The sequence below is a fragment of the Coregonus clupeaformis genome, chromosome 12 (assembly GCF_020615455.1).
Source record: "Coregonus clupeaformis isolate EN_2021a chromosome 12, ASM2061545v1, whole genome shotgun sequence".
In the NCBI taxonomy this organism is placed as follows: Eukaryota; Metazoa; Chordata; class Actinopteri; order Salmoniformes; family Salmonidae; genus Coregonus; species Coregonus clupeaformis.
This window is the reverse complement of record NC_059203.1, coordinates 42,219,518-42,274,090: the sequence shown is the minus strand read 5'-3', so window position 1 is coordinate 42,274,090 and position 54,573 is coordinate 42,219,518. Positions and strand designations below refer to the sequence as shown.

At 44.0% G+C, this 54,573-nt stretch overlaps 2 protein-coding genes across 5 annotated transcripts; one reads left to right on the top strand and one right to left on the bottom strand.

The window, feature by feature from the left end:
- The first annotated feature begins 392 nt into the window (after positions 1–392).
- Positions 393–1,649, top strand: LOC121578665 (DNA-binding protein inhibitor ID-1). Its single transcript, XM_041893040.2, has 2 exons — positions 393–895; positions 1,112–1,649. The coding sequence occupies exons 1-2, from the start codon at positions 539–541 to the stop codon at positions 1,145–1,147; spliced, it is 393 nt and encodes a 130-aa protein (XP_041748974.1). The 5' UTR covers positions 393–538; the 3' UTR covers positions 1,148–1,649.
- Positions 1,650–6,048: 4,399 nt separating this feature from the next.
- On the bottom strand, positions 6,049–42,114 carry LOC121578237 (nuclear receptor coactivator 3). 4 transcript variants are annotated; one of them, XM_041892441.1, is made up of 21 exons: positions 42,013–42,114; positions 19,036–19,140; positions 18,607–18,767; positions 17,263–17,363; positions 16,910–17,084; positions 16,570–16,767; positions 16,316–16,402; positions 15,918–16,061; positions 15,555–15,702; positions 13,756–15,364; positions 12,954–13,080; positions 12,557–12,790; positions 12,226–12,456; positions 12,014–12,131; positions 11,684–11,855; positions 11,212–11,568; positions 9,400–9,501; positions 9,022–9,262; positions 8,592–8,772; positions 8,187–8,484; positions 6,049–8,053 (listed from the first exon to the last, which is right to left on the bottom strand). In XM_041892441.1, exons 2-21 carry the CDS (start codon positions 19,119–19,121, stop codon positions 8,042–8,044), a joined length of 4,782 nt encoding a protein of 1,593 aa, XP_041748375.1. In that variant the 5' UTR covers positions 19,122–19,140; positions 42,013–42,114; the 3' UTR covers positions 6,049–8,041. The 4 variants fall into 4 exon arrangements, with proteins under 4 accessions (XP_041748375.1, XP_041748376.1, XP_041748378.1 ...); XM_041892442.1 differs by having other exon boundaries at positions 9,022–9,241; XM_041892444.1 differs by having other exon boundaries at positions 12,590–12,790.
- Between the last annotated feature and the right edge of the window lie 12,459 nt (positions 42,115–54,573).

The following is a 54,573-nucleotide window of genomic DNA, read 5'->3' as shown; positions in this document are numbered from 1 at the left end:
CTGCTGGGTGGCAAATCTCAGGGGCTATGGTTATTAATACTAGCCATTCATCCCATCCGACACACAGCACATATCCCCCATACCCATACACAACACCACCTCTTGAGTGTCCCCAGGCACTCTACACCTGCAGAGTCCCCAAGCCATGGCCAGCTGGATTCCCACATAGGCCTATCACCCGTAAAAATACACATTTGTTTCCATTTGTAACGCCTTCTCTCAAACATATTCTAAATCCTTATAACCAGGCGCACGCTCCCATTGGCCAAGAACACAGTTGTGAAATGTCCTTCTAGCGCTAACACGGCCGCGCTATTGGCCCTCGCACCGCAAACAGGACAAGTTTGGGCACGCCCCCATGTCCAGTCTATTATAAATTCAAGGCGGTACACTCGTGCGTTGTTGAGAACTGTCAACATTACTGAGACAACCTTCCCAAGACTACTAACAATACTTTTGGAGCCTTCGCTAATCTCCAAAGCTTTTACGCACCATCTTTTCATTATCCTTGGAAACTACAGCTACACCATCAGCCAATATGAAGGTTGTCGGACCTACCTGCGCACTGAAGAGCAAGGTTGGCGGCGAGGACATGGTGCGGTGCCTTTCCGACCAGAGCCTGTCCATCTCCAAATGCAAGATCCCGCTGCTGGACGAGCAGATGACCGTGTTTCTGCAAGACATGAACAGCTGCTACAGCAAGCTGAAGGAGCTGGTCCCAACTCTGCCCACCAACAAGAAGGCCAGCAAGGTGGAGATCCTCCAGCACGTCATTGACTATATCTGGGACCTGCAGGTCGAGCTGGACGAGCCGGAGAAGAGCCGTCAGCAGAGCAGCGTGCCCCGCACACCTCTGACCACCCTGAATGCAGAGCTGGCAAGCATCGCTGTCGAGGTAAATATCACTCTGACATGTCTTGATGAGTTTCTGCAAGAGCTACCTAGTGTCTCCCAATATCAGACTTGGCTGTTGGAGGTAGCCTAAATATGAATAATCTGTAGCCGTGCGTAAAGGTGGTTTATAACCGTGAATAAAGTTATGTTGCATTGAAACTAGTAGGCAAGTACTTTCACAGCAAACACTGACCTAACGTTTTTATCTTCTCTCCAGAATGGATGCTCGGATGACAGAATCATGTGCCGCTAGACCTCTCAGAGCATCGCCCCATCGTTCCAGAGCGAGCACCACGATGAATGAACAAGGTTATATTATGTGACATTAGATCACAAACAAACCTTGAGGCAAGTAGGGAAGTTGCAAACTCCCATGCTAGAAAATACTTTTGATTGACATTCTGAAGAAGAAAGGAACTGTCACTCAAGGCCTTCGATCCATCCCGAGGTCTCTGATCTCATGGAGACTAGTGGGTCCGAATAGACTGTGTTAGTCATGGGACCATGGCAGTTACTGCAAACAGCTTCGCCTGTTGTTGTGTGGAGTTTCTCAAGAAATACAACGTTTTTGTATCTTGTAAAACATGTAGAAAATTCAAAATTGTGTAAAATAAGATGTATTAATTTTCTCAGTATCCTGAGCGACAAAATGTATTGTATATTACAATGCCACACTATGTGAAAAATATTGTTTTTTTTACAATGTACCTTAATGGTGTTTTTATTAAAACAAGGCAATACTTTTTTTAAACATGGCTTTTGGTGTTTATGGTGTGTGTGTGTGCCACAGATCATTTCCCAGTCACATCACATTTAGTTAGCCATTATACATTTATTATAGTGTTTACATGTGCACATAAGATGCACAGGCTGAGAGTAGAGGGAAACAAACATTCCCTGAACTCACTGGCTCAACTATTCAGAATCAGCTGTCTCAGCTCCTGACTAGATGAAAAATCTGTCGATGTGCCCTTGAGCAAGGCACTTAACCCTAATTGCTCCTGTAAGTCGCTCTGGATAAGAGCATCTGCTAAATGACTAAAAATGTAAATGTAAATGTCTGAAATGACATTGGACCACCGCTGGTAGCCTACATAATGACTTAAGAGTTAACTTGTAATTTGCTGTTGTAGTCCTCGTTAACATATGAAATAACACGGTGGAGTGTTGAGTTAAGAGGTCTTGACGGATATTGACAATGATAACTAGCATGCAGAAAATATGTGCGGAAGTGTATAAAAGGTTATGCACTCTCTGTCAAACAAATTTGGAAAGTTATAGGAAAGTATTCGGTCTAATCAGGAATTCATCAAAAATAGATAACAATTTGGGATATGTTATAAAACACTGATATCAATAATTGTGTTTTAGTTGAGGATCCTATGCATTAGCGTGATCTATTTCGGCAGGGAAGGGGTTAAATTGGTTTTGGAAAGGCAATTCGTTAAGATTTATTCTATCTCCCATGGTGCAATGTTTTTCCCATTTCCCTGCGGTGCGATGCGCACAGCTGCAGCCCTGGCGTTCTGAGGCACCGCCAGTGTGTGATTGTGTTTGTGTGATAGCTTTGTGCCAAGGGCAGGGGAGGGCGGCGGGACCCAGACTGAGCGGCGCCTCCGCACACCTGGGGAAGTTCAGGTTAAATAGCTCCACATTCCTCAACACACAGCTGATTGAAACATTAACAAACAGTACTCTAAGAGCCAGGCCGCAGATGGGCCGGGGGCTCTGCCAAGAAAGAGACTATCGCTCTCTGTTATAGATTCTATTCCCACATATAGGAGACCTACAGCTATTAAAATATACTTTTCACTTTCTGTAAAGAAACATATAACTAACATAGAACATCCCCTAACCCGGACGACGCTGGGCCAATTGTGCACCGCCAAATGGAACTCCCGGTTAGGGCCGTGACACAGCCTGGGTCTGTAGTGAACCCTCAATTATGGAGTGCCTTAGACTACTGGGCCACTCGGGAGGCCACAAACTCCAGCGTTTTTATACATATATTTTTCCAATAATTATATTTTACCATTTGATTACACTTTTCAATCACACATTTTGTCAGAGGACAGTTTATGAGCCCTCTTACATAATTCTGCCTCGGAACGTTGGATAGGCTACAGATAGGGCCTAGCCTACACAGTGATATAATACAATGATATGACCAACATTGCATATTTGCTTTCATTCCAACCCCCCAATCACACTAAACAGATTCCATAACTATTTTAGAGTAGATATCTTTCCTAAATACTTTACGCATGCATGAGTGCGTTTGCTTGACTACTCAAAATGAATTCTTCAGCTGCTCTATATTTCGCTAGGAGTGTGGGTGGGTAGCCAGCCAAGCAATGAATGTGTAGCCTGTTTATCGATGTTTTTTTTTAAATGCCTTATAATATACCGCACCCATGTGGCCGCTTGGTGGACTACAGTCTTTGAAACTCAGATACCACCCAAAGGACATCAAATGTGTCTCAATCTTATTCATGGTTAATTCACAGGCTTTAAACTGGTACCACGTGAAAGCAGCAATCTGAACACAGCCGTCATGTGTAGAACAGGCACCGTGCAATGTTATTGGGATTTACACCACCACTCTTTACAGTTCAAAGACTCTTTACAGTAAAATATACAGTTGAAGTTGGACGTTTACATACACCTTAGCCAAATAAATTTAAGCTCAGTTTTTCACAATTACTGACATTTAATCCTAGTAAAAATTCCCTGTCTTAGGTCAGTTAGGATCACCACTTTATTTTAAGAATGTGAAATGTCAGAATAATAGTAGAGAGAATTATTTATTTCAGCTTTTATTTCTTTCATCACATTCCCAGTGGGTCAGAAATTGACATACACTCAATTAGTATTTGGTAGCATTGCCTTTACATTGTTTAACTTGTGTCAAACGTTTTGGGTAGCTTCCCACAATAAGTTGGGTGAATTTTGGCCCATTCTTCCTGACAGAGCTGGTGTAACTGATTCAGGTTTGTAGGCCTCCTTGCTCGCACACGCTTTTTCAGTTCTGCCCACAAATGTTCTATAGGATTGAGGTCAGAGCTTTGTGATGGCCACTCCAATACATTGACTTTGTTGTCCTTAAGCCATTTTGCCACAACTTTGGAAGTATGATAGATTTTCTATTGTGTTATTGACTGTACGTTTTGTTTATTCCATATGTAACTCTGTGTTGTTGTTTTTTCCGCACTGCTTTGCTTTATCTTGGCCAGGTCGCAGTTGTAAATGAGAACTTGTTCTCAACTGGCTTACCTGGTTAAATAAAGGTGAAATAAAATAAAAATAAATAAAAATGTTTGGGATCATTGTCCATTTGGAAGACCCATTTGCGACCAAGCTTTAACTTCCTGACTGATGTCTTGAGATGTTGCTTCATTATATCCACATAATTTTCCTTCCTCATGATGCCATCTATTTTGTGAAGAGCACCAGTCCCTCCTGCAGCAAAGCACCCCCACAGCATGATGCTGCCAACCCGTGCTTCACGGTTGGGATGGTGTTCTTCGGCTTGCAAGCCACCCCCTTTTTACTTATTTTAAATTTTAGTCATTTAGCAGACGCTCTTATCCAGAGCGACTTACAGTTAGTGAGTGCATACATTATGTTTTTATTTTTCATACTGGCCCCCTGTGGGAATCGAACCCACAACACTGGCGTTGCAAACGCCATGCTCTACCAACTGAGCTACATCCCTGCCGGCCATTCCCTCCCCTACCCTGGACGACGCTGGGCCAATTGTGCTCCGCCCCATGGGTCTCCCGGTCGCTGCCGGCTACGACAGAGCCTGGATTTGAACCAGGATCTCTAGTGGCATAGCTCGGGTCATTATGGCCAAATAGTTCTATTTTTGTTTCATCAGACCAGAGGACATTTCTCCAAAATGTACGATCTTTGTCCCCATGTGCAGTTGCAAACCGTAGTCTGGCTTTTTTATGGCGGTTTTGGAGCAGTGGCTCTTTCCTTGCTGAGCAGCCTTTCAGGTTATGTCGATATAGGACTCGTTTTACTGTGGATATAGATACTTTTGTACCTGTTTCCTCCAGCATCTTCACAAGGTCCTTTGCTGTTGTTCTGGGATTGATTTGCACTTTTCGCACCAAAGTACGTTCATCTCTAGGAGACAGAACGCGTCTCCTTCCTGAGCGGTATGATGGCTGCGTGGTCCCATGGTGTTTATACTTGTGTACTATTGTTTGTACAGATGAACATGGTACCTTCAGGCGTTTGGAAATTGCTCCCAAGGATGAACCAGGCTTGTGGAGGTCTCCAATTTATTTTCTGAGGTCTTGGCTGATTTCTTTTGACTTTCCCATGATGTCAAGCAGAGGCAGAGTTTGAAGGTAGGCCTTGAAATACGTCCACAGGTACACCTCCAACTGACTCAAATTATGTCAATTAGCCTATCAGAAGCTTCTAAAGCCATGACATAATTTTCTGGAATTTTCCAAGCTGTTTAAAGGCACAGTCAACTTAGTGTATGTAAACTTCTGACCCACTGGAATTGTGATACAGTGAATTATAAGTGAAATAATCGGTCTGTAAACAATTGTTGGAAAAATTACTTGTGTCATGCACAAAGTAGATGTCCTAACCGACTTGCCAAAACTGTAGTTCGTTAACAAGAAATTTGTGGAGTGGTTGAAAAACAAGTTTTAATGACTCCAACCTAAGTGTATGTAAACTTCTGACTTCAACTGTCTCTACTTTGCCTCTGTGAAATATGCCATGAATGTGAATTAAATCAGTGTACATTGTCTGGGCCCCCAGATAAGTAATAATAGGACTGAGGTGGACATAGCGTCAAGAACGCTACTGCTGATAGTGCTCCATGAGAAGGACACAAAGCAATTTTGAACCCTGATTTGAACCTTGGGTGCTCATCGTGTGTGCTAATAAATGAGGCATTGCTATTACCTAGGCTCGTCGATCCTTTGGGAGCATAGGCCATTGAAGATTACTTTCCATCGCAACTCGGTTGTGAGCAGCCTTCTCCAGCTCATTCCACCCCATGCCGGTATTCTTGGTGTCCGTCAAGATCCAGAGATGAGGCATGCCTCATTAGACAACCCTAAATTCTTCTTGATTAATGAACGGTGGACAAAAAACAACAACGGTTGGAGCCATGAGTTTAAATATAAATGTGTATTTACATCAATATCGAGAAAAAAAACATTTGTTACATACATCCTGTAAAATAAAAAAGGAAACAAAAAATAAGCATACCCAGGTGAAAATATCCTTTGTTTTTGCTCTTTAATACAATTCTACTTAGGTAATTTCATTAAGTAATTAAAACTGGACATAAAATAATTATATTTTCTGGAGGAAAAAAAAGATTATTTCATTCCATATGGTATTCCTCTTCCACAGCAAAGGGCTTTGCCAGTCAATTATACATCCACACATTACTGCTACTGTTAGCTACCCACTGGCCTCTGAACAATACGCAGTCACCTATGCTTTCAGTACAAAATCTAAATATGCATTTATAATTTCATGATATGTACCCAGTAACTGTCTGCATATACAATGCATAGATAAAAATGTACACCGTCAACGTCAGACGCTAAACAACGAACTGGAAAAATATATTTGGATTGCGCAATGTTAAGGTAGATTTCTTGGAAAGTCAAGAGTAACAGTCAACGGAAATGAGGAAAGCGAGAGTTAGGGAAGGAAGGAAGGAAGGATAACTACTTTAGGAACTGTCCCCACCCCATCCCATCTTTTTCTACAATGTTTATACACAATTCCTACACATCAGCTTGCCAGACGTCTCTGCTCATTTGAGGGACTGCCCTTTCTTCATTCACTTCAGTCCTGTGTTTCTTTCCATATTCACCACCATCAAACCTTTCGATAATTTCGAAGTTCCAAACAGTCAACACACCAGAAATAAAAGTGCTTCTAAAAAGAAATAGACAGTTTATCACGTAAAAAAACATGTTCAGAGGATAAGGACAAAGTGGAAAATGGGAAACACACACACCCTCACTTAACATCGTCCAAAAGGCTCAAATAAACTACAAACTAAAATTGTATTGACCTTCTAGAATTGGACCAAGTCTTACACTGTGCAAAAAAAGTGATGTATAAAAAGCATGTATGATCCATTTGTAGCATATTCACAATTTTTATTCACATAGAATACATTTGTGACTAATTTGATCTAATACTGCAGTACCGTTTGCTTATGAGTTCATGATGCTCAGTTTCAGTTTAAAGCATAGAGGAAATTTGTATTGCTTGAATCTGCATAATATAGAAATAACCTGTGCTTACAGCTCCTGATGATTTAAAAACAAAATGAGGCACATCCAAAGGATAAAAGGAAAAGAAAACCAATGCTGTGAATGCATTGAATCTCTGGTAAGGCTATAATGACTAAGAAATATTGCAACAAACCTTTTACATAGAAGCCTTCTGGTAAAGTGCAGCCATAGCTAGTTGTACCGTATCCCATCCTGTTTCCAAATAGATTCTGTTTCCCAGTGTTGATACTGTATACTGTATGACAGCTAGCTCCAGTGGTCAAGGGGTGTTATTCATTAGTCGGTTTCCATTGCAAAACGCTTCGCAACGGAAACCGTTTACTCCAAACGGAAAACCTTTTGCAACAAAAACAAGAGTTTCTATTGGACAAATTCAGGTAGGTCCCTCCCAGTACTGTTCCGTTTGGTTCCAAGAGTAAAATGTAAACGGTTTCTGTTGCAAAATGTTTCGCAATGGAATCCGACTACTGAATACACCCCTTACACACACACACACGATGAGGCCTCCTCTGGTGTAGAAGGCAGTACGCCGATCACATTCCCACAGGTTAACGCCGATCACACTCCCACAGGTTACAGGAAGAGAAAGCAGGGCGTTTTCTTGAACTAAGTCACTCACACAGTCCTCCAGAGAGAGGCAAGCCTACAGTGAGAGGCTGCATTAGGTGTCTTTATTTCTGTCACTCAGTCTCACTGTGGCTTCTTACGAGTCTCTCTACACACAGGGCTGAGAACAGTGGCGGGAGCAGATCTTGGAGCTGTCTGGTGGCCCCTGGCCAGGCTCTCAGTCTCTGCTGGGGCACTGCAGTCTCTGCTGCCTTCCGGATGAAGCCTCTTATTGATTACATACATTTTCAGCAATATTTCTGTAAATGACACAAAATGTAGGCTAATGTTACAATAAATTCACACAGTTCAGCCTGAGCTATCAAATAACTACTGGGAAGTTATGACATTTTATAACTATCTTGATTTACTGACAAATGACAAACTATTTACCTGTTCAGGTCCCATTGGCATTCGGCCCAATCCCATGGAGTTCATGCCCATCTGCCCCTGCATTTGCCCAGCCATTTGCCCCTGCATTTGCCCAGACATTTGTCCAGACATTTGTCCAGACATTTGTCCAGACATTTGCCCCTGCATTTGTCCAGACATTTGCCCCTGCATCTGGCCCATCTGTGCTCCAGCAGCACCACTGACTGGGCCTGGCCCGCCCATGGAGCCGTTCATCATCATGGGCCCCCCAAACTGGCCTGGGTTCCCCTGCTGGGTGAACTGCTGCTGGGGGTATGAGCTGAAAGACAGAGAAATACAGAAAAGTATAAAGAACAAAGTAGATGGAGATAGAACAGGAAGTAATGGAGTGTGTTTTTTGCCATTATATCAGTGTATCAGACATACTTGTTCCGTGCCATGGCACCCTGTGGCCAGCCTTTCATGTCTGCTGACTGGTACATGGGGCTGCCTTGGGGCTGTTGTTGCATCATGGGATTCTGAGGTCCTCCCATGCGACCTGGCATCATGTTGCTGGGCAGGCTGCTGCCTGCGCCTACAAACGAGGGGTCTCCTTGCTGGTTCATTCCTATAAGCACAGCCACAAGTCTTATCATTTCATGTCTGCATTGTAAATTCTGTGTTAGAAATAACAGTTAGAAAGAGAGGAAGACAGTTTACGTTACAACCCCCATGGATGGAAAAACTCCTGGTCAGAAGGGTATGAATGGGGGAAAGAGTTGGGAGTACAGAGCCTTCTATTTTAGAGAATAGTCAATGGAGGAGACTCATCAAGGCTAGTAAATAAATGGATATGAATTTAGGTCAGATAGCTCACCATAGTTTCCGCCGTAGGTGAACTGCTGCTGCCCTGGCTGGTTCATGGGGGGTCCTGCCATGGGGTTGTCCATGCCTGCAGGGGCCGTTACGTTAGGTGGGGGGCTGAAGCCTCCTGCTGCAGCCTGTTGCTGCTGCTGTTGTTGCTGCTGCATTAGCATCATCATCCTCTGTCTCCTCATCTGTAGGGTCATCATCTCTCTGCTGCGCTGAGCCATCATCTGAGCATTCAGGAAGCCAGGCTGACCAAGCAGACAGGGGAAAACACTGATATGACTGCAAGTACTGCATGGCAACAGCATGGGTTTCATCAGTGTGTGTGAGGTGGTCTGCCCTACCAGATGTTGATTTAATGGAGCATGATGTGGAAGGGGTGTACCTGACCGTCCATGCCGGGCTCCATACCGGGCCGTATCGCAGGGTTTCCTGTAGGGGCATTCTCCATCTTGATGCCCATGCCCTGACGGGTCTGGTTCATGAACTACAGCGGGAGAGAACAAAGTTACTCACATTTGCCATCCATATACAGTGGGGGAAAAAAGTATTTAGTCAGCCACCAATTGTGCAAGTTCTCCCACTTAAAAAGATGAGAGAGGCCTGTAATTTTCATCATAGGTACACGTCAACTATGAGACAAAATGAGAAAGAAAAATCCAGAAAATCACATTGTAGGATTTTTTATGAATTTATTTGCAAATTATGGTGGAAAATAAGTATTTGGTCAATAACAAAAGTTTCTCAATACTTTGTTATATACCCTTTGTTGGCAATGACACAGGTCAAACATTTACACACACTGTTGCTGGTATTTTGGCCCATTCCTCCATGCAGATCTCCTCTAGAGCAGTGATGTTTTGGGGCTGTCGCTGGGCAACACGGACTTTCAACTCCCTCCAAAGACTTTCTATGGGGTTGAGATCTGGAGACTGGCTAGGCCACTCCAGGACCTTGAAACGCTTCTTACGAAGCCACTCCTTCGTTGCCCGGGTGGTGTGTTTGGGATCATTGTCATGTTGAAAGACCCAGCGACGTTTCATCTTCAATGCCCTTGCTGATGGAAGGAGGTTCACTCAAAATCTCACGATACATGGCCCCATTCATTCTTTCCTTTACACGGATCAGTCGTCCTGGTCCCTTTGCAGAAAAACAGCCCCAAAGCATGATGTTTCCACCCCCATGGTTCACAATAGGTATGGTGTTCTTTGGATGCAACTCAGCATTCTTTGTCCTCCAAACACGACGAGTTGAGTTTTTACCAAAAAGTTCTATTTTGGTTTCATCTGACCATATGACATTCTCCAAATCCTCTTCTGGATCATCCAAATGCACTCTAGCAAACTTCAGACGGGCCTGGACATGTACTGGCTTAAGCAGGGGGACACGTCTGGCACTGCAGGATTTGAGTCCCTGGCGGCGTAGTGTGTTACTGATGGTAGCCTTTGTTACTTTGGTCCCAGCTCTCTGCAGGTCATTCACTAGGTCCCCCGTGTGGTTCTGGGATTTTTGCTCACCGTTCTTGTGATCATTTTGACCCCACGGGGTGAGATCTTGCGTGGAGCCCCAGATCGAGGGAGATTATCAGTGGTCTTGTATGTCTTCCATTTCCTAATAATTGCTCCCACAGTTGATTTCTTCAAACCAAGCTGCTTACCTATTGCAGATTCAGTCTTCCCAGCCTGGTGCAGGTCTACAATTTTGTTTCTGGTGTCCTTTGACAGCTCTTTGGTCTTGGCCATAGCGGAGTTTGGAGTGTGACTGAGGTTGTGGACAGGTGTCTTTTATACTGATAACAAGTTCAAACAGGTGCCATTAATACAGGTAACGAGTGGAGGACAGAGGAGCCTCTTAAAGAAGAAGTTACAGGTCTGTGAGAGCCAGAAATCTTGCTTGTTTGTAGGTTACCAAATACCTATTTTCCACCATAATTTGCAAATAAATTCATTACATTTTTTATTTTTTTCCCTCAATTTGTCTGTCATAGTTGACGTGTACCTATGATGAAAATTACAGGCCTCTCTCATCTTTTTAAGTGGGAGAACTTGCACAATTGGTGGCTGACTAAATACTTTTCCCCCCCACTGTAGGTCACCCACCTGCCTGCTTTTATATGTGCTTCTATATCTAGACCTATCTATCACAATCAAATATAGCCTCTTCTGCAACTTCGAAGTCATGTGTGTCATGCTAATACCTGCTGGCCCTGTAGTCTCTGCTGTAGCTGCAGTCTGAGGGGCTTGGTGGCGCTCATCATGCGGGGTCTCATCATGGTGGCGCGGGGGTGACCCATGCCCCCAATGCCAGGGAAGCCCCCTGAGCCTACCTGACCCCCCATCTGGTTCATGGGGTTGAAGCCAGCAGAGGACTGGCCCTGCATGGGGTTGGCCCCATAGGCTGACTGCATGCCCATGGAGGGGGGTCCTGGATACCCCTGGACATACATGGGCTTCTGCTCCATCTCCATGGAGCTGTCTGGTCCTGGGCCAGGGAAGGGCTCTGATGGGGACCTCTGCCCCGGACCTGGCTGTGGCTGCTGCTCTCGACCAGGACTCTGTGTGGGAGAGAGGTCAGAAATAGTCAATATAACAGTGTGGTTCTTGTCACATGGTTTATAGGGGCCGTAAATAGAGGACGCTCCATGTTATCCGAATGTCCTCATAAGGTACCTGTCCTACGAGGTCGGGGATGCCCAGGGCCCGGTCAATCTCCTCAAGGGCGATGACGTCAGTGTTGTTGAGCAGAGAGTCCAGCTGGTCCAGCAGCGCCAGCTCATCACTCTGCCCCTGGCTGGTGGAGGGCGGCACCAGGAGCTCATCCAGGGGGTTCCCAAACTGACGCCTGGTACACAACAAGGGGAGGGGGGATCAGTGCAGGCACTAGTTGTATACAGAGGAGCCAACGTACTTCACACTACGTGTTAATGATGTGTGGGTTAATAGGAGACAGAGCGAACAGATGAGAGTGTGTGTGTGTGTGAGATGAAGATGGTTATTCACCTATTTGTGTTAATGGGTGGTCCGTCCATTCCCATTGCACTGTCAGGCCAGGAGGGGGACTGAGGTGGAGGACCCTGCCCTCTGAAGGGACTCATCCCCATATTCACCTCACTGGAACCTATAGAGGCAGTAGAATTCAGCATGAACCAATCAAAACCAATCAAACACACATATAGTTGGTAATATTCACACAGACACACTTCAGTACATACCCATTTCTATGAGTTGCTGCTGCAGCATAGACCTGGTGCTGCCAGGTAAACTGTTGGACCTGTTGACAATGGGGCATCTCATCATGCCCTTGGAGTTGAAGTCCATCCCTGGCCGGCCCATTGAGGGGTGTCCTGGCACACCCACAGGACTTCCACTGGACCTGGGCATCCCCCAGTCACCTTGCCCTGCCATGGGAGGCCGCTGTGGCATCCCAATACCCCTGTTCATTCCTCCAGGGGAACACACAAACAGTGCAGTTATTATCCATGAACTAGACATAGTCTTCTAACTGTAGTCTTTACACTGTTCCAGTCAGCTGGGAGTAGTTACTTGTGGCAGCACCGCCCCGTGGTGGACACACACCCATGCCTCCTGGTACAGGGAAGCCGCTGGTCATGCCTGGCCGGATGGGGGCCTCCATGTTTTCCTGTTTGATGAGCGTGGGGCAGGGGACGTTCCTCCTCCCCGCCAGGCATCCACCACCACCCAGGGGTTTAGCATCCACTGACAGTGCCCGCTGGAGAGGTCCACGCCGGGCAGGCAGCATGGCTCCTCTCTCCCCACCTGGAAAACACAGCGGAAGGGTCAGTACAGGCCAACGACAAACATTCTATGTATAGTAAGGATGTCTGGTTTGCTGCATAACAGTCAATTAATGGCCAACATATTAGCACTTCTGGACTGATCCATTCATAATTTAAAGTAGAATCCACTCATGCTAGTATACCATGCAAACTGTCTGGGCCATTTCCCTGCTGGTTTCCCCCTTCGTTTCCTGCTCTGGAGTCCGGTTCGGGATTAAACCCAGAGCTGGAGTTCTTGCGGCCTCCGAGAATTGTCTCCAGGGTTTCCAACTGGGAAAAAAAAACACACGTTACTGTTAATTAACAGTGGAATCAGTTAACAAGCTGCTCTTTGCTGAATAAATAATATAAAGTAATTAACCGTAGGCAGGGCACACATTATTATACACACTGATGCTCACAACTTTAAAAAGTTAGGAGCACAACATAAAATGTAGGGGCACCAGAAAATGTTTATTTTTAAATCAAATGAGATATACAGCAGCCTATATGAATTCTAGCTACTTCTGAATTACGTTGTGCATTGGTTTATTATAAAAAGCTAAAATGTTGATACAAATACTGGTAATTGAAATTAGAAAGTTATGTGTGGAATATTAGGTTTCTACATTATGTAAAAGCACTATTTTCCTATTGAGATGCATTACAATGAAAATTGTACAAGTCTCTTTAAGAGCGTCAAGTTTTTGATGACTACATGCAAGACATCTGTCATTCATTCAATGCTATGATCATTGATCTCCAGAAGAAGCTATCCCTTTACTTTTTGTGGCCGCAAATGTTTGGATATACTGGTAAAGTTACGGGGTTGTTAGAACTGCCCGCGACATGGTTTATGAATGTAAAATTAAAACTCCAGGTCGCACAGCAAAATATGTTGTTGCATATGTGATCAAATTGGTTGCACTTTAGAGCCCTGACTGTAGGTACAACGTCCCTTCCTACCTCATCAGGTGGTTCAGTCTTGACCTGCTCCACAATGGGGTTGGGTTCAGAGGTCGTGACCCCTGAGGATGCTCCCTGGGCTCCCCTGCCTTCCAGCTTTGGTTTGACATCACCCCTTGCCCCTTTGGAGTCATCTTTGTTGAGGAGGTAGTGGAGGAGGGCGTGGGTCTTTTCCTTCTTGGGGCTGTGCTGTTCATGCTTCACCTCAGCCCCCCTCGCCCCTGGTCCCTCTCCTGGATCTACTGGCCCAGCCTCTGGACCCCCACCATCTGTGACCTTCCCCGTGGCCTCGGCTGTGATGCGGGCCACCTCGTCTGGGGTGTTCCCATTCTGCAGCAGCTTATGGAGGATCTTGTGCTTCTCCTGCAGGGACTGGTTGGCAAAGTGTGCTGCTGCAGCCCCTGCTCCTAGGCCCTGCTGTCCCACTGCAGCCGTGGAGGAGGACACGCCTGTGGCGGAGGGGCCGGTCAAACCCCCTATGCACTCTTTGGACTCAGAGCCCATGGGGGTGGTGCCAGGGCCGGCCTGGGGGTTAGGGGGCACTAGCTCCTCCGTAGGGGAGGTGAGGAGCTGCAGGAGCTTCTTGTGGCCCCCCTTGTTGTCTGGGTCCCGTCGGTTGGCTTCTCCCCCGGCTGGGCCCTCCCTGCTGGCCTGGCTGTCTGGCTTGTCTGGGGTTTGCTGCTGCGCTCCCCCACTGGCCAGAGAGTTGCCCGGGCTCTTGGAGTCTGAACTGCCTGGTTTACAAGGCCCACCATGGCACTGCCCCTGGCTCTGTCCCTGCTGGGTGGAGTTGACACTGGGGGAGCTGTCAGGCTTGTGTGCAGGGGGAGAGTTGAGGGGCGAGGGGAGGGCTGAGGATAGAGAGGTGCCCACCCCCTCACTGATGGCCTGGAGGGCGCTCAGGGAGCTGCTGGAGAAACTGGTGCTCCCTCCTGCGCCTCCAGGACCACCTGGGTGACCCGAGCTCATGGGAGAGTGCATACCTCCTGGGGAGAAGGGGCTAGCGCCCATTTTGGGGCTCCCCCTTACTCTAGGGGAGCCCATGATGTTCTGCTGGGGGGCGTTAATCCCTGGACTGCTCTGGGGGGGGCTGGTCATGCCCCCCATGCCGTATCCCGCTCCATGGAACGGGGCCTGCTGTTGCTGATGCTGTGGATGCTGCATTCCAGGGTGGTTCATCTGATTCCTCTGGTTCATTTGATTCATCTGGTTCATCCGACTCATAGAATTCATCTGGTTCATGGAATTCATCCGAGAGTTCATTGGACGTATGGAGTTCATTTGATTCATGGAATTCATCTGACTCATGTTGTTCATTGGTTGACCCATTGAATTCGTCTGAGAGTTCATTTGATGCATTGAGCGGTTCATTTGAGTCATCTGATGCATTGAGTTCATCTGATTCATGGAGTTCATCCCGTTGCCCCCTGTGTACGAGGGGCCGCCTCTCTGTCCCATGTGCCCCTGCTCTGCCCCCATGCCATAGCCCCTGTTCATGCCACCCCTGCCCCCTCCAGGAGCCATGTTCATCTGGGCATTGGGGTTGGTGATGCCCATGCCCTGGGGCCTCATCACTCCCCCCTGGTTGGTTTGGTAGCCATTCTGCTCCCTGACAGAGAGAGAGAATGAGGGGTCAGGAGTGGAACATGGTGATTAAACACTAAACTCTACATACATCTACAGTAAAAACCTCAGTTCAATCTTATCTACTACGATTGGGCAAAGAAAACAGTAACATCCTACACTGAGTGGGTGATAATGATGCCATGGCTCTGAGCGCTCCAAGCTGACAGACTAACCTCTGTAGCAGATGGGTAGAGAGGAAGGTGGGTGGCTCATTGGAGGCGTGGCTACGACATAGCTCGCTCCTGGTCTGAGCAGTGACCGGTGTGCCGTCGGAGAGAGAGAACCGGTAAGATGGCGTCTCGGCACGGCCATGCAGGAAGGCTGGAGAGGACAGAGGGAGAAAACTATGAAGACTGAGACAATGAGACTGACCGACCAACATGCTTATCACCTAGTAGTAGCCTTGGTTAGGAGCAGAGATGCATTGTACTTGTGCATTTACAGCAGAGTAACAACGTGAGACATTGGCGAGAAGACATGGTGATATAGCAGGGAGCATGGAGCCAGAGAGGAGAGTTTAGCAGAGAGAGGCGTACCCTCATGGTAGTGGCGTTTGTAGGACCAGGGATGGCCCTCAGTACGATGGAGGAACATCTGCATGCAGCGCCTGACCAGATCCTCCCAGCCTGGCCGCATGGTGGTGTGGAGAGAACTCTGTTGTTCTATCTCTATCAGTTGACCTATCAGACAACACAACCACACAAAGGGCAGGGGTCACATACATGGCAATTTTATTCTTATTTAATTTTGATCAACAAATGTTGTATCTCAATGTTATAATGTAGTCAAACTAAACTGTATAATCCTACATTTTTGCAGATCAATCGACAATCCCGCAACAGTTTGAGAGTGTGTTATGTTACTCAGAATGAATGGAGAGAGCATATGAATAGAGAATGAAGACGTGAATGCAATGTGTTTACAGTCATCTCACCTGAGAGCTCATGGCGGGTGCTGAACTGCTCGGTCCTCTCCACTGCAGTGACGCGCCGGGCCACACAGATCATACACGACTGCAGGTCTGAACACACACACACAATCCTTCTCTAATGAACCTATATCAGGCTTCCCATAATCAATTTACAGCAACTCAATGTGAAGAGTACAACAAGTCTGCATCATAAATAGAAATTACACATCTAACCGTGACACATGACTGAGGAGGACTTCCTGCCCTTAGACCCCTACCTTCTCCCTCCTCCATCATGGCACGGGGTTGGGTCAGGGCGAAGCACTGCATGGTCTCGTAGTGCTGCCTGTTGGGCCCCTCAGACGGACCATGGTTCTGATGGTTCTGCCCGTGACCGTACTTCACCAGCATACGACAGTTAAAGGTGTGGCTCTTCTGACGCGGTGCCTCTCCTCCCCATGACCCACCGTTGGGTGCTGGAAGAGACAAGGGGACACAATAATTGCTTTCATGCTGTAGGTTGGGAAGATTACCGTTCTGCAGTGCCACTAAATAAAAGTCTAATGGCATATGTGTTATTGTGACTGCAGTTGTGTGTGCACACGTGTCTCTGCGTACCGTTGGTCTTGGGCAGGTTCTTGTGCAGCTCCTCCCGGTCGTCCTCATGGAGGATGTTGTAGATGGAGGTGTTGATGAGCTCCTCCTGTTTGTACTGAAGGAACTGAGTCACGTTGTCAGACACAAACACGATGCTGCCCTCCCGGTTCACCACAAACAGGAAGCCATCCAGGGCCTGAGCCAGAGGACAGAGGGGGAGGAACAAGAGGAGATAGTTATTGACACACAGAATTCTATTATCTATACTAAATGTGTGTGACCAGCTGCTCAGTCTTGTATGTCCCCCATTCAACATAAGGAGGTGAACCTAATTCCACTGCCCTTTGACCCCCCCCGTCCATCCTCAGGCTAACCTGTAGCAGCAGCGGTCCCAGATGGTCCTTGTCAATGACCCCCTGACCGGTGGACGACACATCTGCCTTCTGGACGTCGTCATCGCTGCACGAGCTCTTCCCTGCAGAGGGACAAGGACCCCAAGTCACTTCACAGTAGATAAGGTCAATCTAGTAATAATGCAACACATAGCAGCACATGTACACCCTCTGTAAACAACCAGCATGATATCCATTGTGGAATTGTGAGGAGAAATGAGAAACATTACATCTGCAAAACAGTTTTACTGGAGCCCAACATTTGCATAAAAGACAGAGACGCCAGTGATCCAGACAACCATTTGTCACTGTAAGATGACTGTTACTGTCTGCCACCAGGAGGCAGCATTACCAATGTTTTTACAGTTCTAAAAATATAATTCCATTTTAAATCATGATATAGTTACGAGTCCGACACATTCTGAGTGAATAGATTCAGTTGCAAGGAAGAGAATGACAAAAAAAAAATGCTTCTGATTTTAAAGGCTGCTTCAAGGCTAACACTAATGTAAGGGAAGATAATGCCTAAATGAGATGACTTAAGGATTAAAGGAATATGTGAAAGAAAGAGCAAGAGATAGGTAGGGGGTTAAAAGGTCACAGTGAAAGAAGGATGGCCTTCATCATTCACTTCCTGTAACTATGGGAACCTGGCTGTACAAAGCTAGAAGCAGCAGCAGCCAGCTGTGGCCCTGGGGTGGCTTCCAATCCAATAACTTCCTTCCTTCCTCCCTTCCTTCCTCCCATCCTCCCTTCCTCCCTTCCTCTTCACTGATCTGAGTGGACTACATAGCTATAAGATGCACATAACCCACCAGAAGGCTGGGTGGAGTTAATACGGCTTACACCGATCCAACCACTTCAGAGCCATAAAGGGGAAATGAGCGGGGGGGAGTGATTTATGGGGTTGGAATCCCTCCCCTGTCCCAGCCCTAACCCTCCCGCCCTGCTCTCCTCCAGTCCCATCTGTCACCCAGGCTGGGCCTGCCACTCAAGTGCAAACAGACAGATGAGCCTGGAGCACCACAGCCTTGAGCCATCACCACCACGACTCAACTACTGGTGTTCATTTCCCCCAAACACAAACACCGAGGCCAGGCAGGCCACCCGGCCATAAGCCCACCACCTAGTCTCTACAGCCCTGTTTGGCACTGGCATCCTCTGACCATGCAACCATGCACTGAGCTAATACTACAGCAAGGATTCACGAATGCCAAATCATGTTCTCCTACATCTACCTCCTTTTTTTGCTAAATCCAAAGGCGATAACGTGCTGATATTAAGATGACTGTTAGCATTAGCATGTTAGCATTAGGGAGCTGGTACCTTGCCCTTTGATCTGTCTGATCTGCCGGACGGTCTCCTTGAGGATGGCACATTTGTCTGGCTTCACGTTGAAGCTGTCCATGTTGCTGAGGTTGGCAGAGATCAGCTCGGCCAGCTCCTCCATGTAGTTACTCTCCTGCTCCCTCCTGCGCTTGTCACATCTGCAGGGACAGGGAGTGGGGGGGAATAGGAGATACGGTCAGATATGTCACCATGATAACCACACCTCTCCCTCCATAATGACCTGCTGTATACTGGAGTCAAGATGCTGACATCACAGAAATCTTCTACATGGAAAAACAGATATTGAAGCCGAGTAGAGGGAATTTAACAGAGGCTAGAGTGAAAAGGACACAGGCAGTGTCACACACAAAGATCGACAGAAAGGAAGATGGAGACAGACAGACACAGCTTCCAACAGTGACTCACCCCATGCCTGGTGTATCACAGGTGGAGATCTTGCGTTTCTGTTCGGAGCACATGAGCTCCAGTGAGTTGTCTCCCACTTCACTCATCCTCAGCACATATCAGCACCTGGGTAGACAAGACAGAGATGCACTGTAACCAGACTGACATGGCTAACTCTATTATGTTAGAACTTAGAAAAGGTCCCTTCTTTGGGCGTCTCATCCAATTGGTTAGTCCATTAAAACGATTATTCCATACACTAACTACTACTATAATCCCTCTATTCATATTTCAATTAAAAAATAAAAATAGCAAAGGCAATTTCAGATAGTAAGCTGGAGGTAGCTAGTAGTGCTGAGTGATTAGTGCTTTTTGAGGTTGGTTCAGTTATAAAAATAAAAAAAATTGGTTTTCGATTTCGGTTTTGATTATCTGGGTTGAATGCTATAACACAGGGGTGTCAAACTCATTTTAGCTCAGGGGCCACATGGAGGAAAATCTATTCCCAAGTGGGCCGGACCGGAAAAATCATGGTATATATAACTTAAAAACAACAACTTCAGATTGTTTTCTTTGTTTTAATACGATCAACATACAACATAAAGCTGGAGCCTGAGGACAGTGTGTCCAAAATAGTACAAGCACAACATCACTATTAATCATAAAACACGTCAAGTTTATTTGAAAATTCTAAAGAAAAAGAACACACAAACACACAATGCCTCAGTGATTAACAGAACTGTTTCACAGATCACAGAACTATATCAGGGTGTCATTTCTCAGGCAGAAATGTAGATAAAAATAATGAAATCCTGTTCCCCAAACAAGTGCAAGAACCACAGAGTCAAGAATAGGTTAAATATACAAATAAAATAAAATCAATTAAAAACAATAGCACATCAACATAAAAACATATAAACATAAAGCTGGAGCCTGAGGACAGTGTCCAAAAGCACAACATCACTATTAATCATAAAACACCTCAAGTTATTTGAAAGTTCTGAGGACAAAGAACACAAACACACAATGCCTCAGTGATTAACAGAACTGTTTCACAGATCACAGAACTATATCAGGGTGTCATTTCTCAGGCAGAAATGTAGATAAAAATAATGAAATCCTGTTCCCCAAACAAGTGCAAGAACCACAGAGTCAAGAATAGGTTAAATATACAAATAAAATCAATTAAAAACAATAGCACATCAACATAAAAACATATAAACATAAATCTGAAAGCGTTGCTCAAACTCCCGTAACAGTCCCGTTATTTTATCTTTGAACCGCTTCATGTCTGCCACATGTTGGGTCGCGCACACATTTTTCAGACAGAGGAAGTGAGCTGCATCACCACCGGCAAGTTGCGTCTCCCACAATGACAGCTTCAACTTGAAAGAACGTATGCTGTCATAATACTGCGTTACAACTTTGTTGCTCCCTTGCAGCTGTTTGTTCAAGTTATTCAGGTGCTCTGTAACATCCACCATAAATGCAAGGTCCTGCATCCATTCTGCGGAATGAAATTCTAACACTGGTTTGCCCTTTTCTTCCATGAACTGTTCAATTTCTTCTCGTAAATCAAAGAAACGCCTCAGCACAGCACCTCGGCTTAACCATCTTACCTCAGTGTGGTATGGTAGGCCATAGATGTGGTCTTTCTCTCTGAGAAGGCTGTCAAACTGACGGTGATTCAGGCTTCTGGATCGGATGAAATTAACAGTTTGGATGACCACCTTCATGACGTTATCCATCTTTAATGACTTGCAACACAAAGCCTCCTGGTGCAAAATACAGTGAAAAGTCAAAAAATCACGTCCTCCATTTGCAGATTGCACTTTCTCTCTGAACTTTGTCACAACGCCTGCTTTTTTCCCCGATCATTGAGGGCGCACCATCTGTAGCCAGGCTGACAGTGCGGGACCAGTCCACTCCGACCCTGTCCAGCGCGCCGACGAGTGCAGTAAAAATATCAGCTGCTGTCGTTGTATCTGTCATCGGCACCAACTCCACAAACTCCTCGGTGACGGTCAATGTGTCATCAACTCCGCGGATGAAAATGGCCAGTTGTGCAACATCTGTAATGTCCGTGCTTTCATCAATTGCAACCGAAAACGCAATAAATGACTTTACTTTTTGCTTCAACTGGCTGTCCAAATCCACTGAAAGATCGGAAATCCTGTCTGCAACTGTGTTTCTTGTCAGGCTGATATTTGCAAAAGCCTGCCGCTTTTCAGGGCACACAATCTCCGCTGCCTTCATCATGCATGTTTTTAAAAATTCACCCTCACTAAATGGTTTTGAAGCCACTGCGATTTCATTAGCAATGAGGTAGCTAGCTTTCACTGCAGCGTCACTGATGTCTCGGCTGTGAGTAAACACAGACTGCCGTTTCTTCAGACCCGCCAACAGTTCATTCACCTTCTCTCATCTCCGCTGTCCTTGAAAGTTGTCATATTTGTCGGCATGAAGACTCACATAGTGGCGACGAAGGTTATATTCTTTCAGCACTGCAACATGCTCTGAACACACCAAACATACAGCTTTCCCATTCAATTCCGTGAATAAATAGGATGACCATTTTTCTTGGAACACTCTGCACTCTGCGTCCACTTTTCTCTTTTTTGACAGAGACATATTGGGGCAATGAGGGTGCCAAAGCACATAATGTTAAAAGTAGAAGCCGTAATAAATATCGCGGGCAAAACAAAGTAGCTCATTGGCTGCACGTGCTTGACCTACTTGCTCTGCCCCGGTATAAACAGTTTGCTTGCTTAACACAATTGCTATTGCGCCATCCAGTGGACGCAATTGGAACAGCAGTTTATTTTATTGAAAAATTGCAGCGCATTTTTATACTTTACAAAATTATTATAATTTTTTTTCTTTTTCTTTTTTTCAAAATCATCTCGCGGGCCGGATTAAACCCGTTTGCGGGCCTGATCCGGCCCGTGGGCCGGACGTTTGACACCCCTGCTATAACAGAATAAAACAATACAAGTCCCATGATGGTAGTGACTGCCCATTAGTGCTTATCACTTATTAAATAATTTATTTACATTACTTTACTTTAATAAAATATTTCAGTTGTGTATATTACATTTGTATTATTTGATGACTATTATTTAATTCCAAGTCATCATCTCATCTCTATAGAGCTGCTGCCTATGCTGTCTGACAAAATCACTATATTGTAGTTCTTCAAAGTAAATAAGGCATACTTTTATGACTGCTGAATACCAACTATCAATCACTTTGATCATGTATTTGCAGGTCGAGATACCTCGCGAAGCAACAGATGCTCTCTATATCCCCTCATGATCTCGCATTCTTGTCTCTTCAGTAGCAGGCATTAAAAGAACCAGAGACTGGACAAGTAGATGTGCAATGGATTATGGTCATTGTAGTTAATTATCACATTTTATGCTCTAAACTATGTAGAATATTGGCCTGTTGGAAACTACAACTCCCAACTACACCACACAGTTCAAGCTGGATCTGATTTATCTCTAGAGAAACTGTACATTGAACTTACACATTCTAATAATTGAACTGACTTGGTCAATTAGTTATTTTAAAAATAATAATAATAATTCACTGAAATCGCTCAGCACTAGTAGCTACTCGAGTCTCCCTTCATAGCATTTGATAGGAGGGAAATCTCATCTGTTCCAGTGTGAGGAGAGACTGACGATGATGTAGTGATTTAGAGCCTCGGGGGAAATGGGTCATCCTGCGTTCATCCTGCTGCTGCTGCCTGCTCTATTCCTCTTGCTCTAATAGTACAGCACCGCACACAGTGCAGTACAGTATAGTCACTAAACCCCCAGCACAGGGACAAGCACACGCTGAATTGTGTGGATTGTGTTCATAGACAACAATAGAAATGTTGGTCCCAAGTTTAGGCTATACTGCTCTGTTTAACCTCACTGAACAGCAAGATACATTCACATTTCCAACCGCTCCCTTTCCTGCATCCACTTCACACCTCTCAATCATCTTCACTCTCTCCTCTTCCCTTCGTGTCCACTTCTGACCCCGAATCCTCTCCCTATATCCGCTCTCCCCTTCTTCGTACGCTCTCTGGCCATTCCTTTTACTGTCCCGCCCAACCCCCCTCTCTCTGAGCGTGCTGCAGAGTGCTGCTGGCCGGCCGGGCGACCCTGCCCTTGTTTTCCTCCCCTGGCCCGGCCTTGCACTGCGTCTGACCCCCTCAGGGTTCACACAATAGGAAGGCAGCCACTAAGGCCACTGCTCTTTCCCGTTCCACACAGAAAAAATATTAGAGTTCATTGTTCCAGCAGTTGAGACGTAGGCCACAACAGACACACATCTCAGATGTGTACATACTCAAATGTGTGGGCAAGCACACTGGCACGCACAGACATACACTGGCTTTCTAACAAGCACACACACACACACACACACAGCTATGAGCTCATCATTCCTGAGTGGAAAACTGCAGAACGGATGGAAGTCGTTATGCAACCTTAGTCCAAACTGCAGGCATGGACGTGTATAGCACCACCTTTCTGACACTCCTAGTCTCCTACTCATACGTCTCCACTGCATGCTCCCTGTCTTTTCTGTCCCCGAACTCACCTCTGCAGTAGTGGAGAATGATGACATCAAACCACAGTCAGCTTCACATCTTGAAAGACAAACACACCGCTAGAGCAGAGTGCTGCTTGCCGGTAATGATAGAAAAGGCAGAATATATATCTCACCTGTATACAGTATATAGGGGGAAAAGAAAAAGGAAGAAAGTGGTTATATAGATCAGGGTTTTCCAAACTTGGTCCTGGGGCCCCCCCTGAGTAGACATTTTGGTGTTTGCCCTAGCACTACACAGCTGATCCAAATAACCAACTCATCATCAAGCTTTGATTATTTGAAATCAGCTGTGTAGTGCCAGGGCAAAAAACAAAACGTGTACCCAGGGAGGGCCCCAGGACCGAGTTTGGGAAACACTGCTATAGGAGACCGCAGTGAAATGTTTTCCTTGTAGAAATCTTTCCCCTGCATAGAATCTGCCAATCATACTATGGTGATGGTAAAGCATTTGAACATAAATGATTTTTCTCCAGTATTTTGACAACCATGCTGCCATGGCATCAAACAGTATATACATGTTTGTAACATGCATCATTCATTTGTTGTTCGCCTTTATTCCTCAACTTTTTTCCAGTAAGTTTGTTGACTTTGAAACCTTGCATTGAATCACCCTAAGGGAGATACAGTAGGCCATACTCTGGAGAGGACGCAAACAATGTAGCTATACCCTTTCTATTTCAGAGAGACGTCGACTGAAAACAGCAGCGCAACACAAATGAGTTACAACAGGCCTGGCATTATGCAAATAATCCTGAATCAGACACTTCTGACAATGTGAAACTTGCCCAGAGATAGTTAGGAGATGTTTGTTCCATCAGATACGGGGCAGGTATTAAAGTGATAGGAACCGAAAGCAGTTGGTTTTATAAAACAGCATAGGCTTACACAGTTAGTTGGACTATTGGAGACAGATTAATGAAGATCTGGGGACTCATTTATCATTCGTGTGTCCATTTCTCACTAAATTCTAGGATTTGCATGCTCAACAAATTATTGGGCTTATAAAAACAGTTGCACGCAACATAAGCATGTTTTTATTGATAAAATCAGAGCCGCACTACATTTGTGTGCTCGTGAACAAGCATTACAACCCCGCCTGGAAAACACCATAAAAGGTGAATGGAGGGCAACAAAAAAACACCCTCATTTGCTGTATGATTTGGAGATGTTAGAACTGGGCCATGACAGTTTCTAAAAAGAAAGAGCAATGGCGAATTTAAATAAATAAAAAATGCATGAAAATGCATAGCGAGTCCGAAACACTGGCTGCACATTATGAAAGATTCTCTGTCTATTATAGTAATTTAAAAAGTAAATGCTATGGCCCACACTTCTATACAAAAGACTAAATGTTGTTCAATATTTTGTTTGTTTCTCCATCTCCTGCCTTGGTATAGGCACTAAGATTAAATAAGCTATGGTGTTGCGCTCGTATCGCACAGCAATACTGTCGCCTCCCCATATTGTCAAATGTTTTGAATAGACTACCGGTCTATTTTCTTTCGAGCATGCTTGGCTTTGTTGTGTAAACGGGAATAATCTGGTCATGTCAGAAAAGGAGAGACATGTCCTGTAATATGATTGTGCTTTAGGCCTATATAATAAAAGTTAAATAAACATATTAGACTACATGCTGCTATGCAATCTCCTTACCAACAGCAAATGCATCAGTTTTATCATTAAAATTGTAATGTTTTTATTAGCCTACCATTTTTATCATTCCTGTGCATCAAACACCTTCATTTCCCCCTCGCAATATAATTGATCAACCACTAGAAGTTGTGCGTACGCATGGTTTGAGCTGTGCGCGGAATATGCACACTTTCCCGTCAAGTTTGATAAATACCAACCTTTGCGGGAAAATTGGCGCTAGCAAGGTTTAGTATTTTTTGTGCGCAGGCACCTTCAATAAATGAGGCCCCTGGAGAGTGTAAATGACAGACTCTAGTGCACTGGTCTACACACCTTCACCTGATTGTGTCCAATCCCAATCAATTCACAGTCTATGGTCTCAATGTCTTAGCACAGCCAGTTATAAGAGAGAAGAGACCAGCTCACACACTGTACAGATCCAGTTCATGCACATTAGCAGGTCTGCAGCATATCAGGCACTCTGACCAAAACACAAGCACGGGCTACAGCAGTGAAGGGCCAATGGATGGTACCGGAGTCGGACAGACAGGACTGTGACATGATAAAAAAAAGCTGACAGTTGGTGAACAAACATAACCAAGACCAATGTGCCTCCTGAAATGTGTAACGCAATACAAACCATACGTTTAATTTGGCTATGTTGACTTTATGTTCACTGACTGTGGGCTTTTATTGGAGATGTTTTCATGTGGAGTATGTCCCGCCTAAGTACTACAGTAAGAGCAATCCAGTTGGCTGGCTGATACAGGATGGAACAGAACCCACTCCTCTACTTCCTGTTAAAAATGTTTAATATTTTGGTAGAACTTCATGGGACCATTATAAAAAAAAATATTTTAAAAATATACAGGAAGCCACAGAAGATAGCATCCTATTTGCATCCTCTCTCACTGTCCCCTGCGTCATCACTTTAGCTTCCTGGATATGTGGCTACCCATCCACCACATTTAAATATTCTGTGTATCAGTCCCTTTCCCACTCTATCTGGCCCTTAAATCCTCAGTTGGCTGTCAGAATCCATTACTGTAGTACCAAGCAACTATCCAACGCTAAGCTTAGTTATCCTCTGTCAGTTTCATTGGTGACCTAATTTCCACATTATTTCACAGGTTTACTTCCTGCCCACACCCGTTAGGAAAATGTGGCACCGGACAACATGTCCAGGAAGATTTTAATTTACCGTCCATTTGAGAAATGTACCAATGGCAAAGTTTTAGAAACCCTTCTCTTGGCTGCAGAGACAATTTTGCTGTTTTGAAGCTAGTTTCCTGCAATTCTACATATTTGTCATGGGGCTGAGAGAATTTTCAATTTTAAAGCTAATTTTCCAGCATTATACACATTTTGCCATGGCTTATGCCATCTGAGTGATTCAAACATTATAACAAAATCAATGGGGGTCCCAATAGATAGATAAATCTATCTATCCCAAGGAATACCTGGGATAGTATAAAAGTAATCCTTCTACCCCCCCTACAAAAAAAATAAAATAATAATAATACAATTGTAAAGTAGTTGTCCCACTGGCTATCATAAGGTGAATGCACCAATTTGTAAGTCGCTCTGGATAAGAGCGTCTGCTAAATGACGTAAATGTAAAACCGTTCAAAAGTTTGGGGTCACTTAGAAATGTCCTTGTTTTCGAAAGAAAAGCAATATTTTTGTCCATTAAAATAACATCAAATTGATCAGAAACACAGTATAGACATTGTTAATGTTGTAAATGGCTATTGGAGCTGGAAACGGCTGATTTAACGGAATATCTACATAGGCGTACAGAGGCCCATTATCTACAACCATCAGTACTGCGTTCCAATGGCACGTTGTGTTTACTAATCCAAGTTTATCATTTTAAAAAGACTAATTGATCACTAGAAAACCCTTTTGCAATTATGTTAGCACAGCTGAAAACTGGCCTTCTTGAGACTAGTTGAGTAACTGGAGCATCAGCAATTGTGGGTTCGATTACAGGCTCAAAGTGGCCAGAAACAAATAACTTTCTTCTGAAACTTGTCAGTCTATTCTTGTTCTGAGAAATGAAGGCTATTCCATGCGAGAAATTGCCAAGAAACTGAAGATCTCATACAACTCTGTGTACTACTCCCTTCACAGAACAACGCAAACTGGCTCTAACCAGAATAGAAAGAGGAGTGGGAGGCCCCGGTGCACAACTGAACAAGAGGACAAATACATTAGTGTGTCTAGTTTGAGAAAGATGCCTCACAGGTCCTCAACTGGCAGCTTCATTAAAAATAGTACCCGCAAAACACCAGTCTCAACGTCAACAGTGAAGAGGCGAATCCGGGATGCTGACCTTCTAGGCAGAGTTGCAAAGAAAAAGTCATCTCAGACTGCCCATCTTTTCTTTTTATTGGCCAGTCTGAGATATGGCTTTTTCTTTGCAACTCTGCCTAGAAGGTCAGCATCCCGGATTCGCCTCTTCATGTTGAGACTGGTGTTTTGCGGGTACTATTTAATGAAGCTACCAGTTGAGGAAGCTGCCAGTCATCCATTTTAAAAATCATTTGTTTTGTTTTTGCATCCATGTAAAACGTGACCAAGTTCACTACAGAATCTGAACAACAACGGTTTAATCTATTTGTGAAAATACATGCGTCTCATGAAAATAGAGAGTGAGTGAGACAGACAACTGTGACTTAAGATCAAGTAAGAGACAGAAATATGATTCACAATGGGACTGAAGTACAGCGAGGCCAGACATGCCAAGCATGTGTATACATGTGCAGACTTCTAAAAAGTTGAGCTGTAAAATTCTAAGAAAGACTCTATTATCCATTCGGAAGCACACTGGCAGCTCTGAATTCCAGCCAAGCCCTGAGCATGGGGGGAAAAAACAGGGGTAAAACACTAACTCTCTCTTCTCGCGGTCTGCACTTGAGGGCAGGACAGTCTGGAGCCGTCCCCTCTGTCCATCCCAAGAGAGTTGTCGAAATATACTGAACAAAAATATAAGAACGCAACATGCAACAATTTCTAAGATTTTACTGAGTTACAGTTCATAAGGAAACGAGTCAATTGAAATAATTTTAAATTAGGCCCTAATCTATGGATTTCACATGACTCGGAATACAGACATGCATCTGTTGGTCACAGACACCTTTTTTAAAAAAGTAGGGGGTAGATCAGAAAAACAGTCAGTATCTGGTGTAACCACCATTTGCTCATGCAGCGCGACACATCTCCTTTGCATAGAGTTGATCAGGCTGTTGATTGTGGCCTGTGGAATGAATTCCCACTCCTCTTCAATGGCTGTGCGAAGTTGCTGGATATTGGTGGGAACTGGAACAAACTGTCGTACACGTCGATCCAGAGCATCCCAAACATGCTAATGGGTGACATTGCTGGGGAGTATGCAGGCCATGGAAAAACTGGGGGATTTTCAGCTTCCAGGAATTGTGTACAGAACCTTGCGACATGGGGCCGTGCATAATCATGCTGAAACATGAGGTGATGACGGCGGATGAATGGCATGACAATGGGCCTCAGGATCTCATCAAGGGATCTCTGTGCATTCAAATTGCCATCGATAAAATGCAATTGTGTTCGTTGTCCGTAGCTTATGCCTGCCCATACCATAACCCCATTGCCACCATGGGGCACTATGTTCACAACGTTGACATCAGCAAACCGTTCGCCCATAAACGTGGTCTGCGGTTGTGAGGCCGGTTGGACGTACTGCCAAATTCTCTAAAACGACGTTGGAGGGGGCTTACGGTAGAGAAATTAACATTCAATTTTCTGGCAACAGCTCTGGCGGACATTCCTGCAATCAGCATGCCAATTGCACGTTCCCTCAAAACTAGAGACATCTGTGGCATTGTGTTGTGTGACAAAACTGCATATTTTATGGTGGCCATTTTTTGTCCCCAGCAAAAGGTGCACCTTTGTAATGTACATTTTTACATTTTAGTCATTTAGCAGACGCTCTTATCCAGAGCAACTTACAGTTAGTGAGTGCATACATTTTTTCTCCATACTTTAAACCCAAAAGCATGTCAAATTATGTGAGTATGATGATAAAGCAATGATGGACAGGTTGAAACTACAGGCTTGGCGTAAAAGAGGTTAACTTTCTAGACAACATTGCATCGACATAGAAATAGAATGCATAGACATGACAGTGTTCTGTTCCACAACAGATTGAGTCTATGCACTCTATTTCTACTTGCAACATTGCGCTGTGTTCCTCAGTTCTGCAGACTAAGAGTGCCCCCGGGTCTATTTTCTCTGTTGCAGTGTGTCATTTATTCTTCATCAGAGCTGCTGTCATCCTCAGGCTCTGATAGATCAGCAATGGGGAAACGCAAGATGGCCGCCACTCCACTGAGCTGGGTCAACTGTTCTCCAGATACATGAAGGCTTGAAAATATTCTGACCTATAAATATAATGATCATGCTGTTTAATATGCCACACCTGTCAGGTGGATGGATTATCTTGGCAAAGGAGAAATGCACACTAACAGGGATGTAAACAAATTTGTGCAACAAAATTGTGAGAAATACACTTTTTGTGCGTATGGAATATTTCTGGGATATTATTTCAGCTCAAGAAACATGGGATCAACACTTCACATGTTGTGTATACATTTTTGTTCAGTGTATATCAAAACCAGCCCCATAGTACTGCTAACCACACTCCTCCCCATTTCCGCAACCAACATCCCTCTGCCTGAGATGGGAGGAGAAAGCAGCTACAGTACACAAAAATAAAAATCACACATATCTTCTCATCCACAAATGCTCTATTATCTTCTCCAGTGAAATGCCAGCACCTCCCTCAGACAGGAGACAGCAGGAGCTAAGGTTTACAGTAGAGTTCAAACACAGCCCCATGGGGAAACAGCTCACATTAAAATAAAACAAGCCTTTCACAGTCTTCATACTGTGTGAGAGAATGGAGGACAGAGAAAGAAAGAGGGGGAGGTAAGGACTGAAAGGAGGGGAGGGCAGAGATTTGGGACATGAAAACAACCTTACCTGTACCTCTTTAAAGGGGCAGGCCGTGTAACATCCAATGGGCTTATTCAGAGAGGTGCAACGATAAAAGGGATATTCCACTCTAAATACAACCCAACATCCCCACTACATAGGACCCACAGTAGGTGTGCAGGTGTGTCTTCTCTGCCTGTCTGTCTGCGTGCTGTGTTCTGATGAGGTGCAAGTGTGTGCACATGGACATTAGAGAGTGAATTGAGGAATTGTTGGTGCTGCAGTGCAGGGGAAGAGAAATACACAAAGAGAAAGAGGCACAGCAGAGCAGGTAGTTCAAAGCAGAAAGAACATTCAGAGCACAGTAGCTTCTCTTCTTGAGAAGGCACCCTCCCTCCCTCCCTCCCTCCCACACACACACCATCACGCAACCGATAGAAAACCGACCATGGCTAAACTAATGTGTGTGTGATGTGATCACACAGGGCTAATATTATGCTAATGAGGTCATTAATCAATGGCCAAAGAGCCTTTTATCTTACAGCACAGAGCGCCAAGCCTGCTATGCCTCCATTCTGCCTATTGAGATAATAAAGCGCCAGCATCTTCTGTCTCCTATTGAAGAGGCAAACACACAGTAACTTATCAACCTCATGAGAAAATGATTTTAAAAGACAACCTAAAATCTATACCACAATTTTCAACTCAAGGGTAAATAATATGAACAAAGAAAACACACTCCAGTTTACAGAGACAAGAGTGCTAACATTACAGACCCCCCTCAGCCCCCAGCTGTGCCCTGGACACCATATGTGAATTGATTGCCCCCCATTTATCCTCAGAGTTTGTACTGCTTGGTGACCTAAATTGGGATATGCTTAATACCCCAGCCATCCTACAATCCAAGCTAGATGCCCTCAACCTCACGCAAATTATCAACGAACCTACCAGGTACAACCCTAAATCCGTAAACATGGGTACCCTCATAGATATCATCCTGACTAACATACCCTCTAAATACACCTCAGCTGTCTTCAACCAGGATCTCAGCGATCACTGCCTTATTGCCTGCGTCCGTAACGGGTCCGCGGTCAAACGACCACCCCTCATCACTGTCAAACGCTCCCTAAAACACTTTAGCGAGGAGGCCTTCCTAATTGACCTGGCCCAGGTATCCTGGATGGATATAGATCTCATTCCGTCAGTAGAGGATGCCTGGTTGTTCCTTAAAAGTAATTTCCTCTCAATCTTAAATAAACATGCCCCATTCAAAAAATACAGAACTAAGAACCGATATAGCCCCTGGTTCTCCTCAGACTTGACTGCCCTTGACCAGCACAAAAACATCCTGTGGTGTACAGCATTAGCATCAAATAGCCCCCGCGATATGCAACTTTTCAGGGAAGTTAGGAACCAATATACACAAGCAGTCAGGAAAGCAAAGGCTAACTTTTTTCAAACAGAAATTTGCATCCTGTAGCACTAACTCCAAAAAGTTTTGGGACACTGTAAAGTCCATGGAGAATAAGAGCACTTCCTCCCAGCTGCCCACTGCACTGAGGCTAGGAAACACTATCACCACCGATAAATCTACAATAATTGAGAATTTCAACAAGCATTTTGCTACAGCTGGCCATGCTTTCCATCTGGCTACCACTAACCCGGCCACCAACTCTGCACCCTCTGCTGCAACTTGCCCATGCCCCCCCCGCTTCTCCTTCACACAAATTCAGACAGCTGATGTTTTGAAAGCGCTGCAAAATCTGGACCCCTACAAATCAGCTGGGCTAGACAATCTGGACCCTTTCTTTCTAAAACTAGCCGCAAATTGTCGCTTCCCCCTATTACTAGTCTGTTCAACCTCTCTTTTCATAACGTCTGAGATCCCCAGAGATTGGAAAGCTGCCGCGGTCATCCCCCTCTTCAAAGGGGGTGACACTCTAGATCCAAACTGCTACAGACCTATATCCATCCTGCCCTGCCTTTCGAAAGTATTCGAAAGCCAAGTTAACAAACAGATCATCGACCATTTCGAATACCACCGTACCTTCTCCGCTATGCAATCCGGTTTCCGAGCTGGTCACGGGTGCACTTCAGCCACGCTCAAGGTCCTAAACGATATTATAACCGCGATTGATAATAGACAGTACTGTGCAGCCGTCTTCATCGACCTGGCCAAGGCTTTCGACTCTGTCAACCACCGCATTCTTATTGGCAGACTAAATAGCCTTGGTTTCTCAAATGACTGCCTCGCCTGGTTCACCAACTACTTCTCAGATAGACTTCAGTGTGTCAAATCGGAGGGCCTGTTGTCTGGACCTATGGCAGTCTCTATGGGGGTGCCACAGGGTTCAATTCTTGGGCCGACACTTTTCTCCGTGTATATCAATGATGTCGCTCTTGCTGCTGGTGACTCTCAGATCCACCTCTACGCAGACGACACCATTTTGTATACATCTGGCCCTTCATTGGACACTGTGTTAACAAACCTCCAAACGAGCTTCAATGCCATACAACAATCCTTCAGTAGCCTCCAACTGCTCTTAAACACTAGTAAAACTAAATGCATGCTTTTCAATCGAACGCTGCTGGCACCCGCCCACCCGACTAGAATCACCACTCTCGACGGGTCTGACCTAGAGTATGTGGACAACTACAAATACCTAGGTGCCTGGTTAGACTGTAAACTCAACTTCCAGACTCACATAAAGAATCTCCAATCCAAAGTTAAATCTAGAATTGGCTTCCTATTTCGCAATAAAGCCTCCTTCACTCATGCTGCCAAACATGCCCTCGTAAAACTGACTATCCTACCGATCCTTGACTTCGGCGATGTAATTTACAAAATAGCCTCCAACACTCTACTCAGCAAATTGGATGTAGTCTATCACAGTGCCATCCGTTTTGTCTCCAAAGCCCCATACACTACCCACCACTGTGACCTGTACGCTCTTGTTGGCTGGTCCTCACTACATGTTCGTCGTCAAACCCACTGGCTCCAGGCCATCTATAAATCACTGCTAGGCAAATCCCCGCAATATCTTAGCTCTTTGGTCACCATAGCAGCACCCACCCGTAGTCTGCGCTCCAGCAGGTATATCTCACTGGTCATTCCCAAAGCCAACACCTCCTTTGGCCGCCATTCCTTCCAGTTCTCTGCTGCCAATGACTGGAACGAATTGCAAAAATCTCTGAAGCTGGAGACTCTTATCTCCCTCAATAACTTTAAGCATCAGTTGTCAGAGCACCTTACCGATCACTGCACCTGTACACAGCCCATCTGAAATTAGCCCACCCAACTACCTCATCCCTATATTGTTATTTATTTTGCTCTTTTGCACCCCAGTATCTCTATTTGCACATAATCTCTTGCACATCTAGCATTCCAGTGTTAATACTATTGTAATTATTCTGCACTATAGCCTATTTATTGCCTTACCTCCATAACTTGCTACATTTGCACACACTGTATATATATTTTCTGTTGTATTTCTGACTTTATGTTTTTTACCCCATATGTAACTCTGTGTTGTTTTTATTGCACTACTTTGCTTTATCTTGGCCAGGTCGCAGTTGTAAATGAGAACCTGTTCTCAACTGGCTTACCTGGTTAAATAAAGGTGAAATAAAAAAATAAAAAAATAAAAAAAACATTATACCCCCACCATCCAGGCAGGAGCAGTGTGTAGTGTTAACTGTGTTGCTCAGCTGAAAAGCCAACATTAATTTCAGAGCGCAGCGCAGGCAGCTCTGATGATTTCCCCCTCACTCGCTCCTCCCTCATGGATCTGTGGAGTAAACACAGGAAGAGAGCAGGCTCTGTTGCACGCAAGAGCTGGGCGTTCCTGTGTAGCTCCTGCGGGGTCAAAAGTTTAGCGTGGTTTAAATGTTACCTTTCCTCAGCCAATCGCAGCCCCACACTGCAGCAGCTGAACTATGACCCCTGCAAATAATTCCACTCAAAAGGTCTGACGCCAGTTTCACCACTACTACTCCTTTTCTTTATTTACTCTGCCAATTTCGTTTGTTCGAGAACTTATGGGAAAAAGAGAGCATTTCTGACTATGCAGAGAGAAAGAAGCACACACAGTAGCTGTCAAATAAGAGAATTATTTGTCTTCATCGCAGATAATATTACATCAGGTTACTCATGAGTTAAACACTGAATTACAAGAATTAAAAAGAAACACCACCACATATTTATAGCTGCAAGTGGTGAACTTGGTCAAATGCATCAAATTAGGTCAATCCATTTATCTCCATACAATCTCCACTGGGAGTGGGTACAATAGAGTACAGTACATTACACTGTGCTCTACTGTGCTGTCCAAACTTGTGAAACAGACATCTATGATTGGTTCAGATTTGGTCCGGCCAGGGCGGACTGAACAAATTTCAACTACTTTTCAATGTCCATGGACATTCGGTGCTTAGTGGGTGAGGATGCTTGTTACAGTAAATGGAAAGATGGTAGATGTCATGGTAGTAGGGATGGGCATTTGAAATGATTTCACTATTCGAATAATATCCATACATTTTTGGGGGATATCCGATTGGGACTTGCTCGAGCGAATCAGGAACGAGTCTGTGCACACTGCTTGCTTTGACCACTACATGACAGAAAGAGAAAGAAAAGTTATGAGCTGAACATAACAGTATGCCAGTGTAAGGGAGGACGCTAGCAGGTGACACAACTGATGTGACTAGTATTATTTCCCATTGTAGCCAATTCAAATTGCTGTAGTTCCACTACAATTTTTGGGGGTAATTCCATTTCCAACTTGGTAACAGAATTACAGTTTTAAATCACTTAACTTGATATCAGTAAAAAACAATATAATTGGTAGTTCTACCTTTACTTGTTACTTCTGTGAACTTTCATTATCCTCCCTCCTCACGAGGGAGAGAAATTAGAAAATATCTTAAAGATGTGGGTTTTTGGTAATGGAATTACAAGGCACAAGGCAATGCTTCTTAAACTTACAGAAGGCAAATAATTTATCCAAAACTAAATATAAAATGTTGATGTTAGTTGGCAGGGGTCTTTACTTCAACATTGTGTTTTGATGTATTTCTGATACCTTAAGACTTTTTCTCATATATATGTTTTCTAAAGACCCCTTTTCCCATCTGTTTGACCAGAAATCAAAGCCATTTCCTAATTTCTAAGATGAAAAACGGTGGGAAAACCTATGCCTTCATTTCCCCCCAAAAAATATAGACTCAGCTTTCATTTGACATCCAATTGGCTATATCCCTTCCCAGTCATGTGATATCCATAGAATAGGGCCTAATGAATTGATTTCAATTGACTGATTTTCTTATATGAACTGTAACTCATTAAAATCATTGAAATTGTTGCGTTTATATTTTTGTTCAATATACTATGACTGAGATGTGGTTGTCGTATTTAGCTACCTTAAGATGAAAGCACTTTACTGTAATTGACATCCAAGTCCTTTTACATGGAAATGACCATAAAATCCACCTCCTATCATGTTGGTTCTCTGTACTAGCAGAGCTACACCAACACTGGATTAAAAATCTTCTCAACTGCATCTCTGTGTAAAAGCCTATTCAAGTATGGTAGGATGGATGGATGTTCTAGAAAAAGGCAGCTGAGGAACATTCAGCTTTCACCACTCATTTAGAATAGTGAAGTGGTAAAGGCCATTTGTTTTGGCTTGCACTTTAAAATATAACCTTTGACCTGGGTTTAGTTCAGAAGGTTTCTCTACATGTTGCTGGTGTTTCATCAGGTAGCCTAATATAAAGTATGATGGCAGAGCCTCCCAATGTTGGGTGCCTCTTTTGCGCATAGGGAAAGACGAGCTTCATTTGCCAGGCTAGTAGCAATATGGGAACGAAAAAAGAGAAAGACTCAAGACCAAACAGGAGGTTATTCCTCTGCAATTGGATCTCTATCTGCAAATCTGAGCCATTAACCTCTGACAACAGAGACCTGTCAAAGCAATGGTAGAGTCCGGACTCCTGGTACAGACCATCAGTTGGGGTGCATGAATGCAGAGCCAAGACTTAAAAACAACATTCAGAATCTGAAAACCACCTAAATGGGTTTGGTCCTGTGTTTCACCCCATTGCTCTACCTCTGTGGGGAAAATGACAGCAGTGCTGTCCTGCTCTTAAAACAGGAATCGACAGGTATCGGAAAGCAACCCTTGGATTGGGTGTTGCCTTAACAACAAACCACATGAAGAAGACTGACATCACAGTAACAACTGAGCAGAAGTGACAAGGAAGGGAATATGTTAATTTATTCCAAAAACAGTCCCCCAACACCACACCCCAACCACCATTTAATTAAGAGTATGTAGTTGGACAAATGTAAAGATTACAATAAATGTTTTGTCAGGCTTTGGTGTTGACAGTGTTGTAAATCTGAAGTATGCTTGCTGATCGACCCAGAATAGCAGGGGCCTCTCACTTCAGGGTGGAATTCTGTGTCACTCAAGACTTAACTCTACTTCTAGCTGTGGAGGAGTGGGGGCAAACATGGGGTGGGCAGAATGAAAGCAAGGTGGATGTGTAGCAGTTGAGAAGTTCATCCAGAACTGACACTCCTCTCTGCCTGCCTGCCTGACAAAAAGCATCTGGTAACATTTATATCACAAACCAAAACTTTTTTTTTTCCTTTTACGAAAAAAAGGGGGCCCTAAACAAAACACAAATAGTCTTGCTAACAATTTACAAATGGTAACAAAACCAGGGCAGGGAGCTACCCTCCCATTCGGTGTTCAGGTGAACCAGTTTTACGAGCAAGGGAGAGAAAGTAAAGACTGGTGGAAAAGAGAGCTGTGCACCACCTACATAGAACTAACTGTTCCAAAGCCTTGCTGGTTATAAATTGGAATTTGGTGGAATGATTGCTTCAGGCTGCACGTTTGGCTTTCATAAGTGTGCATGGCTCACATTTGGCAGATTTACCCCTGCATTTGGGTATTACCTCAGAGTTGAACAAGAGGTGAATGGGGGAATTAATGAATACGAAGTAATAGTAGTAGAGCTACACTGCAAACTGCATGAAGTGATTGAGACTGGGGCTCGGTGGCTTCCATTGAAGGGGGAAATTCTACCATTTAAGTTGCTCTGCAGTTCCTACTTAGCCGGTATTTAACTCTCACTCTCTGTCTGAGACATTAGGCCTAAATATTTTCACCTTTCAGGGGAGGGAGCAGAGTTTCGCTTTGATGAATCAACCAACCAACTTGTTGCAGGGCTTTGGTTCCCCTCAGGTGTGGGTTGACATGCAGTGACAGTTTACTGTCACCACATCAATGACCTTGAGCTTGTTGTGAGGGACTGTATCGTCATGGAAATGTAGCTTTATACAACTGGATACTACTTTAAAGCGCTCTCTGCAAAGAAGAACCATAACTAAAATGTTCAAATCTCTAAAAAGGTGTAAAAAATAAAAAAAAGTTTTACTTACACTGAACAAAAATATAAAACGCAACATGTAAAGTGTTGGTCCCATGTTTCATGAGGTGAAATAAAATACATTTTGAGGGAGCGTGCAGGAACGTCCACCAGAGCTGTTGCCAGAGAATTTAATGTTGATTTCTCTACCATAAGCTGCTTCCAACATCATTTTAGAGAATTTGGCAGTACGTCCAACCGGCCTCACAACCGCAGGCAACGAGTAACCACGCCAGCCCAGGACCTCCACATCCGGCTTCTTCACCTGCAAGATTGTCTGAGACCAGCCACCCGGACAGCTGATGAAACTGTGGAGTATTTCTGTCTGTAATAAAGCCCTTTTGTGGGGAAAAACTAATTCTGATTGGCTGGGCCTGGCTCCCCAGTAGGTGTACCTTGCTCGCAAGTGGGTGGGTGGGCCTATGCCCTCCCAGGCCCACCCATGGCTGCACCCCTTCCCAGTCATGTGAAATCCATAGAATAGGGCCTAATGAATTTATTTCAATTGACAGATTTTCTTATATGAACTGTAACTCATTAAAATCATTGAAATTGCTGCATGTTGCGTTTATATTTTTGTTCAACATACTATAACTGTGGTTGTCGTATTTAGCTACCTTAAGATGAAAGCACTTTACTGTAAGTCGCTCTGGATAAGGGTTTCTGCTAAATTACTCAAATGTAAATGTTTCAAGTTTTAATGATCACGTGCACAAGTACAGTGAAATGCCTTTCTTGCAAGCTCCAAACCCAACAATGCAGTAATCAACATCAATGTAGCACTAAAAATAACATAAGGCAGAACAAAAACACATGAGAAATAAAAATAAGAAAAACACGGGAAAGCAAGAAGCTATATACAGGGTCAGTTCCAGTACCATATTTACAATGTGCAGGGATACTGGAGTGATAGAGGTAGATACAGTATGTATAGGGGTAAGGTGACTAGGCATCAGGATGTATGATAAAATGTAAATGTAAATGCATCAGGATATATGATAAAAAGAGTAGCAGCAGTGTAAATGATGATTGTATGCGAGTGTGTGTGTAGAGTCAGTATAAATGTGTGTGCATGTTATGTGTGTGTTGGAGTGTCGGTGTGTGTAGAGTCCTGTGAGTGTGAATAGAGAGTGCAAACATTAAAATAAAATACAAGCGTCAACTCAGATGGTCTGTGTAGCCAATTTGTTAGCTATTTAGCAGTCTTATGGCTTTGGGATAGAAGCTGTTCAGGAGCCTGTTGGTGTCAGTCTTGATGCACCGGTACCGCTTGCCATGTCGAAGCAGAGAGAACAGTCTATGGCTTGGGTGGTTGGAGTCTCAACAATTTTCCGGGCCTTCCTTTCACATCGCCTGATATAGAGGTCCCTGATGGCAGGGAGCTCGGCCCCAGTGATGTACTGGGCTGTCCGCACCATACTCTGTAGCGCCATGCGATCGAGGGTGGTGCCGTTGCCATACCAAGCAATGATGCAGCCAGTCAAGATGCTCTCAATGGTGCAGCTGTAGAACTTTTTGAGGATTTGTGTAAACTTTGTGTAGCCCAAGTGTGATTTAAACCGAACAAGAAAATTGCACTTAAAACTCCACAAGAGAAAAAGCCAATCTATTACAAGTTAATAAGGACCACTTAAAGGGATACTTCAGGATGTTGGCAATGAAGCCCTTTATCTACTTCCCCAGAGTAAGATTAACTTGTGGATACCATTTTTGTGTGTCTGCGTGCAGTTTGAAGGAATTTACTAACTAGCATTAGCACAATTGCTAACTGGCGTTAGCACAATGACTGGAAGTCTATGGTAACTGCTAGCATGCTAGTAGATACCATATACTTCCAGGCATTGTGCTAACGCTAGTTAGCATTGACTCACGAAACGACCTACTACTTCCTTCATACTGGATGCAGAGACAAAAATGTTATCCATGAGTTAATCTGACTGGGGAAACATTGCCAAAATCCCAAAGTAGCCTATCCCTTTAAGCTTTCAGATCCTCACTACCGCTCCTCTTTTACCCCCAAAAAGGTGCAGGCCAATGAATCAAATTCCAATTAGGAAAACAATCAGACGTTCCTTTCAGCTCACTGTGTCATCAAGAGCCCTCCAGCAGCCTCGATTCTGCTCTCCCCACTATTAATCTTGTTAATTCCACACACACTTACTTGTTGACCACCAAATACCTTTGATCTAACATCCTCTCTCAGTCACACACACTCATGCACTAACACACCCCTTACAACACACTAAAAGAATGCCATCTACTCAAACATCAATGGAGCACAAATGCAGTGTGACAAAGACAGAGTGGAGGTAGTTATCAAAAGGTGATGAGGCATTCGCTTATTTTCCCTCTCATTCTTTCTGCTGGAAGTAAAAAGACCACACTTTCAGAGGTGGCAAGTATGAGGGCAATTTTCTGATAGTAACAATTAAATAAGGCCAAGAATGCTCTTTCAAATCCTAAAGTCTTACTGCTGACAAACACCAATGCAAAAACACAGTAACAGTATCCAATCAATATGCCATGGAAATCAATGGATTGGTTCATCTGCTACGAAGCTCTGACACCACAGAGAGATGTTCCCGCTCCCATGAGACGAAGCCCGTTAATGAGTTATTGAGAACACAGTAGCAAAACGGACAAAGAGCTAAAGCAATGCATCCAAGTCACTTCTTCACCCCATCTGCAGTCAAAGAATCTCCCAGAAGATTGATTCATTGTTAATGCAGCCTGACACCCTGTGTGTCAGAAAGAAAGGGAGCGATAAAGGGAGAAAAAGGGGAATAGAGAGGCTCCATTTGCAAAGAATATGAGTAGCAGCAGCAGTTCATTGGGTAATTTCCCACAGTGGCCACTGTTCCCCTCCTACAAACATACTAACACATATAGGCCTACACTGCTATAGAAGAGGGCAAAGATGTAGGTGTGCATTACATTGAATTATTTATTAATGATAAATAAATAGGCCTAATCCCAAAATGAAGAGACCATGAAGACCACCCGCTAAATAGGCTAGCTCAGTGGCCTTGTTGGCCTGGAGTATGAATAACCCAAAAACCATACACACATTCACCTGATACCATACTCGCAAGACTTACATGTCACATGTGTGTGGAGAGGATGTGTTATAACTAGGGCCTCAAGATTTTCCTCGGTCAGGTCACATTGTTAGGATAAACTCCTGGCCCTACTTAGAAAACTGACAGATAGAATATGGTGTTGTTATAAGCCATGTCTATAACAACACAACACCCAAAGCATGCATGTGATTGAATAGTTATTCTAGGGCAAATGTAATTAATTTGCCCCCCCAAAAAAATGTCTGAAGCCAGACACAGAGCATTGAGTCTTGCAATTGGAGATGGGTAGGTCCTCCTCATATACATGTGTGCCTGAGTATCAGTAAGGGTGCTTGTTATTCACGTGTTCTGCCCCCAAGCAAAGACTGACTGCACACACCAAGACCTGAACCTTACAATTCAAGCGACATGACTCACTCTCCATTGTCTGTCGACATGAGCAAGCTCTCGAAGAATGCTCCCTTACTGCCTCAGAAAGTGAATGTTCAGCATACACACTGAGATCAGTAGTTTTGTTGCCCTTTTTTAAAAACCAAAAAACTCAGTGAGGAGTGTGCACTGCAGAGTACACGTTCTCTCTAACACAACACACACGTAAATGGATACCAATATGATTCTCACCATTCCCCATCAAATGTCTACACTACAGTAAATAAAAATGTAGCCTATGTGAACTTGAGACATGGTGTCATAAGTAGCCTATTCTGTACGATGTGAGATGTAGCATAGACTAGAGGGTTTCAAGGGTGGCCTGACGTCCGTATGCAACCCTCCACTTTCCGTTGTACAGCGCAGTGGTGGGTCATTATCCGTTACAGTCATAGAGCTACTTAACCTGCTAGACTACACAAATACAAGAGTTCACTCACAGTCGAAATGAAATATAATTGTTTCAGAACGTAGCCTATCAATTACCCCTCGGATAAACTTTGTAACAAAGAGTAGGTATAAAAGCAGTCCGAAACATCCACGAGCAATGCACATTCAAAACAGCCAAAATTACAAATTTGGTCTCGCATCATCAGTTAAAAAGAACACTTCATACAGCCCAAAATTCCCAAATAAACGAACATGATCGGAACTAACGTTACAAGGTAGGTTGGTTGCACTGAGGTATAATAACACGGGTGAAACCTCTATCTATTCCAAGTAACGCGGTACATCAGATCAACAGGAACATTTGCCACATGTTTAAAACCCAATCAGTGTTATCAACAAAACACTTTAAAAACCTCTAAAGAAAACACCGGCTACTAGCAGAAAAACTCACCCGCTTCAATGCATTCATTGAGTACACCACACCAGTTTCTTTTTTGCCACTATTAACTCTCCGCCATCTTCACCACCGTGCTTGTTTAAATGGGAAACACTCCCAAAGCTCAATAAGTCAGGGGCTTATTCATTATGCCGACTCTGTTGCTAAACGTTTCTTAAACGAAAGCAAAAGGAACGAAACAAGGCGGGACCTACCTGAATTTGTCCAATAGAAACTCTCGTTTTGTTTTACAACAAAAAATAGCGTTTCTATTGGCCAGATTCAGGTAGGTCCCTTCCTGTTGGCTGAACCTGTCCAATAGAAACGCTAGTTTTCCTGGCAAAACGGAACATTTTGCAACTGTTTGGAGTAATGATTACACCCCAGCTTGCAACAGAGCGATCCGGCTTCTGGGTAGGGTAGTTGTCTTCCTCCTCTATCAGCATACAGATGTATGGGTCTTTCTAAATATGGACTACACGTACACGAAATAAATAACCTACCTATGAGACAGGCAGCAGCAATGCATTTATTTATAGCTCACCAAAGTAGCTCATGGAGATAACTGTGCGCGTGGCCGTTGTGACATGCTATTCTCCATTAGGCCAAGTCCCCATAAGGAAACCCTGTTAACTATTTTCTAAATGTTTATAGACACATCATTCTATGAGGTCTCAAAAACAGATATTGACAGGTCTAATGTTTCGGTCTGCAATTGTAACAAGACTAGAATTAACCCCCCAAATTTCATATAGGTCTACATATTTTCTGAGATTGTATGATGTTGGTTAATTTATCAACATGGTCTGTTACACTCAAACCATTGCAGGTTTCCAAGTATGCATTTTCAAAGAGACATAAGTGGGTTGTGTTGACCTTTTTATATAATCCTTAAAATGTGCCTACAAGCAATGTTCCTGACTAAAAATGTTAAAAAGTATTAACAAAAATACAAAATGATGCAGATTTTAGAGTAAACAGTTACATGGAGAAGGATACATAAGCATGATACAAAATGTAGCTAACGCTTCCTCAGAATGCTTCCTTACTCCCAGTCCTTAAAATTGCACATTAACTGGCAGTCAAGCACAAGTATGCACTCACACACAACCCTCAGACTTTCAGTCTGTTTCAATTATGAGGGGGATATAAAACATGCATGTTATCCACTAACACACAAACTGGCTAATACCCATATGCCACATTGGGACTGGGGAGCAGCGGTGGTCAGGATACAATTTGCAATTATGTAGCAAACACTATGAAGTCCAATCGCCCTATGGGAGACTGAAGGGACTCAGGAGGCCCAACTGTCCTCTGGAGAAGAGCCACAGAAGATAGTGCTGAATTTGTCTCTATGGTGATCTCTCGGCACACCAGTGTAGAATTTCAACTGTTCGGGAGGGAGTCAGGGCTAAAGATGGAAGGGGTAGAAAGAGGGAATTGTTAGAGGATAGCGCCAGTGAGAGACAGTGTAACCACCCAGAGGCGCATCATCGCGAGACTTCCGGGAACGCTTGCGAAACAGACCAAACAGATCAGGCTGGGATTTGGGGTTTAAGAAGTCAAAGAGAGAAGTCAAACATTTTCAGTTAGTTGTTAATTTTCTAAAAATCTAAAGGCACAACCTATATTCGAATGATTTAAGTAGTTGAACATGTTATTACTCCAACCTTGTGAAAGTGACAAACTGACACATTTTCATTTGTCAAAAACAACTTTATATCGAAGGAGTGCCTTTGATTTGATGGTCTGCACATGTGCAGTTCTGCGCAAGACAACCGTTAGACCCGATGAGGTGTTTCTATGCATGAGCTTAGCTAGCCAATGTCGCCATGACATTGCCTACAAGCAATGTTCCCTCAAAACATTTTCATCACTGAGCAAATTTCAGGTCTGCTGAGCGCAAACTTCAACGTTGTGAAAGTTCTGTTCAACTTACGAAGTGCGTTTACTGTGAACACTAAGGCTGTACCTGCTTTAAGTGGTCAAGTAGGCTCCTGTGGCTATTTGATCATAATGTAGGCCTACCAGAGTGGCCTACCATCAAAAACAATGGAGAAAATGCATCCCATAAATGTTTTACATGGAAATAGCTGTTCTATCGTTCAGTCTACAGTAGCAGCCAATGTGTGGTGTTCAATGTAGGCCTACATTCCATGAGACTTTTGGGGGGAAAAAAACATGCAGGGCTTGACATTAACCTGTTTATTCACTTGTCCTTCAGACAAGGAGTTGACTGAACATTTTGTGTTGTTTGATGCAAGAAACCACTTCACAAAATAAAATGCATAATTATTCCCATACCATTATTACAGAGAATCAGACAAATTATGCTACCCTCTGCCTATTGTCTACTTAGCTTATTCAAGCCTGTCTCAAAATACAACACTGCCCCTTTAAGACCAAAAAAAAATTGCCTGACACTTTTCAATGATGTCTAGAAATGCACACATTTTGTGCTCTTGTAGGAAGCAATCACTCCCCCATTGCTGACTACACATGATCTATAACTGGGCTAATAACTCACTAACTAGCGAAAGATATGAACAAATGTACAAATGTCGCTACATGTAGCTCTCGCTTTGATCTCCAAACAAGCCCATCTACTCACGACCGCTTATGCTGTAAAAACAGTCCAGTTCAAAGTGAATGCATATAGGCCTACTGCAGCTCTGATTGGTTATGGCGCACCGGTCTGTGTAGAGTACGAGTCTTGCTTTCTGCCTACAACAAAATCTCTTGCATAGTTAGTTTTGTTTCGGTATATTGAATTGAAAGTGGCTAATATTGCGTTGATTCGATCACAATTCCCACAGTAAAGGGAAACATTGATAGTGTTAATGGGGTAAACTCTAGAAAGTTGAGTGAAGTTCATTCTCATGCTTATTAGCGCAAGGCATCCCCAGGGAGCTGCGCGCCGGCACACACATGCAGTTTAGAGGGAACATTACCTACAAGTGTGATTGGGGATTTCTATTGGAGAAGTAGTTTTAGCCTTTTCTTCATACTGTACTGTCTTTGGTGTAACACTCGGTAATTAGCTCCTTGCTTGCTGTTTCCTGTCTGGGCATATTTTACCTTAATCAGTCTACAAATGAGAGGGGAAACGTTGACAGAAATAATATATACTGGAAAAAATAGCCCACCTGAAACACAGTTTGTCTCTTAAAAGTTGTACTTACATGCAAGGCCTCTTTGATGTCGCCTTCAAAGGGGTGTTGAAAAAATCTGTGAAGTTCATTGCCTCAGCTTTGTCCCAAGTTTCAAGCTCAAAAGAGATTTACGCAGTCCAGCCAATGGTATACAGATTTTAACGTCTAACCTAGCAATTTTATTTAGGTTGTTGATCCGCATGAACTCAAAACACAAAAGGAAGTATTATTTGTCACAAGAGACAGACAGATTTAGTCTTGACAGAGAAAGTTTGATATGGACCCTTCCCCATAATATTATGCTACGGGAGTTCACTTGTATTTGATAAACAGCATTCAACTGAGATGATATGTTTATAACAGATATCACCACAGCCAGAAAGCCAACACTGCTATCATGAATCCTGGTTGTTTGCTTGTGTTTTAAAGAGCGAGCCTCAATTACATTCCACAGAGACCTAAAGGGGGCCCATGGCCCTCTGTTTGTGCCCCCTCCCCCACAACACACCGCAAACTGACCTCCCCCTCTGTCAGTGAGTGTGAGACGCTACATCTCAACCCCCTTCCCACTCTGCCTCTCTAGTATGAAAGGACAGGAGATAACAGTTTGAAAGGACAGGAGATAGCCCCCTAATAATTAATGTATTTGCAGATTGCTTTACCTGCAAACAACCAATCGGATGCCTCTCAGCTCATCACCCCTTCCCCCTCCCCCACTTTGTTTCAATTGCACTCAGATTCAAGGCTTTAGGATCATGATGAAGACAAACAGAGATACAGTACATTGCAGTACATGGGCACAATTTATGAATATGATTTTACAAAGAAATGTGAAATTGATAGATACAGCACAAATGAAAATGGCAGAGAATGTTCAATATTTAATTAATTTGTTATTTTCAAGAAAAATATTGAGTTTACTTACAGGGAGAGAGAGAGAATGAGAGAGAGAGAGAGAGAGAGAGAGAGAGAGAGAGAGAGAGCGACACACACACAGACACAATATGATAAATGTATTTTTATCCAGCTGATAGAGGTAGTCAAATGTACATTTGAGAATGATAGGTGTTTGATGGTTTGCTTTAGAGGCCTGCTCAGTTAAACACATACAAGTATTTCATCTTTCCCAAGTTAATGATTCTTGGGCGTATTTCATGGGTAGTAGCCTACATAAGATGGATTTACAATTGGCTTTTGTTTTGATCGCATGCCTGAACCTGCTTGTGTAGGTCCACTGAAAGTTTGGAGATGCAGGTGGAATACATGGATGGAGTACCTGGTACACCAGAGACGAACTTGTTGATATCAAATCATCATGGACTGGCGGAGAAAACTATGACACAAGCGCATTGCCGCAGGAGATTAATACAACATGGATTATACAATGGAAGAGACGAAAAGGAGGACTAAGGAAAGGAGACAAGATAGGAGGATTACGAAGGAAACTTCAAAAACATAAGAACAATCCCCCACTCCCCAACATCCTTTTTGCCAACGTGAGATCAATAAGAAACCAAATTGATGAGCTCAACGCCAATGCCCGCTTTCTGAGTGAATATAGAGACTTGGTTATCTGACATTTCTAATGACACGCTGAAATGTAATGGATTTTATGGTCCCATTCGCACAGATCGTGACCTGTCAATCACCGGTAAAGCAACAGGAGGAGGGGTGTGTTTTTACATAAACAAATGCTGGTTTTCTTCCATTAACATCAAGAGCACTATCTGCACAAAAGATGTTGAACTATTATGCATCTCACTGCTCCCTTTTTATCTCCCAAGGGTATTTGGACAAGTGTTTATCACAGCTGTTTATGTACCACCCACAGCAGATACTGCTGCTCAAACCATCTACCAATGTGTCAACACGCTGGAAGACGTCCCCTGATGCACCCAAAACCATACTCGTTTAATTTGAACTCTCGCTCACTGTCCTACCAAACTATGAACAATATGTTACTTGTAACACAAGGGGAGATAGTAAACAGATTTGTGTTGGTAATATTAAAGGGCATATAAGTGACTGCAGAAGCCCCCAGTGAGCACATCGGACCACTATGCAATTAAATTACTGCTAACATTGAAACAGGAAAATATTAAGGAAACAGCAGTCCACATATGGTCATAGGAAGTTATAGAAAGACTGCATGGCTGTTTTCCCTGTATAAACTGGGACATTTTTTAGAATGGGCCATACCCTTGAGGAGTCAGTATCAGCAGTGACTGCAAATATCAATTTCTGTGAGGGCATGTTAGTCCCCACAAAGATGGTTAAATGCTATCTATACACAAGCCTTGTATTTCTGCAGAGTTTAAAAAAGACACTTAAGATGAAACAGACAGCCTTTTCTGCTGGCAACCAAGAGGAAGTGAAAACCCTGCAGAGGACAGTAAAACAACAAATAGCCCAGGCTAAGGACAACTACAAACATAAAGTGTAAACCATGGGAATCTCAGGCAGGCCTGGCAGGGTCTGGCAACCCTAACCGGGCAAGCCAAGAAGAAAACCCAAGGGAAAAACATAAAAGGACGAGGGACAGTTTGTCAATGAACTCAACACTTTTTACTGTCATTTTGATAATCACAACTTCTCCACTGTAACAGAAAGCCTGAGGGAACAACTGGAGCTCTAGGCCCTGGATGGAGGGGAGGCAACAACCATCGAGAAGAAGAGGTGAGACGGGTCTTCAAGAGAGTCAAATCCATCAAAGCACCCGGACCAGACAACATCAAGGGACGGCTACTGAAGGAATGCTCAGATGAGCTGGCAGACATCTTCAACACGCTCTTTAACAGCTCCCTATCAGAACACATGGTTCCATCACTCTGGAAGACGTCTGAAATCCGGCTCGTTCCAAAGAAGAACAATCCAGCGGAGCTGAATGACTATCGTCCTGTGGCATTAACGTCAGTCGTTGTGAAGTGCCTTAAGCGCTTGCTACTCACGTCTCAGGTCTCATGTGGATGGAGCCCTTGACCCAATGCAGTTTGCATACATGACGAACAGATCAGTGGAGGATGCAGTCCTGATGGAGTTGCACAGTGCCATGACACACATGGAGAGGCCTCACTCTTATGTGTGCATCAGTGGAGGCTGGTGGGAGGAGCTATAGGAGGACGGGCTCATTGTAATGGCTGGAATGGAATTGGTGGAATGGAGTCAAACATGTGGTTTCCCTATGTCTGATGTGTTTGTTACCGTTCTATTTATTCCATTCCAGCCATTACAATGAGCGCGTCTTTCTATAGCTCCTCCCACCATCCTCGACTGGTGTGAATCCTTTTCCTGGATTTCTCCTCGGCTTTTAACTGCATGCAGCCTCACCTTCTCTGTGACAAATTCTCCCACCTACAGGTGGACCCCAGCATTACCTTTTGGGTGCTGGACTTCCTGCTGATCGGGGGCAATATGTCAAGTTCAACAACACAACATTCCTTCCTCTGTGTACATCTACCGGTTCCCCCTAAGGAACTGTCATCGCTCCAGTGCTATTCTCCATATACACCAATGACCTGAGAGGTTCCGACAGAGACTGCTTGGCAGTGAAATATGTAGATGACACCACCCTTGTCAACCTCTCAGATGTCACACTGCATTTCCAAACAGAAGTAAACAGGATTCATGACTGGTGCAATAACAACTACCTCACACTCAATATCAACAAAACAAAATAACTGCTCATCGATTTCCGGAAGTAGGCAGACACAGTGAGCCACATAGTCCTGGGTGGTGAAGAGGTAGAGAGAGTGGGGAGTTTTAAGTGCCTGGGAACCATCATGGACTGCACACTCTTTTCATGCCAACACTCAGAACATCAACTGTACCTCATGCGCAGACTGAGACAAATTAATATTAACACCCGGATTCTCTCCAATTATTACACTTGTCATATAGAGAGTGTGCTGACTTTCTGTTTCCTGGCCTGGTACGGTGGGCTGTCAGTGGCTGATAAGGGTATCCTCAGGTGCACTGTGAACCTGGGGTACAAGCTCTGCAGGCTGCATTGCAGGGGGCTTAAGGGCCTCTATAATAAAACAGGCAAGGGACACGGCCAAACGCATCATAGAGGACCCCACACACAACCTTGCCCAATGTTTTGAGCTGCTGCCCTTCGGGAAGGAGTTTAAGGGTCCCACTGTTCAGTAAGAATAGGAGCAAGGCAAGTTTCATTCCATCACCCATCAGGCTGCTGAACAATGGGACATAGGACAGCTGCAGGCCCACTACACAGTAGGCCAAAGAGACTTTGAATATGTGGAAAGGAAATTCTGTACACATTTTCCAGTTTTCCATACAGCATGTAATACAGTGGGGAAAAAAAGTATTTAGTCAGCCACCAATTGTGCAAGTTCTCCCACTTAAAAAGATGAGAGAGGCCTGTAATTTTCATCATAGGTACACGTCAACTATGACAGACAAAATGAGGAAAGAAAATCCAGAAAATCACATTGTAGGATTTTTAATGAATTTATTTGCAAATTATGGTGGAAAATAAGTACTTGGTCAATAACAAAAGTTTCTCAATACTTTGTTATATACCCTTTGTTGGCAATGACACAGGTCAAACGTTTTCTGTAAGTCTTCACAAGGTTTTCACACACTGCTGCTGGTATTTTGGCCCATTCCTCCATGCAGATCTCCTCTAGAGCAGTGATGTTTTGGGGCTGTCGCTGGGCAACACAGACTTTCAACTCCCTCCAAAGATTTTCTATGGGGTTGAGATCTGGAGACTGGCTAGGCCACTCCAGGACCTTGAAATGCTTCTTACAAAGCCACTCCTTCGTTTTCCGGGCGGTGTGTTTGGGATCATTGTCATGCTGAAAGACCCAGCCACGTTTCATCTTCAATGCCCTTGCTGATGGAAGGAGGTTTTCACTCAAAATCTCACGATACATGGCCCCATTCATTCTTTCCTTTACACGGATCAGTCATCCTGGTCCCTTTGCAGAAAAAACAGCCCCAAAGCATGATGTTTCCACCCCCATGCTTCACAGTAGGTATGGTGTTCTTTGGATGCAACTTTGTCCTCCAAACACGACAACTTGAGTTTTTACCAAAAAGTTATATTTTGGTTTCATCTGACCATATGACATTCTCCCAATCCTCTTCTGGATCATCCAAATGCACTCTAGCAAACTTCAGACGGGCCTGGACATGTACTGGCTTAAGCAGGGGGACACGTCTGCCACTGCAGGATTTGAGTCCCTGGCGGCATAGTGTGTTACTGATGGTAGGCTTTGTTACTTTGGTCCCAGCTCTCTGCAGGTCATTCACTAGGTTCCCCCGTGTGGTTCTGGGATTTTTGCTCACCGTTCTTGTGATCATTTCGACCCCACGGGGTGAGATCTTGCGTGGAGCCCCAGATCGAGGGAGATTATCAGTGGTCTTGTATGTCTTCCATTTCCTAATAATTGCTCCCACAGTTGATTTCTTCAAACCAAGCTGCTTACCTATTGCAGATTCAGTCTTCCCAGCCTGGTGCAGGTCTACAATTTTGATTCTGGTGTCCTTTGACAGCTCTTTGGTCTTGGCCATAGTGGAGTTTGGAGTGCGACTGTTTGAGGTTGTGGACAGGTGTCTTTTATACTGATAACAAGTTCAAACAGGTGCCATTAATACAGGTAACGAGTGGAGGACAGAGGAGCCTCTCAAAGAAGAAGTTACAGGTCTGTGAGAGCCAGAAATCTTGCTTGTTTGTAGGTGACCAAATACTTATTTTCCACCATAATTTGCAAATAAATTCATAAAAAATCCTACAATGTGATTTTCTGGATCTTTTTTCTCTCAATTTGTCTGTCATAGTTGACGTGTACCTATTATGAAAATTACAGGCCTCTCTCATCTTTTTAAGTGGGAGAACTTGCACAGTTGGTGGCTGACTAAATACTTTTTTTCCCCACTGTATATTGTGTTGTGTATTTGTATGCTGACATCACCAAATTAATTTTCATATATATATATATATATATATATATATATATATATATATATAGTGGTGTGAAATAGACAGTATGGGCAGTATGTGGATGTGTAGTATATAGTTAACTACACATCACCTTCTTGTCACCTGACTATTTGATCTCAAAATGATGACTGCTTTTAGGTGTGCCATTCCTCTGCCGTTATGGGATGAGATCCAATAGGTTTGGATAGGTGAGATGTAGATTGAAGATTCATAAGGTAGGCTAAATACAGTGTGACATATTACCTCAACTACCTCAACTAGCCGGTGCCCCCGGTGCCCCCGCACATTGACTCTGCAACGGTACCCCCCTGTATATATAGCCTCCCCACTCCAATTTGCATACCGCCCCAACAGATCCACAGATGATGCAATCTCCATCGCACTCCACACTGCCCTTTCCCACCTGGACAAGAGGAACACCTACGTGAGAATGCTATTCATTGACAACAGCTCAGCATTCAACACCATAGTGCCCTCTAAGCTCATCACTAAGCTAAGGATCCTGGGACTAAACACCTCCCTCTGCAACTGGATCCTGGACTTCCTGACGGGCCGCCCCCAGGTGGTAAGGGTAGGTAACAACACATCTGCCACACTGATCCTCAACACGGGGGCCCCTCAGGGGTGCGTGCTCAGTCCCCCTCCTGTACTCTCTGTTCACCCATGACTGCATGGCCAGGCACGACTCCAACACCATCATTAAGTTTGCCGACGACACAACAGTGGTAGGCCTGATCACCGACAACGATGAGACAGCCTATAGGGAGGAGGTCAGAGATCTGGCCGTGTGGTGCCAGGACAACAACCTCTCCCTCAACGTGACCAAGACAAAGGAGATGATTGTGGACTACAGGAAAAAAAGAGGACTGAGCACGCCCCCATTCTCATCGACGGGGCTGTAGTGGAACAGGTTGAGAGCTTCAAGTTCCTTGGTGTCCACATCACCAACGAACTATCATGGTCCAAACACACCAAGACAGTCGTGAAGAGGGCACGACAAAGCCTATTCCCCCTCAGGAGACTAAAAGATTTGGCATGGGTCCTCAGATCCTCAAAAATTCTACAGCTGCACCATCGAGAGCATCCTGACTGGTTGCATCACCGCCTGGTATGGCAACTGCTTGGCCTCTGACCGCAAGGCACTACAGAGGGTAGTGCGTACGGCCCAGTACATCACTGGGGCAAAGCTCCCTGCCATCCAGGACCTCTATACCAGGCGGTGTCAGAGGAAGGCCCTCAAAATTGTCAAAGACTCCAGCCACCCTAGTCATAGACTGTTCTCTCTGCTACCGCACGGCAAGCGGTACCGGAGTGCCAAGTCTAGGTCCAAAAGACTTCTCAACAGCTTCTACCCCCAAGCCATAAGACTCCTGAACAGCTAATCATGGCTACCCGGACTATTTGCACTGCCCCCCCACCCCATCCTTTTTACGCTGCTGCTACTCTGTTAAGTAAGTATTTATGCATAGTCACTTTAACTCTACCCACATGTACATATTACCTCAACTACCTCAACTAGCCGGTGCCCCCGCACATTGACTCTGCAACGGTACCCCCCTGTATATATAGCCTCCCTACTGTCACTTTATTTTACTGTATATATAGCCTCCCTACTGTCACTTTATTTTACTTCTGCTCTTTTTTTCTCAACACTTTTTTTGTTGTTGTTTTATTCTTACTTTTTTTGTTTAAAATAAATGCACTGTTGGTTAAGGGCTGTAAGTAAGCATTTCACTGTAATGTCTGCACCTGTTGTATTCGGCGCATGTGACCAATAAAATTTTATTTTATTTTATTTTATTTTATTTTATTTTACTTCTGCTCTTTTTTTCTCTCAACACTTTTTTTGTTGTTGTTTTATTCTTACTTTTTTTGTTTAAAATAAATGCACTGTTGGTTAAGGGCTGTAAGTAAGCATTTCACTGTAATGTCTGCACCTGTTGTATTCGGCGCATGTGACCAATAAAATTTGATTTGATTTGATTTGATTTGAAATAAAAATGCACTCATCAACCAGTGCTCTTCAATGAGCAATGATATACGTACCTTTACTAATAATGTTCCTCCTTTTCCCTCAGAGCATTCAAAGCTTTTTTTCTCTCCTTTACAGAGAAAGCTTTTCCCAGGAATTATGTGAATGTTGTGATTTATTTTCGCAGCAAGTGGCCCATGACAACTGTTCATAGCAACATTTTCAAGATATCTGCTATAAGTCAAGCTGGAGGGTGACATCTAGTGGAGTGCTTTCTAACAGACACTGAGCCATAAACCACTAGAGAGGGAGACGGTTACCTATTGGAGAGAAGTCTAGGGGAGAAACATCTAGTGGAGTGCTTTCTAACAGACACTGAGCCATAAACCACTAGAGAGGGAGACGGTTACCTATTGGAGAGAAGTCTAGGGGAGAAACATCTAGTGGAGTGCTTTCTAACAGACACTGAGCCATAAACCACTAGAGAGGGAGACGGTTACCTATTGGAGCGAAGTCTAGGGGAGAATCTTATTTGGAATGCTCGCCTCCTCTCCTCCATCCTCTCCTCAAAGGTAATCCTAGGAGCAAAGGTGAAGACAGTAAACATGGAAACAAATGTGCTTGTATGAAATGAGACTCTACTTCTCCACTAACATATCATCAAGCAAATTATGTTTACAGGGGTGGAATCCCAAAATAAATATGTAAAGTGATAAAAAAAAACAAATGTAGCTAGTTGTGTAAGACATTTTATAGATAAAAGGATAGATACTGTATAGTTTTGAAATGTGTGCATGCTTTTCTCCTTTGAGAAACCAACTGCTGATTCAAAGGGGGTGTGGCAGATTTTAAAACACTTCTGAGCTAGCTGCAGGTAGGAACCTCTTGTGTATCCTTTGCATAAGTAGGTAAATTGTGGTGGGAAGTATACTCATTCATCCGCCTACTAATGAATTGATACTCTCCTCAACCACTCGGCCACTTATCCGTTTCCGGGACACAGAGGAGAGGAGGACCGAGGGGTCAAGGAGAGGACATACTTTTTTCCAATTGAGGATCTCCCAAGGCAAGGCTGCATCTCTATAGTTATCTCCCAAGGCAAGGCTGCATCTCTATATTTTAAAGTGACGTCTTCGTCTCTTTTCCTCCAAGAGTAAGCAGTGCATCATAAATATGTGTGTCTGACTGTGTTTGAACCTGGTCTGGGTCATATGCACAAGGGATTAGTCACGTTCCCCTGCTCAGACGTAGCGTGCAATGTTTGCGTACCACATCATCGACTGTGCAGTCGGGAACCAGATTGCTATAACATATGATGTGGTTAGCTGATACGTAAAATACCTATCCAGGCGTTGTGAGATCTGGCAGGCATAAGCAACGTCTGAGCAGAGGAACGCGCCCTTTGTTAGTCCACTGTGCTAAAGCCTAGGGCCCTAGGCATTTACCTCTGGGAATAAAGTCTTAAGTCTCACTGAAATACC

Excerpts from the sequence above, each read along its gene's own strand:
- LOC121578237 (XM_041892441.1), bottom strand. The coding sequence starts at position 19,121 with ATGAGTGAAGTGGGAGACAACTCACTGGAGCTCATGTGCTCCGAACAG. Across the intron at positions 9,263-9,399 it reads AGCCCGGCATGGACGGTCAG|CCTGGCTTCCTGAATGCTCA; the intron begins GTACACCCCTTC and ends CTGCTTGGTCAG. Across the intron at positions 8,773-9,021 it reads CACCTACGGCGGAAACTATG|GAATGAACCAGCAAGGAGAC; the intron begins GTGAGCTATCTG and ends CTGTGCTTATAG.
- LOC121578665 (XM_041893040.2), top strand. The coding sequence starts at position 539 with ATGAAGGTTGTCGGACCTACCTGCGCACTGAAGAGCAAGGTTGGCGGC. Across the intron at positions 896-1,111 it reads TGGCAAGCATCGCTGTCGAG|AATGGATGCTCGGATGACAG; the intron begins GTAAATATCACT and ends TCTTCTCTCCAG.